This window comes from Carettochelys insculpta, chromosome 27, assembly GCF_033958435.1.
Source record: "Carettochelys insculpta isolate YL-2023 chromosome 27, ASM3395843v1, whole genome shotgun sequence".
Lineage (NCBI taxonomy): Eukaryota > Metazoa > Chordata > Testudines > Carettochelyidae > Carettochelys > Carettochelys insculpta.
In genome coordinates this window covers 14010300-14078334 of record NC_134163.1, presented here as the reverse complement: position 1 = coordinate 14078334, position 68035 = coordinate 14010300, and the positions used below count along the sequence as shown (strand labels likewise).

Genomic DNA, 68035 nt, shown 5'->3' with positions numbered 1-68035 from the left:
GCAGGGAAGAGAGGGCCGCCACTGTGATGCAGGAAGTGCCGTAAATCAGAGCTGAGGGATGCAGAAAGAACAGCCTCAGGCTGGGAGAGCAGCTGCATCAGACCCACGCCCTGCACCAGTTTCACAGCCAGGGGCAGTTTTCTCTAAATGGTGCACTTGGGTGGCCCCCCAGCAGAGATTCAGGCGCCGCCAACAGGCACCCACAGCCATCAGCAGGTGTTTCTATGGGTGCACATCCCCACCTGCCGCAGTGCACATAACAAAATTTATTCCACACATGGATGGAAAAAATTAGAGGGATCCCCGGCCAGGGGGCTGAAGACTCACGGGGGTGGGGAGCAGCTTGGACTGGTCACCCTGTTTCCCCCTTTAGCCCCAGAGCCCCAAGCAGCCGGGCGAAAGGCAGAGAGCTGAAGCCCCAACGCAAGGCTATCCTGGCCCCGCACTCACAGAGTCCCTTGGAGATGAGGGTGAGTTTCCGCGGCGACAGGGAGGGCATGCGGGGCTTCACCAGGTCTTCCACGGTGACGGCGGCCATGGCATTGATGCTGGTGGAGGCCGTGCTGGGAAGAGACGGGCAACGGGACTCAGGCTGGCTGGGGTCCGGGGGGGGTGATCTTTGGGTGGGAAGCCACCCGGGACATGCTGCCGGGAAGGAGAGGGGGAGCGCTCCCCTTTGGGTCAGTGCTCATGTCCCAGCAGGCTGCTAGGGGGCGCTGCGCTATAGGGAGATGGGGGGGTGGCTCCGTAGACAGCACCCCCCCTTGGAGTCAGAGCTGCCCCCCACATCCCCTCAGGGTTGGGGCACTCGTCCCCAAGTCCCTCTTTAGCAGCAGCTGGGCCCAGCGACCTTCCCCCTCAGGTGTAAGGAGCTGACACGCTCCACCCCAGAGCCAGCACCGAGCCACAGAATCCCAGCGGGGAGTGGGGCGGGGCTGGGGGAACCACCCCTCACCCCCACTGCAATGCTTTGCTGGGGGAGCCGGGCTTGGCTCTTACCTGAGGGTCCCGCTGTAGGCGCAGGCCAGAAAGAGACCGGGCACGCCTGGGTACTTCTCAAAGATGTCCAGGACCAGGTAAGGCATGTACTGCAGGAAGAAGAGAGGACCACGCTGCAAAGGAGCCAGAGACAGGGACAAGGGGGCAGCTCCCAGGGTGGGCCCAGAGTAAGAAGAAACCCCCTCTTCTAAGGAGGGCGTAGGGGGTTCCTGCCCCACCCTTCCCAAGGGTTCCTGGCTCCCCCCACTCCTCCCAATTGCTGCCACCTCGGAGAGTATCATAGAGCCATCAAACAGGGCAGGTGATACCCCAAAGCTGGCACCACGCCAGGCATGGCAGCGTCGAGCCCAGGCCTGGGAGCACTCTGCGAAACAGCCCCACTTTACGGACAGGGAAACTGAGGCACGGAAAGGAGACGGGACCCATTCTGCCTTAAGCAAGAGAGCCAGGGGTCCTGATTCCCTGTCCCATGCACCGGAACAGCCCCCTCCCAGAACCGAGGGAAGAACCCAGGTGTCCTGCCTGCCTGGCCTGGCTCTGTCCACAGCCTGCCCGGGACGAACAGTCCACGCCAGGGCTTCACCAGACGGCCCCGTCAAACTCCTCTGTCTGGCCTGTTGCTGAGAGCTCCTTGACCCAGGTTATCCCTCTCCCGACCCCCGCGCCCAGCTGCTCAGACAGCCCCAGTTCACTGGAGCAGGGGACGGGGTACCTGGTCGGGGGCGGAGATGTATCCAGCCAGGAGGGGATCGCAGTCCTTGTAGAGCACAAACATCAGAATGCCACAGCCCACCGCGCTGGAGACGATGAAGAAGAGGCCCAGTTGATTGACCAGCAGAGCCCTGCAAACACACAGGCAGTAGCATTCACCCCCGGGGCAGAGCCAACGCCGCACAGTAACCTCCGGCCAGCAGCCGGCTTTCTCCTCCACCAGGACGGGCTGGCTGTGGCCTGTGCTTACCCCCCCGCCCCCAGGGCAGAGGCAGGGCGATGTCCCATGCCCTCCGATTTCTGGGGCTGAGGGCCTCCCCTTCAATGGCACTTGGGTGCCAACTCCCAGAGGTTCCTTCGTCCCGACCCACAGCAGCGCGCCTGCTCATTTTTTTCCCATTGGGGTGGAATAAATTTTGCTTTGTGCACCAAGGCGTGTGCCAACGTGCACCACCCCTACAAACACATGCTACCGGCTGTGGGCACTCTGCTAATCAGCTGGCGAGCACCTGGGTCTGTCCTGGGTGGCCACCCAAGCACTCAGCTTTCAGGGAACGCTGATCCCAACCCCTTTTCTTCGCGCTGGACAAGCCCCAGGCTGCCCCACACGGCACAGGATTCAAAGCAGAGTCAAGCCCAGGGGGCTTGGTCCGCTGCCTGGGGTGCTCACAGCAAGGGCCTCGCCGTAGGGGTGGTGAGAGACCCAGATCCTGCATCGGGCTGGGCAAAGAACCACGGTCTCCCGGCACCAGGCAGAGATCAGCAGGGACTGCGTTCCGGGCTCCGTGTCCATTGATGGCTTTCTGCCGCTGTCCTGCTCCCTGGGGTGGGCCGTGCCGGGGCCAAACTTACCAGGGCAGCGTAGGGCTATCTGGAGAGCAAATCAGAACTGGAGAGTCCCAAACACTCAGCAAGAGGCAGCTCTGCTCCCCGGCAGAGCCACAGCCCACCTGGCTCCCTGTGCAGCCTGTGCCGTGCTGAGCTGTGCGTGTGATCGCTGCCTGGAGCCGGACACCCCTTTCCCCCGACCCTCCGGCTGGGCAAATCCCCTCCTGCCTTCCTCACTTCCCCTTCACGTGGGGCCCTGTTAGCCTGGATGATTTCCATGATACCCCCATAGCCTGTGGTCCTTGTACACTGAGTGCATGGGCAGCCACCCAGGAGAGTCAGGTGCTGCCCAGCTGACCACCGGAGTGCCCACAGCTGGCAGCCTGTGTTCCTAAGTGTGGTGCATGTGAGTATGTGCCTCAGTGCACATAATAAAATTTATTCCTCACATGCACGGGGAAAAAAAATTAGAGGGATGCCTGCTCAGAACTCTGCACTCGGCACCTGACAACATCTACAGGGAGGGCTTCCTTTGGGCCAGCCGCTGCCCCCCACCGAGCAAATCTCAGCCGTGGCAGGTGGGGAAATGCCAGGTCTCTCCCCTGGCTCCTTTTCCATCTCTGGCTCCTCTCTAAGCCCCACCCCAAGTCGGCTAGCTCCCCTGGTCACGTTTCATCCTTCACTGCAACGACCTGGGGAACTCACTGCCACAGGATAGCCCGATGGCCAAGAGCTCTGTGGCTGTTCTGCCTTGGCATGAAACGCGCTTCTCAGAGTAGGTGCAGCCGCAGCTGCTGATAAGCCACTGGGGTACATGCGGGCTGGTCCCAGCTCTGGCACGGCCAGCCAGGCGGGGCAGCTCAACTCTTGCCTGGCCATTATCAGGGTGCGGGTTATCGGCGTTTGCGGGAACACGGCTCGTGTCTATAGACTCAGCCAGGAGCAGGGGGAAGGTGCGTTAGACTGCGCGACACCCCGCACGCTGGCAGTGGCGACACCAGCCTCTGGGCAGACAGGAGCGCGTCCGAGGCCCCACTGCCCTCCGCCACCACGAGGTGACCCACACAAGGTCCCCCTTCCTCCAGCCCTCTGGGCCGCATGGCCCCCAGCCGCTTGCTTCCCAAGGCAATGACCCCTGACTCAGTTTCCCTCCCCCGGGCGGACTCACAGCTTGGCCTCTTTCTCTGTCTTGCAGGCCACGTAGCGCTGCACCTGGGCCTGGTTCACGCCATACATGGAGAGCCACACCAGGGTGCCCCCAAAGGTGAAGGTCCAGAAGGTGTAACGGCTCCGGGGGTCTGGGTTGAAGCTGCAGGCCGGAGCAGAGGGCAAGACACGGACTGAGCCAGCCACGCAGGGGGAGGGAAGAAGTAGAAGTGTGCAGGATGGGGGGGCCCAGGCCACCCCCCTGCCGATTCCACCCTCAAATCCAGTGTAAGCGGGGACGGGGGAGGCACTCCAGTGAGATCAGGGCACAAGGAACGGCCGGGAAGTCACCCAGCTTTGCTGCAGGGCGATCACCCAGGGCGCAGGGACACACACTGCCGGCCTTGGGAGTCACCCTGTTAGAAATGGAGATGGCGGGGAAAATCCTGGGGCAGCCAGCAGCCCCGCTCTGTATCCAGCATGGGGCCAGGAGCCAGGATTCCTGGGTTTCTTGTCCCAGCGGGGATGGGGAGTGGGGATGGAGAGTCTCGTGGTTAGAGAATGGGGCTGCTGGGAACAGAACTTCTGAGTTCACCCCCCAGCTGCAGGAGAGGGGTGGGATCCTTTGGGCTGAGGAGGGGAAGCCGGGGGGCAGGACTCCTGGGTTCTCTCCCAGCCGCAGGAGAGGTGTAAGTCCGGCGGGTTGGGGGAGTTGGGCCTCAGGACCCCTGGGTTCTCTCCCAGCTGCGGGAGAGATGTGGGACCTGGCGACGGCTGGGTGTGGCTCAGGGCTAGGGGGTTTCTGGGGTGAAAGGTCCATGTGGGCACGTACTCAGCCAGGTTGACCCTGGAGTTGTTGGCTGCGATCTCCAGGACGGTGCCGGGGCTGCCCATCAGCAGCGTCCCCTGGATCAGGATGGCAACAAACCCCGAGAGCATCACCACGACTTGGAACACGTCGGTCCAGATGACGGCCTTCATCCCGCCCTGCGAGGGAGAGGAGGGGAAGTCAGTGCCCTGCGCAGCCCATGACATCCCAGAGCTCCCGGGCGCCAGGCCCTGGGCTGGAGCAACTCTGCACGGATCCGGCGCTGGGGCTGGTCCTGATTTACACCAGCTGGGGACCTGGCCACCAGGGTGAGCTGGTCCCAGGCTGGGCAGAGACACGGCCCTTCTGGCTAACGTTACTCCACGTCATCGCAGGTGTGACCTGCCAAGGGAAAAGACCCCCCAGGGCACACAACGGACGCCCCATTGCTGGACACAGCACAAGGGCAGGCTGGGCAGAGCCCAACCCGGCCCCCGCTGGTCCATCTGCTAGCCGTGGTCTGTGCCGGAGCCAGTCAAACAGCTGGCAGGGAGGAAGGGGGAGGGAGCAGGTACTCACGATGGTGGTGTAGAAGGTGCAGATGGTGCCGGTGGAGAGGAGAGACGCCCAGATATCCAGCCCCGTCACTGCACCAAAGAGGAAGCCAGTCAGCCAAGGGGAGGGGGACCCAGCACAGAGCTCCGGCCCCCCGGCCCTTGAACTTTGGGACGTGGGCAGCTCTAGTGCCAGTTTGTGCCAGGCAGCAGTGCCATATGGAGGAGCTAAGAGGGCAGCTCCTGGCTGGTGCCCAGTGGCCGTCAGTGGAGCCAGTAGGAACAGCAGGCCAGGAGGACACAGCACCTGCAAATGGCTCCAGTGGGAGAAAGGAAAGGGAGGAAGTGTGGCGACAGGGGCAGGACCCACAGGGCAGCCCTTGGGGCCAGGCACTTCAGAAACTGATCACTGGCCAGGCCCCCGGAGTTGCATGTTCCCCTTTCCAGGCCCCAGTGACAGGGAAGCGCAGGGATCAGGGTTCCCTCTAATTTCTTCTACCCACATGCAGACTAAATTTTGTTTTGTGCACTGAGGCATGCACGGATGTGCACCACCCACAGAAACACAGGCTGCCAGCCGGGGGGCGCTCTGCCAGTCAGCCGGGCCGCACCTGAATCTCTCCTGGGGGGCCACCCAAGAGCCCAGCGTCCGGGGCAGGGAGCGGGATGTACCTTGGTTGAGGATCAGCGCGGGGGCGTAGATGACGATCCCTGTGTACAGCATCTGCGGGAGGAACAAACGTCGCCCCAGCCCCGAGTGAGCGCTCAGCACCCCCGGCGGGCTGGAGCTCAGAGCCCCTGGGGCTGGGGGGTCAGGCTCCGGGACGGGCTGCTGAGGAGACAGGGGCGCCCAGCGGGATGTGGCCTGCCCCGTGGGATTACAGCGAGGCTGGATCCGCAGCTCTCTGCCCCCGCAGCTCCTGGCTCCACCCACTAGGCCACACTGTGGAGCATCTCCATTAACTGGCTGGGAGAGGCATCGGCTCAGACCCCCCCCGGCCCGGTCTGTCCACCCGGAGACATCACGCTCAGGTGGAACTGCCTACACAGCCCCTACCCCCAGCCACACCCCCCGCCCCAGCCGGGCCCCGGGCTGCGCACCGTGGCAATGATGTACTGGACTGTTCCACACAGGCGAACGTTCTTGCTGAATCGGAGCTCCAGGTACTGCGGGAGAGAGGAGAACGGGGAGGGTGTGAAATACCACTGACCTCCGCGGCCACCTCCCTCCCCGGGGCCCCGGAAATGCAGGGGGCCCAGCCCAGCGATGGGCCCTGCTGGGGACTCGACCCCACTCCTCTCCCTGCTTTGCGGGGGTTTGCCGGGGCCCCCCCACACCTCGCACAGCCGCAGAATTGCAAACCTCCCGGCCGCTTGCAGAGCAGCTCTCTCTGCCTCCCCCCACTCGGCCCTGGGCCGCGCCTGGAGGGTACCAAAGCCGGAGGGAGCAGAGTTCAAGCCCCTGCTCCGACCCCTCTGATTAGATTAGCGCTGGCTGGGCAGAGCTCCAGTCCACAGACCCAGCGCCCTGGGGTTTGCTGCCCAAGGTCACCCAGGGTTCACCAACCGGAGGGTGGGGGCAAGGGATGGAGATGGGGGGCCCTGGAGCTCGGGGGACAGCTGCCTTTCCATAGATTCCCCCCGCCCACCGGTGGGGGCAGGTGGTACAGAGCTGCCAGTACTGGATGCTGTCATTGAGGTGTTCGCGTACACCTGCCCTGGGGAGCCGAGCGTCTCACTAGCATTAGCTCATTTGTTCTCCCAGCTCCCCAGTCAAGTGGGGACGTCTCCTCAGCCTCATTGGACAGAGGGGAAACTGAGGCACAGCAAAGGGGCGGAGGTCCGGGGCAGAGCCAGGCACTCCCAGTATCTGAACCACCCCTCCAGCTGCCCCCAGGAGCCAGTGGAGCTGGGGGCCCACAGAGACCTCCTCCATGCGGGCAGCACTCGCTCTCCGCCTCGTGCGTCATCCCACGGCTCACTGGTGCCCCAGCACCCGGGACGGGCCGCGCTGTTAACACCACTCAGAGATGCAGCGAGGCCACGTCCCAGTGCATGCTCCGGTGAGAGCAGGAATCTGTGCCAGGGATTCAGCCGGGGCGCTGATGCTTTAAGGGCTGAGCTTCGTAGCCAGGGCCGGAGAAGCGTGCGGGAAAGCTCTGGTCCTCATGCTCAGCTGGGGGAACCAGACCCAGGAGAAAGCGCTCCGAGCACTGAGCTGCCCAGGGTGGCCTTCTCTGGGGACAGCACAGGCCTTGTGCGGCCAGACGCAGCCAGGCCGGCAGCACAGAACTGCTGCGACCCCAGGCAGGGCAGCAAGGTCCCAGCTCTGAGCACCCCAGATGCTGAACCGTCAGTGGCTTGGGCAGGTTCCCAGAATGCTTTGCAGCTCCCAGGCCCCCCATGGCTGTTCTCACACTTGCTCACCCATCCCCCCGTGGGTTTGGGAGGGGGCTGGTGACCGAGAGCTGCAACAGGGCTTGGGGGAAGGATTCCCTCTAATTTTTTTCCATCGGGGTGGCATAAATTTTATTCTGTGCACGAAGCCGTGCGTGGATGGGCACCACCAATAGACACCCAGGCTGCCGGCTGTGGGCGCTCTGTTCATCAGCTGGGCGGCACCTGAATCTTTCCTGGGCGGCTGCCCCAGCACTCAGCTTGTGGGGAACCCTGCTTGGGGGCAGCCCTGGACGTAGGGTCACCGGGTTCTTTCTGCCTTGGCACCAGCGCACCATGGGCTGCCTGGATGGGAAACCTCTGCTGCTCCCCTGCCGTCAGCCTGCAAGGACCCTGGCTCCCCAGTGAGGGCCCTGGCGGCGGACCAGGGCCCACAGTGTCAGTCCAGGGGAAGAGGGATCCTCAGCAGGGACCCAGACAGCCCTGAAGCTGACCAGTTTCAGATCTGGGGATCTGTTTCAGGACCCCCCCCATGCTGCTCCCAACCACTGCCAAGAAGCAGCATATGCAATTACACAGGCATCTCCCCAGACCCACTGCCCTGCCGGGTCCCATCAGGCTGGCACCTCCAATGGGGCAGCCCAATTTTCCAAAGCTCCCCGCACGTCCACCCTTCCTGGGAAATCTCATGGGAGCAGCTTCTCTGGGCTCCCTGCTCCCGGCCTGGAATAGAAGGGATGGGCGGGGGCCGGTCTGTCTGACCTGGTGAGCTCTCACAGAGTGTCTGGAGCTGGCAGCTATGGGGTGCCTGTCACAGAGCTATGGGGGGCAGGCAGAGAGCCTCCAGCTCTGGGCAATCTGCCTCTGCACCCACCCACCACTGGCAGACCATCAACACCCCAGCCTCCTGCCCCAGAGACGGGTCTGAGCTCAGCCCCGCCCCCCCCCCAGGCCCCAGAAGCTGCCCTCCTTGCACGCTCGGCGGGGAGCCCCGAAGTTTGTAGGCGTAACAGCAGGGCCAGGAATCCAGGCAGCAGCTCTCGGGGGCCAGCTGCAACACACCACACCCTCCTAGTCCCCTGTTCTACCCACCCCGTCTCCCATCCAGGTAGGGAACCCAGGTGTCCTGAGTCAGGCCAGGAGACCAGCCTTCCTCTGAGTCTGAGGGAGGAGAGGGAAATGCTGTGATCCCAGGGGACCCCTCTGGCACCCCGCTTCCCCCACCGCTCACAGTGGATTTATCGGCTCCTCTTATCCAGGGCGTTTGCCAATGATAGGACTCTGCAGAGACCGGACCATTCCTACCTTCCCCACTCAGCCACCAGGAGGACGAGCGGGGCAGAGCCAGGCCAGGGCTGGGCTAGCTGGGGCGTGGGGCAGAACCGAGGGGCACCAGGCGAGCTGGGGTCCTGGGTGGAACAGGCGGCCCTGCTCAGCTGCCCCAGCCAGGTGAGCCCCAAAACCCCACCTCGGAGGCCGATCAGGGTGAGGACCTCACCGGACCTCTCCCCTGCGTCCCGGCCGGCTGCCTTACCTCGTAGGTGCTGGTCAGCCCCAGGCGGTAGAAGACAGGCAGGAAGAGGTAGGCCGTCAGGAGGGTGTTGAGCAGCTGTCCTAGGCACATCCACAGGAATTTGAAGCCGTAGCGATAGGCCTCCGCCGGCACACCCAGCACCTGGATGGCGGACATGAAACTGGCGGAGAGCGAGAGCCCCACTGGCACGGCCGACATCTGGCGCCCCCCGGTGAAGAAGTCCTCGCTGGTCTTCTGCCCTCCTTTGGAGAGGGCGTAGAAGAGCCCGATCCCCGTGGAAATCAGGAGCATCAGACCAAAGACCCCATAGTCCCAGAGGCTGAACGTGAGCATCTCCGGCACAAAAACCTCCATGCCGCCCACCTGGGACATCCCTCCAAAACGCTCCCTGCCTCAGACACACAGCCCTCAGCCCTGCAATGTTCCCCCACAAGCAAGTCAATGGGTAGCAGCTGGTAGGCCTGCAATGGGACCCTGGGTTGTAACCTGCTGGCCCAACACAGCCACCTGAAAGCTCTGCTCGGAAAGGAGAGGCCGTTCACAAAGCTCCTAGAACTCAGGCAGGGAGACAAGGAAGAAATAAACACACAGACAAGCAACAAAAGGCTGTAGAAAACCCCCTACAATGAACCACGGGACTTTCACCATGGGAGAGGGGAACAAATAATAAATTAAACCAACCAAAACAGCAACCTGTGCCTGAAGTCTAAGTGTTTCAGAAAGTGAAATTCACAGTTAGGATCCAGTACACAGAGCTGCAGAAAAGTCTTTAAGTTCCCAGTGTCAATATCAGCTGGGGAACAAATATTTTTTAAACAAACAAAAGAATCAGGCCTGGATGCTCTCTGAAAAAATCAAAACCTGTTCCCCCTGAAATGGACAAGAGCTTCAGTCTTGGCAAACGTGGGGTGAGAAATTCAAACAAGGCAGGTGTCAGCAGATCGAAAACCTGAACCAAGACAGTCTGGTCGGTTCAAAGTAACGCTAACAACTCTCAGCAGTTCATGCCTAGTTCCTAGACAAACCAAGAGCAGCGAAAGAACGCACTGCTCATGGTATAATACACAACCTGTTGAATTGCTGCAGGTGTAAAGCTCAAAAGGCAGCTCAGAAACCTCTGCTGCTCTCAGCAAAATGCTCCCGTGTTAAAGGGAAAAAAGATCCCTGAAAATCTTGTTTTACAGTCAATTTCAGCAGCTGATAAAGAACTAAATTAAACTCCACTAAATTGCTCGCAAAACAAGAGCAGGACAGAAGACTGTTTGCTGGAACTGGGATGTTCTGGCGATCCAGGGCTCCGCTGGGGTGAATGAAGCAGCTGCCCAGTCTACCTGGGTAGCTCTGGACCGTGAGCTTTCTTCAGGAGTCAGCCAGCTGCTCTGCGATCAGGGAGGAGGCTGCTTAGAGTTCCCCAGAAAGGGGCGTTGATTTATTTGATGGGAGACCAAGGTCATCCAGGCTTGGCTAAAGGGAGCGGGTGTCCAATGCCAGGCACTCTTTCAGTGCTGAGCCCAGGCACAAGAGGAAGTTTTAAAGGCCCTTCCCAGCCCCGGGACCAGGGTGTGGTGGTAAGTTATGAGCAATGCACTGACACAGCCCCAGCATTCTCACCAGCAGTAGTGAGCGTGTAATCAGCGAAGGGACATCCCAGGGGAAGTATTCCGAGCAGTCAGCATCAGGTGCTTCCTGGTAAGACATCACATGGTGGGGGAGAGGAGAGATGAGCCCCCCAAGTGAGTGGGGAAAAGACACCAATGACTCCCCACTCCCTAGCACCCCTGCAGTGATTTACAGCCATGTGGAGCAGGGCTGTGAAATGCCGCCCCCAGAGACGAGCAGAGAGCGGTCTGGGACTTTGGCAGAACCAGGCTCTGAGGGACACACGCATACAGCATCAGGAGGCCTCGAATTTTTCCATCCATGTGCTGGATAAAGTTTGTGCTGTGGACTGAGGCGCGTGCAGATGTGGGCCGGCAGTGGGAACACAGGCTGCTGGCTGTGGGCGCTCTGCCAATCATCTGGGCGGCATCTGAGTCTCTCCTGGGTGGCTGCCCGAGCGCTCAGCTCACAGGGACCACTGGCCGCAGGTAGTGAGGGCATCTTGCTTCTCCCATGGAGTTTCTGTGCTGCTAATCCTGCAGCACCAGGGCCCAAAGCTCGGCTTGCAATGCCTTAGCGCAGGCAGAGCGGTGCTGAGTGACCATGGGACATCCGTGGTTGATCACAGATCTCAGGGGTGCCCTGCACAACTGCATCTCTAGGAGGAAGGAGTCAAAACGTCACTGCACCCACCCTCCGGAAAGCCCAATCAAACAGAGGGAGAGGAGGAAGAGAGAGACAGGCAGACACCTGGGGAGGGCACAGAGAGGACACTCAGCAGCCTGGTCCATCTCAAAGCACAGTCAAGGAGGGACTCTGACTAGAGAGATGGAAATTGACCAGCCCGGCCTCCGTCAGAAGGACAGAATTGCTGCGAACCCACGCGAACAGCTCCGAGCACCTACACTCCGAACCGTCTCTGGCTTGGGCTGGTTCCCAGCATGCTTTGCAGTCCCTGGAATGTCAGGTCTCCGTCCCAGGAACCTCTCCTGCCCTGGCCAGAGCAGTTTCCACAGGGGATGCTCCATGCTTTGCCGGTGCTGCACATTACATCCTTGGTGGCTCAGGGCAGGACCATGACTCAAGCGCCAGGAGTGTCTGCAGCGCAGGTGTGCTAGCTTGCACGAGACAGCCTGGTGCTCTTCCCAGCTAAACCCTCCGCAGCCGACCCTGTGCTGGTGGAAAAAGGGGGACTGGGTGGAAATTTCCCAGGTGCTTGGAAAGTTTCACAGGTTGTTACAAATTTTACATTTACAATCAAATTATTGTTTTTGCATTGTCGGTCTTTAAACAATTGTTTTCTACAAACAGACAAACATTCCTGCAGCAAATAGCTAGCTCCCACCCTGCTCCCATTATAAACCTCCCAGGCCTTCCTTTTGACGTTGCATCCTTTCCTCGGCCCCTCTGGTCTCCCTAGGCCCTGTGCTTGAAGACACAAGCTGGCTGGCCCTCTTCAGAGGTGTTTTCACTGCAGGGGGTATTCCTGATCCGGCCTCCATGCAGCCCCAGAAAAACTGGGTGAAAAGGGAGGGAAAGATTTAAAGTCACTGTAGAGCTGTTATCTGTGTTTGGACTGTGAGGAGACAGGGAGTCCGGGTTAACCTTGCAGCAAGGAGCAACCCAAAGGCCTTGTCTGGGCAAAGAGGCCAGCCAAGCTTCTGGATAAGCAAGTGGAAGGAGCTTGGAGTTTAACACTTTCCATTCCCACCTGGTCCCTTTGAGTCCAGCATTTCAATAAATGCTAATGCTCCCAGTTACTCATATTCTCTGCTGGAGGCTGGAGTGGAGCAGGAAGTTTAAGGTGGCTTTAAACCATTTTGCATTCTGGGGCTGGGCTTCCAGTGTAACGCAGAGCAGCTCCAGGGCTGCTCTAACACACTCTCTGGTTCCCACGCCCCAGGGAAGCCATAGCCCAATGCAGTCTGACCATGTGCCTGATATACCCCATATCCCAAAGGCTGTGAGCAGAAGGGCCTCTCTCTCTCAGCTGGAAGATGCTCCCTGGGAGTGTTTACAGCCCTGTCTGCTGTCGGAGCAGCCTAAGCCTCTTCGGGAATCAGCCCCAGAAACTCCCCATTTTATTTCCTGTCTAAAGAACCTCCTACCCTGTCTCAGCCTGTCCTGGAGCTGCTCTGATGACCTCAGCACCCCCTGGCTCTCAGGAGCCTCCCATGTCTGTTCTTATCAGCACAAAATCCTTCCCAAGCCTTCGTCTGTGTGCCAAGTGCTGAACCTGCAGCCTGAGCCAATGGGGCACTCGCTGAGGGCCAAGACATTAGCCGCTGTTGAAAAAAGCTGGTAGGCGAATAGGCCCTGGCTCCATGGCTGGTGGGTGATGCAGGGCTGGGGGAGGCCAAGCACCCTGGACCCCACCCTCCACCCAAGGCCCTGCCCCCCACTGTGGCCACTGGCCTCTGCCCAACCCCCCTTCCCAACACACGCTGGCCCCCAGCCTGGGATAAAGCCACCCTGGAGCTCCAGGGAGCCAGTGGGAAGCACAGCTGCAGCCTCCCCCAGCCCCACTCCCCCAGATGAGCCCCCAGTTCCAGTGCTGGGGGGATGGGTGGCACAGGGCAGCCACCACAAGAGCAGGCTGGAGAAGGGAGCCTGGGGGCCTCCTGTGGAGCATAGGCAGGACCAGGCGAGGCAGCTGGAAAAGGCTTTGCCTCCCCCTACCTACGATACCCGCTGACCGTGCCTGGTTCCTCATTTCCGGGCAGGCGCTTTAGCTCTATGGTCCAGCTGGGAGGATCGAGCCGTGTGTGTGTGCTGGGGGAGATTGTCTGTATGTTAGAGCAGCCCTGGGGTTGCTCTAAGTTACCTGGAAGCTCAGCCCTGGAATGCAAAGTGGTTTAAAGCCACCTTAAACCTCCTGCTCCACATCAGCCCCCAGCAGAGGATCTGAGTAACTAGGAACCAAGCTTCCCCGATCTAGTGAAACATAGAGCCCAAGAAATTGCCAGGTGTTGGAGAAACAGGGAGAGAGCAACTTCCCAAAGGTGCAATGTTAACCTGACTAATGGCAGCCTGGTCCAGCGAGTGCTGTTGCATTCTGCCTTCCTCCCTTTCCCCTGTGGCAGCTGGATGCAGCCTCTTTATTCTCTGCCTCCACTGAGTTCCCGTAGCCAGCACCACCCCAGAAGTGCCTGCATTTCAGAAGTAAGGTTTGCTGGGGAGCGGCTTCCTGTGGACACATTCTGCAGACGCCATAAATGCTTTCACCTCTCTCATCCTGGAGGGCAGGGGCGTTTTCATTTCCCACCCTGGTAGCCGCAGGGCATGAAGACTGCAGCCGTTTGACCTCAGTGGTGGTGTGCAAGGAGATGTTATCGGTACTGTGGCATCATGCCAGCCCCTCCCAGACACATGCAGCTGGAACAAGACAGGTCTGTTTCCTGGCACGTGTGCCAGCAAAGCCATTCCCTGCCTGACGCATCTCTTCCTGCGCAGGGCTTCTCCCCATCCTGATGCAGGTGGTTGGCCCAGTGGCTCAAGCACTGACTCCCTGGCTATCCTTGGGCAAGTCCCTTGTCCCATCCACTGCACAGGGCTAACGAGTCTCCACACCTTTGGTAGCAGCCTTAAAAACGGAATGGGCCCCAGGCTACTTGCCACCTGTTCTGCTCGAAGCGATCTGAGTGCTGGAGATCAGCTTCTAAGCCAGGTCACTGCTCCATGCTGGGTTGCTAAGGTACGACCTCCGAGCCCCCTGTCTGTGCTCTCCCTCAATTTGTGGGACTCCCTGCTTACTCCATCACCCTGCCCCAAAGACAATGCATCATGCACAGCATGCCCTGCTGACACGTTACTCCCAGCTCTCTTGAAATGCATCCGGTTTTGATTTTAAAACGGCCTGTGATAGAGAATCCCCTGCATGGTTCCATTAGTTAATTACCCTCACTCTTTCAAATGTACTCCTTATTTCTGATCCACATTTGCTGTCTTCCTATTTGGCTGGCAGAACTTTAAAGTGCCAACACCAACCTCAGGTACTTTGCATTTTCTTTCTTTCTTCCTTTCCAGAGTAATGGTTTATTTGCAATATATCACCCAGGGAGGGGGCAGTGGGGTGCAGACTTGCATTGTCTGGTAAACAAGAGAGACAATGCTGGAGTGCAAGCTGTGTAGAAGCTTGGCAGCATAGTGGTTGTCATTTGTTGTACCAAACACCTCCCGTTTCAGAGGCTCTGTGTTTGCTTTTAGCACAATGTTTCACCTGTAGAGTTTCTGACAGCCCTCTTATTACAAGGGACATCCCTTATTTTTTCATCTCTCCCTGAGATCAGGAGTTACAGAGTGCCACAAAAAAAAAAAAAAAAAAGAGTGAGACATACCCCTGGCAAATGTAGGTGGGTGCTGCTCAGGCTTATCGATACTGATGATAATAATACTGGAAGGTGGGTGGAGTGGATGTGCTAAGAAAACTGGCCCTGCATTGACAAGGCTGCATGTGACGCCCCTTGCGGAGTTTCAAATACCACACTCTTTTGCAAACACCAGGGTTTGACCACAAACCCAGTGTGGGCTGAATATCGTACTGGCAGAACATTCTGCTGATAAGCTGGCTCTCTTGCAGAGGGTGTAGCCCGGCTGAGTCAGGTGGGCTTCTCAGCTGTTTGCATGGGAGGTATGTTTGTGTAATTATCACTTGTCTAATCACAGAGGGAACACAGAAATGCTCCCGCAGCAGGAAATATGCTTTGGGGCCAACCCAGCTTCACTGCTTGCCAAACCCTTGTCACCCAGACTGACATGAGGTAGAGGGGGAAAAAAATCCCTTCCTTGATCAGCTGGGCTTGCCTGTACCCAGCAATAGGCCAGAAGCATGACTTTGCAAGATGCCTGGAGAACTTTGCTCAGGGGCAAGGAAGTAATTTTATGTCCCAACAGACCACAAAGCCAATGAGTCTGTCTGGTCACCTCATCCTAGATGATCCCAAATGATAACAAGAAGGCTGGGGGGGAGGGGGAAGGGGCTGTCAGCTTGTGGTGACTGCAGGAACTGGGAGTCTGGGTTTGATTCCAGGAGGAAACGTAGCCTAGTGGTTAGAGGACCAGCCCTCTCGAGCTGTGTTCCCAGAAAGATGAGCACTGGGGCAGGGAGGGGCCTTCGGAGAGATTCCAGTGCAGCCCGGCTGATTAGCAGAGGGCCCACAGCTGGATTTTGTTTTTTCCGGGTGGTGCACACCCACACGTTTGAGGACATATAAAATTTATTCTGCACTTGGATGGAAAAGATTAGAGGGAACGCTTCTCTTGAGTTCAGCCCAAGGAACTGGTCTTGCTCACAGAGGAAGGGGTTAAGGGTCTGCAAAATCAGGAGATGGGTACCAGGATATCCTGTAAGCTGAGCGCTTGGGCAGCTGCCCAGGAGAGATTCAGGAGCTGGCCAGCTGACTAGCAGAGCGCCCACAGCCAGCAGCCTGTGTGTCTATGGGTGGTGCACATCCCCGTAGGCCTCCATGCAAGTAACAAAATTGATTCTGCCCCGGGAGGAAGAAAGTTGGAGGGAACATTGAAGGATACACAGCTTCACCTCAGCTCTGAATGAGAGCCACAGAATGCCGCAGCCGGACCAGATGGTGCAGCTGGCTCTGTCCCCAGCCTTTTAAACACTGCTCTTTGCTACCCAAGCTCTCAGAGACAGAACGGAGGACAGCGGGGAACGAAGCACTGGGTTACAAACAAAAACCACAAGCAGGTTCCTCGTTCCTCCCGCACAATCTGTGGCTTGTCTCCCTGTGTGTACTTTGGAAGGGTTCAGTGACTTTCTGGGGGCTTAGCGAGGTTCTGTTCACACAGGGAACTGAGAGGGAAAAGGTTGAGAGCTAAGTACACAGTTAGATTATGACTCAAGGTAGGGGCCTAAGAGATCCCTGGTGCAGCTCCCTGGCTTACAGCAGAGTTACAGCCAGGACGAACCGGCCAGCGAAGTAGTCAAATATTTGAAGGCTGCCGAGGGATTTAAATGGGTGGTAACAGAAGGAAGAACAGCGCACCGCAAAGAATGGGGAAATTTAGATGGAGCAGGAACCGCTTGTGAAAAGGACGTCAGTTCTTCGTCACACGCCTTTCAAGGCGACTCAGGAGCCGTCCTCGCCTTGCGCCCGGCCCCGCAGCCTGCTCCCACTGCTGTGTTCCCCCCTTGAGCGCTTTGTAAAAGGGTCAGCGGTGTTACGTGGACAGCAGCTCTTCTGGGCACACTCCTGTAGGGGTGTGGAAAGAAGCCCCTTGCCTGAGGCCAGGCAGTGAGTCAGTGTCAGAAGCCGCCCAAGTGCAGAATAAATTTTGTTATGCGCACCGAGGCATGTCTGGATGTGCACCACCAGTAGACGCACGTGCTGCCAGCTGGGGGTGCTCTGCTAATCAGCTGAGCAGCACCTGAATCTCTCCTGGGCAGCCACCCAAGCCCTCAGCTTACAGGGAACGCTGGTCCTGACTGTTGTTCTCCAGGCAAAACCATGCCCCTTCCCCAGGGAAAGGGTGACAGCTGTTCCAGACAGTCCTGGCTAGCAGAAGGGATTAACCAATCTTGTTCTCCTGGTAGTTCTAGGATAACCCACATGGGCGCACAGGGTTCTCGGGTTCTCTCACTGGTCCATTCCTCTGCACCCATGGGACTCCTCATCTCCAGCACTGGGTGCCCCTGAATGATTTCACCTGTCTGAGAAAGAGCTGGGACGCCTCTGGGTGATGGGGCCTGGAGCCAGGGCCTCTCCCTCCAGCAGGTTTGCCTTTCTATTCTATGCAATGTACAGAACACACATGAGCCTTCGGGCCACAACTGGGGTCCTGAGAACTGTGTGTCCTGACTATAGGTGGGCACGGCCCATCTAGTGACATACCCTGCTGCTCTGCTACAGTCTGGGGCTCCCAAAGAGTTGAGGAGTCTGCCCCACCCCGGTACCCCTACATTCCACTACCAACCCAACACACCACACAAAGGGAGACAACACCTCTGTCCCGCAGTGTTCCCTCTAAGCTGAGCACTTGGGTGGCCACCCAGGAGAGATTCAGGTGCTGCCCAGCTGATTAGCAGAGCCAGCAGCCTGACTTTCTATGGGTGGTGCACATCTGCACATGCCTTGATGCACTAAACAAAATTTATTCTGCACATAGATGGAAAAATTAGAGAGAACGCTGCTCTCCAACCCAGGATACAGGTAGATACAGGTCAGGGTGTTATTGTTATAGTTCAGTCCTCCAAGCCTAACTCTTCAAACCAGCTGAAGCTGGCAGGAAGGAACCTGACCAGGACACAAGAGTGGAAGAGAAAGTGAAATAAACTATTGATTTGATATGTCACAGAAAAACATGTTCAACCCACTGCTCTGGAGGGACTGGTGGCTCACATCCCCATGCCCAGAGAGTGCATCTGAAGTTGGCCAGAGGGGGCTGGAGAAATTCCAAAATTCATCCAGCTGCATAGCACCATTCCAGCTGGGCACATGCAATTCCTTCCTGACCCCACTGTTGATGGCTTTGGGCCCTGAAACATGAGGGCTGAGCACGTCCTGGAGGTTTATACATGGCCTCTGCTGGCACCCTTACAAGGAAGCCCAAGGCTGGAATTATCCCATAGTTGCAAGGACTTTTCAGCCTAGCCAGGCAGGGCACAGAGAGGATAGAAAGCCCTGCATTTCAGATGGAATAGCTGGCCACTGGGGTCACAGAGGCTCTGGGGCTCAGTGGTGTCAGGAGGTTATTTAGGGGTCAAATGCTGCTCATACTGACTCTGGTGTAACTAGAAAGCAACATTATTGACTTCCATGGGCCCATAGTTACTCCAGCACAAGAGAGAGCTTAGGGTTTTATATAGATAGCACCGAGCACAGCTGGGACCTGCTCCATGGGCAGGGCTGGCACAGCAGTAACAAATACTCACCCTTGAGCCCCTTGAGTTCAGCGGTTTATGCCAGCTGGGAGCAAGCACAGCACCTAGGGCCAGGCACCCCCATGAATTGGAAGCTGCCTGGCAGATGTGTGACCTCCCCGCAATGTAAGTAGTTCCTACCTGCGCCCCCTCCCCCTCGCAAATTAGTCACCTGCAGGCACACAAAAGCCCCACTCGGCTGCCTGCAGCACCAGGCATGGGAGCAGCACAGGCTGCCAATGCAGACAGCTTCCCATAGCCGGTGTCCCCTCTAATTTTCTCCACCTGTGTGGAATGAATTTTGTTGTATGCACCGAGACAGGTGAGGGTGTGCACCAGCCATAGACACACAGGCTGCCAGATATGAGTGGTTGGAGGTGCTCTGCCAATCAGCTGGGCAACACCTGAATCTCTCCCAGGCAGTCATCCAAGCACTCAGCTTCCAGGGAACACTTCCCACATGTCTGTTGTAAAGGGCTTTACAATACACACGGCGGGTGAAGGTCTCTTTTAAAATCCATCTGATCTGCTTTCAATGTGTCATTCGGGAACCGGGCTCTGCCTCGGCTCCGCAAAGAGATACACAATCTGCTCAGCTGGGGGCCATGACTCCGCTCCAGGAACTAACTGTCACTCTGTGGCCTCAACCGGGGGGTGCCGGGGGCTTGGGAAGCCTGGACTTTGCATCAGGACTCCCAGGTTCCATCCTCAGCTCTGTTATTGACTTGTTGTGTGAGGCCTGTCCCTTTGGCTGGGGATCACACAGGCCTGTTTGCCCAGCTCCCGCGGATACTGGCTCCTATCAGCACAGACGGCTGTTTGGCGCAGGGCAGCAGAGTGTTGTCGCTGAATGAGTGTCTTAGGGGCCAGAAACAAATGTCTGGGAGGGACCTTTCTCCTGACCAGGATGGCCAAATTCCTCCCAGCATCTCTTGTGAGTAAACGTGCCCAGCTCAGGTTTGCTAACCCATGGGTCAGTAGCACCAAACCTTGCAATTCCTTGCTGACCCCTGCTGGGGGGTGGCTTGATGCCCTGAAGCATGAGGTTGAGCACCTTCTGGAATCTGGTTCCTTGTGGGCCAGATTCACAGGGGTGCTGAGTGCCCCCGGCTCCAGCAGAACAGACCTAGGGAGTCCTGACTGCTGAGAATCAGCCTCCTGCTTTACGTGCCATGTGGTGCTTCGGCAAAGGCATTGACATGACTGTGTAAAGCCAGCTCCTAGCTCCCCTACTTGTCACTGCAGGAGAAGGGGCTCTGGGGAGCAGCTTGTAATGCAAGGAAGCACCAAGGGTGTACATGCAATGCCCCTGCTGGACAGAAGCAGAACTGCCCTGTTATGTGTCATATGCTCTACACAGCCATCGGGGATTCGCCTTTAGCTGAAAGGGTGGGGTGGACAGAGATCTAGTGCTGGGTTGCAGTGCAATTTCAAGGGCCAGTGGTGGGCAGCCAGGATATCCCTGGCCTAGATGGATGCAGGCAAGAGAGTCAGTTCTCGGCATAGCTGTGGGAAGTACGGTGGGTGGGTGGGGGTTCTGGCCACGGGACAAGGTGCTTGCTCCCTGCTGACTGGGGACTCTGCTGTCAGCCCCAAGTTCCTACCTGGCTGCCGGCCCCAGCTCTAGTGGTGAGACGGGGTGAGGAAAGTAGGGGAGCAGCCCAGCACCCCCACTCCATTCCCGCCTCCCCATCGCAGGGGCCAGGATCTGCTCTGACAGACCTCACACCAGTCTGCTGTTCACAGCCTCCTCCCGAGATCCTGCATGCTCCCGTGAGATCCTCACCTGATGGCAGGTGTGCTCCAGGGCCCGTCCTCGCTAGCGCCTGTCCCTCAGCCCCGGCCCGTGCTTGGCGCCTGATGCTGCTGAAAAACTGAGCCCAGGAAGGGCAGTGGCTCCTGGCCAGCTCGCATCAGCCTGGAAATATCCTTAACAAAGCAGGCCGGTCCCCCTCCTCCCCACAAAGAGTCCCTCTGGCCACCCCGCAGGGGACATAAAGGCCCTTATGGGAGGCCTGACCTGAATAAATTGGAGGATTGGGCCAAAAGAAATCTGATGCGGTTCAATAAGGAGAAGTGTGGGGCAGCAGGTTAATGCGCAGCACTCCCAGTAAGCTGGATGCACAGGGGAGAGCCCAAGGCCACCCAGCTGATTAGCAGAACGCCCACAGCCAGGCTTTGTTTCTCTGGGTGGTGCACATCTGCACATGCCTCCCTGCACAGAACAAAATTTATTCTGCACATGGATGTCAAAAACCTGCACACAAATGGAAATGATGGAAGGGAACTCTGGTTACCTCTGCCCCATCGCCCCTTAAGGGGTCAGACACCTGGCCACCATGGGCTTGTAGTGATGCCACACAGCCTATGCGCTTTCCCCACCATACCCTCACCACGTTTCTCTGCCACTGCTCCTGGGCTGGAGTCAGGAAAGTGACTCGTCCTGAGGCTGCGGGAGTCTTGCTGGCTCCGACAGGGCATCTATCCTTGGTGGGGTCTTACGACGAAGCTATGATTCATTGCCACCATTTGGGGAAACTGAGGCACGGGGCAAGGCAGCAAGTTGCCCCAGATCACAGAGCTATCCAGCACCAGAATAGAATGCAAGAATCCTGACCACCCCCCCAGCTCTGTGCTCTAACCACTAGGCAACACGCTCTGTGCAACGGGGTTCACTCTCTGGCTCCCCAGCCAGCCCTGAGCTTCTGCCAGCCTTGCAGAACTCAATGGGAGCTGCTGAGTGGCTCATGCTGTGTCCCCCCACCCAGTCTCTCACACCTCCACCCCAAGCTCCTGCAGCTCTCAGGAGAGTCAGGGAGCAAAGCCAGACAGAGGTTCCACAGGTTCCTGTGCACTTGCCTGCCCCAGAGGCCCCCCCACGCCCAGCACTGACAGACCTGCGGGTAAGGGGAGGAAACGTGGTAGGAAGTATGTTTCTCAGGAAGGGGATCCTTCTCACAAGCTGGCTGTGATGAACCCAGCAGCTCAACCCCTGGCACAGGCGCTGTGTTCCCACCCGACAGACACGCAGGTGCAGTCCAGCCCCCTCATGGCCCTGCTTCAAGCCCAGGAGAGCGAAGGGAGCAAGGCCTCTGCTCAGGATGGACAGTTCTGACCACCTGCCAAGGCCATCCAGCCTGGAAGTGGGGCCCAGCGAAACAGCCTTTGGCCGCCCTTCCCGGAGTCAGGCCAGGCCTGCGCCAGGGGCTGTACACCCGCCAGACTTGGTGATCAGTGTTCCCTGTAAGCTGAGCCCTCGGGCGGCCACCCAGGAGAGTCAGGTGCCCCCCCAGCTGCTTAGCAGAGTGCCCCAAGCAGGCAGCCTGTATGGGTGGTGCACCTCTGCACAGGCCTCGGTACGCAGAACAGAACTTATTCTGCACATGGGTGGAAAAGATTAGAGGGACTTACCCTGTCCCTACACCAGGGTCCAGTTCCTGCTCCTTGTGGGGTCAGTATCACCAGTGTGAAGGGAGTGTCACACGCCAGCCAGCCAGCAAGGGCTTGCGTTGCACCGGAGGAAGAGTGACTCAGGCTCCTTGTGTTTCAAGACACACCAGCACCAGTGACCTTGGACACAGCCCCCAGGGGTGGAAAGAAAAACACATGTCACTCCAGTGGCTGCTCCGCTGCTCACACTGAGCACCCCACACACGCGCGGCAATTCCCTGCTCTAAGACCCAGCAAGGAGAAGGCAGCAGGGAAACCAGGCTAGGGGGAGAAGGCAGGAAACAACCTTCTCATCAGCCTTTCCTGTAAGCTGAGCCCTTGAGTGGCTGCCCAGGAGAGAGTCTGGCACCGCTCAGCTGCTTAGCAGAGTGCCCCCAGCAGGCAGCCTGTGTTTCTATGGGTGGTGCACATCCGCACCACCCTTGGTGCACAGAACAAAATTTATTCCACCCAGCGGTAGAAAAAGGGCTGGCAGGCCCCCCACGTCCCATAGCTTAGAAAGAATCAGGGAGGTAACCCGCTTTGCAGCTCCTGGCACAGGCTGGGCAGGGGGAGGGGGTCATGGCTGCGGGACGGTCAGACCCTGACACACAGCCCATTGCAGGCTGGCAAAGGCATTGACCTGAGCAGCAAGAACAGCTCCCTGGCCCCCGACTCCCGGCCTCTGCACTTACTGGAGAGGGCCGTATCTCACAGCCAGGACTGCAGACACCCCAAGGGGAATCGACGCTGCTAGATCAGCAAACTCCCGGGGAACCACAGCACAGCAGGCCCAGCTCCAATGTTCCCACTAACTTTTTCCATCTCTGGGTGCAACAAAGTTTGTTCCGGGCACCGAGGCTTGTGTGGCTGTGCACGACAATGAGCAACACAGGCTGCTGGGGGGGGCGCTCTGCCAATCAGCCAGGCGGCTCCTGAATTTCTCCCGGGCGGCCGCCCAAGCGCTCAGCTCACAGGGAACGCTGCCCGGGCCTGCCCAGCCAAACCCTGCCCTCCCGCTCCAGCAGCAGGTGAGCTGGCAGAGAGAGCCGCATGCGTGGGACAGGGAGAAGGGGCTACAGTTCATTGCCTCCTTGGGGGGAAACTGAGGCAGAGAGTGAGGCAGCAAGTTACCCCCGCCCACAGAGCAATCTGGAGCCAGGGACCAAAATACAGGGATCTTCATTCCCAGCCCATTGCTCTAGCCACTGGATCACAGCACCTGGCTGCAATCAGATTCACTCCCCTGCTCCCCCCACCACAAGTCCAGCTGCCAGCCCCACCCCATGGACAGAGAGCAGATGTTTGTTCCTAGGCCAACCAGCCCCTGAGCTTGGAGCTGGGATCCCCAGCCGGCCTCTGCAAGCAGCCTGCTCCTAAAGATGGGAGCCGGTGCAGGGGGGGTCTGTTCTCTCACCCCCCCCACCCATCTGGCCCCACAGCAAGGGCAGAACTGATACTGCATCTGCTCGCTGTGGGGCAAAAGCCAGGGACCAGCAGCTTCTCCAGCAGCACCCCTGGTGCAGAATCCCCAGGCTCAGACTGTGCAGGGGTGGGGGTACTTGGAGAAGGGGGCTGCTAGGGCAGACCCACACCCGCTGCGTTTGTGCCCCTTACGCCTGGCAGCAGCCTCCCTGGGGGAGCCACATGGCAGCAGCACCACCTAGTGGTCACAGCCTCCACTCCATGGGGCTGGAAGCAAGTCAGTGTCATCCCCCGAGAAACACTTACTGATCCAAACTTTTGCCCTGGGGGGATTTTTCCTTGTGACCCTTCCCTCGACTCCCCCTCCCCACCCCCCAGGAAACATGCCAGCTGGAGTTCTGCCCCATGGGAGCTGGTCAGAGTCGGGGGTTGTACAGACAGGCACAATTTGTTGTTCTCATCCAGGAAGATTTCCAAGTTGCGAGTCCCCCCCCACCAGGCACACCCATGTCTTTATTGCTACATGTGCAAGGAAATAAATAACACAAGGCGCAGAAAGGGGGCTGAGTTTTGCTGTTTTTCTCCCTCACTGAGTTTTCCTATTTTCCGCTGTGGAAATTTTCAAAGCATTGCCAAGCCGTGGCAAGAAATAATGATAAAAATAAAAATAAAAATATAAATATAAATAAAAAAACTCCAGAGCTGAACAAAGGAAAACACACACCTCTTCCCCCACCCCCTACTAGTGCCCCACGCTCCTGTCCCCCCCTTGACATTTTTTACCTAATTGGCTTCATTTGAAATCCTTCAAAAAACAAACGGTTTAATTGTTTTCCTGACCTTGTTACCCTACCTCTAACTAGCTCTGCAGTCCCCTCAAGGCGAAAGCTGTTGTTGTGGCTGTAATACAGGCCCTTGCTGGAACAGGCCCCTTGGGTGGGCCCCACAGGCACCTAGGGAGTTTTTCTGCCTGTCTGAAACTGCCCTCTGCTGCAGAGCTGTGTCTACACTAGGGCTGGCAGGCACAGTGCCAGCCGCTGGGGGCAGGGATAGCTACACCAGGTGTAGACCAAGTCTGTACCATCCCAGGCCCAAGTGATGCTGGCTGTGCCCCATCTCGGAGTCACCCTCCCTGCTGCATGCAGAGCAAAGCAGCACAGCAGCTGCGACAGGAAAGACGCTCTCCCTGTTGCTTTCTGCGGTCAGGCCCTCCCAGGCACTAGCTGCGGTTCAGCTCAGCCCTGCTGCTCCGACATCCCTACTCGACAGGAAGTCCTGGGGGGTTGGGACTTGCTGAGCAAAACACTCCCTCCCCTTTAGCCCTGCCAGGGCAGCACCCTCACTGGCTGCAGGGAGACACCCTGGTCATGGACAGCAGGGTGGGCAGAGGTGAGGGGCCCAGGGAAGAGGACGGCTGCAGCCTGGCTGTAGCTTGGGACAGCCACCGCCCCCTAAGAATCCAGCCCAGGCCAGCCCTGGGTGCTACAATGTGCCAAAGTGTGGTGGGGTCGGGGGGTGAGGGTTTGATTCCCCGGGTGAGGTGGTGTGTTTTTCCTACTGTCCTGTAGCAGCACCAGGTGAGTGCCTCAGTTTCCCCTGGCACAGCATCCGGGTGTAGTGGTGAGAGGTGTTTTGGCGTGAGGACTTCTCACATGTAGGCAATGGCCCTCCATGGCCTTTGTAACCCAGGCCACCAGGGCTCCGTCTACACGTGAAGCAACATCGAAATAGGCTATTTCGATGAATAACGTCTACACGTCCTCCAGGGCTGGCAAGGTCGATGTTCAACTTCGACGTTGCGCGGCACCACATCGAAATAGGCGCAGCGAGGGAACGTCTACACGCCAAAGTAGCACACATCGAAATAAGGGTGCCAGGCACAGCTGCAGACAGGGTCACAGGGCCGACTCAACAGCAAGCCGCTCCCTTAAAGGGCCCCTCCCAGACACAGTTGCACTAAACAACACAAGATCCACAGAGCCGACAACTGGTTGCAGACCCTGTGCATGCAGCATGGATCCCCAGCTGCCGCAGCAGCAGCCAGAAGCCCTGGGCTACGGGCTGCTGCACACGGTGACCATAGAGCCCCGCAGGGGCTGGAGAGAGAGCGTCTCTCAACCCCTCAGCTGATGGCCGCCATGGAGGACCCCGCTATTTCGAAGTTGCGGGACGCGCAACGACTACACGGTCCCTACTTCGACGTTGAACGTCGACGTAGGGCGCTATTCCCATCCCCTCATGGGGTTAGCGACTTCGACGTCTCGCCGCCTAACGTCGAAGTTAACTTCGAAATAGCGCCCGGCGCGTGTAGCCGTGACAGGCGCTATTTCAAAGTTAGTGCCGCTACTTCGAAGTCGCGTGCACGTGTAGACACGGCTCAGGTGACCCCTTCCTTCCCCTGGAAACAGGACAAAGGCAGGAGGAGGGGCCTGGCTGGTTGGAATTGGAACTGGGCTGTGGGGTGGGGCACTCTGGTCTGGCTGCAGAGGGAGGAAGCGGCCAGGGCCAGGCTGGGGGACCCCTCTGGTCCCCTCTCCCCAGGATGGATGGTGCTGACGGCTCCTGGTTCCTGTTCTACGCTGTGTCCCTGTCACCCCATAACCCGGCTGTTCTCCCTGAGTGAGTCGCATCTGCCAGGCGAGAAGGGGGCAGGGCCTGGGGACCCCCCACTCCATGACATGCAAGACCAGAGCAGAGATAGCTTAGCACCATGTGGCAGAGCTGCTCGCCAGAGCATCCCAGCTTTGCTTTGAACCCCCAGGCAGGTGGCAAGAGCGGCACAGCAAGGCCTGGCTGCTCGGAGGGCCCTGGGAGACCCTGGCATCCCACGGGGCCTCACCCTGACCAACTGTGGCTGCAGCGAGACACACGCCCGCCACGTCTCTCTGTTGCTCAGAGCCTGGCTTCACCTGGACACCTCGGGATGCTGCCAGGGCTGCATCGGCTGTTGCTCTCTATACCCGTGGCAGGCACCCTGTGGGCAGCTCCACCCCCGCCTGCCTCCTGTCACTGGGACTGGGGGGCTCATCTGAGCTGGGACTCTTTCTGCAGGCTGCCGACACAGGGGCAGGGGGGCGGGGAGCCAGCCTGCTCACCCCACCCCTCCGCCTGGCTTGGCCTGGGACCCCCCCAGCCAACCAGGGCTCAGGAGGCAGCTGCAGGACCAGCACCTCAGGCTGTGTCGTGGAACACCAGTGAGTTCCCATGCCCCCCGCACGCCCCCCACTCGGTGGTTCGCCTCTCCGGCCCGCCAGGGCCCCTTGCAGCCAGCCTCTGCGAGCCAGCAACAGGAAGTTCACACAAGGCCAGAACACGCCTGCCACTGGCAGGAAGGAAGCGAGAAGGGGAATTTTCCTCCCCCCCACCACCATCTTTAAGCTGGGTCTTCTCCAGGGCGCATGCAGGCTGGGGAGCCGACCGAGGCAAGCAACGTAGGGGGCTGCGTGCCCCGCTCCCAGCCCAGCCTGCTGGCTCCCTGGCACACCGCGAGGGCAGAGCTGCGTCCGTCGCCTCGCGCGAGGTAATGTGCGGGGTTGGGAGAGACGGGGGCCTGGCAGGGGCGGCGGCCTGGCTCACAAGCCCATCGAGGCGCAGCTGGGGGGAGCTTGGGAGCAGCCCCTGAGCTGGGCCGTAGCCAGAGGGAAATCGGCCAGTCGCGTTGCTGGGACAGGAGGAAGCTGGGCGCGGGTGCTAGTCCCATCGGCGCATCCCCGCTTCAGAGACAGGAGGCCACCTGGGAGCAGGGGATTTGGCAGGGCTGGAGGAAAGAGCTGGGCACCAGGGGAGATGGGCTTCGTCCCCTGCTGTGCCCTGACTCCCTGGGGGGCTTGGGCCAGGCCCCAAGCACAACTTTGGGGGTGGCTCAGGACAAACTCGTGACATGGGCCCCCCCCCTACACATGCCACAATCTGCAGCCTGGACCCCCAGTGTACCCCATTCCCCCACCCCCAGCCTAGGGGTCCTGGCGTTGAAAACTCACCTGTCCCTGCTGGCCAGGAGCATCAGCTGCTCAGCAACAGATGCCCAAGAGGGGCCTAACTTTAACAGCATGCAGCACCCGCCCCCCGCCAGGGCTCCGTGCCTCAGTTTTCCCATCCATCAAACCCACTCCCAGGTTTGCAGCAACGGCTGGGGCCCAGGATTTGGTGCATTCTGCCAGGAGGAAACCCGCTCAGCGGGGAAGGGGGAGAATGTGCTGCTGTCCCTGGCTCGCTCTCTCTCGTGTGCACACACACGACACTCACGTCGCTGCAAACATGCTATGGTGCATCCCCCTCCAGAGCAGGCTGGCCAAACCTCAGCTACGGCTGGTCTCGGGCTGCTTGGCCCTGGCTCAGCTCAGGGGGCTGCAAGTGGTGCCCTCTTGAGGCTGCTTCCCAAAGTGAAAGAGGCTAACCAAGTTACACCACCGGGGCCCGATTCTCCCCTCCGCTGCTCCCCGAGTGCAATGCTGGTCTGCCTGTGCCATAGGGTAACCAAGGATCCCTCCCCCCACCCTCAGAGTTCAGCTCAACCCAAGGCAGCCAAGGGCAGCAAAAAGACCAGCGCCAGCTTGCTTGGAAGGAAGTGGCTGCTGCTTTCATGCAGGTGGGTCATTTCCTCCCACCCCTCGGCTTCATCTCCCCAACCTGCTGGCTGGAGGAGGCCAGGGGAGAGTTAGCTCCAGGCAGGCTGGCCAGGGAAGGGCCCAGATTTTTCAGACCACCCCCACTGCTCTGAAAATGGGCGCTCCATGCTGGAGCAATGAAGGCGCTCTAGGAAGTCTGCCCTGGAAAGCACCAAGCTAGCACGGCCAGTGGTCAGGAGCCATCATGAAATGAGTTTGTGGGGCTTGGCCAGGCATCCCCAAAGCACCTCGTGACATTTCCAAGCTGTCCCACCTATTGGCCAGCCAAGGATTGACTGCGCTACCTTTCTCGCCCATGGAGAACGTCCCACCCTGTGCCACACAGCCCAGCCAACTACGCCCCGGGGCAGGCCCCCCGCCCCCAGGAGCGACGGAGGAGTTCCACCTCGCTCTTTCCTCACGGATGGGCAGACTGCAGGGTTGGTGGGTCGCATCTTGAGCCCTTCCTCTCTCCCAGCTCGGGCACAGGTGTGCCAGCAGAGCGAGGTAGGGGGGAAGTCACTGGGATAAATCGACGGCTCCATCCTCCAGGGCTCTCAGACCAGCCGTGCCCCAAGCCCTCTTCGAGTGGGAGAGGCTGGTGGGGCGTGATGTCATCAGCGTGCAGTTGGCCCACCCACCTCACAGCCTGCACCCAGCCCAGCCGCTGTGACTCACACCACATGCGGGGAAGGATGCAAACGACAGCCAGGCAGCTGCTTTCGTGGTCGACTTTCTGATCGCAATCACCCTGGAAAGGAAGGCCAGGGCAGGGGTGGCGGATTCAATGCGGCAGCCTGGGCCTACGCAGCCAGGCACCAACATGACTTCCTAACTGCCCACGTCACTCTGAGTAAAGTGGCTGGGGAAGAGCAGAGGGCAGCACCACTCCCTCTTTTCCTATCCATGGTTGGAATAAATTTTGTTACATGCACCCAGGCATCCGAGGACGTGCACCACCCCTAGAAACACAGGCTGCCAGCTGGGGGAGCGCTCTGCAAATCAGCTGGGCAGCACCTGAATCTCTCCTGCGCGGCCACTCAGCTTACAGGGAAGGCTGGAAAGGAACCAGACCAGGCAGCAGAGGCGGGGGGATCTGGGTGCTCCCAAGGAGGGCCCTTTCTGGAGGCGGCTGTCCTGGGAAATCATAAAGTGCCTCTACCCCAGCTAATCAGCTCCCTTCTGTCGTTACCCCAGGCTGCCTCCCACCATGGCCCCCCTAGGAGAGGAGTCGCCCCTGATCGAGAACAGGTCCTGCAGCGTGTCCTCCATGGAGTCGGGGACCCTCCAGCTGCACCTGTACCACCCCGTCCACATCTCCAGGACAGACCCCGAATCGGTCGGCATCCTGACCTTCACTCAGGGCGAATACTTGGCAGAGGAGCTCTGCGTGGAGGCAGCCAAGGCCTGCGGTGAGGAGGGTGTGGGGGGTCTTGGAAGGAGGCCAGGATGCAGGTGGAAGAGGATGTGGCCCTGCCCCCTGAGCTGCCATAGTTATGTGCCCTCTGGTGGCCACGGCCCAAGGCACCGGTCAGCCCTGGGGGCAGGAGGGCGGATGTTCTCCCGCTGCTACAGCTGCTCTGCACAACAGGAGAGCAGCCCCCGGGACCCTACAATCCCCTCGCACGCACGTTCACTCAGAGCACTACTGGGAAGCTCCTTGTCCAAGGGGCGACGGGGTTGGGCTGGTCAAGTCCTGGCTCTGCCCCGGCGGCCTGAGTACGCTTGGGTGAGCTGTGTCCCCCCATCTGTTCCCTGGTGTGAAGCATTCCCGTCTCCAGCGCGGAGGGAGACTAACCTGCCTAGGGCCGAGCGTGTCTCCCTACGTGCCCTGCTGCCCCGATCTTAGCAGGGGGCCGCGAGGGGCAGGCCAGAGCTCAGGCAGCCCAGCCTGAGCTGCAAGTCCTGGCACTGTCTGCACAGCTGTTTTCAGAGCACTGATGGCCCCTCCAGCTGGCTAATCAGCTGGGCAGCCTCCCCTCCTCCAGCCCCATTTCTCTTGGCTCCAGGCATCCGGCAGCCTTGGGTGCCTGCCCTGCCATGCTGCTCTGGGCTGGTACATTATGCAGAAACCGAAACGGCTGCTCTCCTCCCTGCAGGAATCCTGCCCGTCTGCCACTCCCTCTTCGCCCTGGCCACCGAGGATCTGAAATGCTGGTTCCCACCCAATCACCAGTTCAAGGTGGACACCTCCAGCAGCCAAGTCGTGGTCTACAGAATCAGGTGCCTGAGAAGTCCCCGGCCCCGTTGCTGAGCGCATGGCTCCCAAGGGGCGTCTCCAACCCTCTTCCCTGGCAGGCCTAGACCGCTGGCTAAGCACCCCTCCAACCCAGGCTCCGAGAGTCCCTGCCAGACCTCCTCTCTCCGACCCCTACTTCATGGTCTAAAAAGCCATCCCCCGCCTGGCCTTCGCCGGCTCCCTCCGCTCTCATTACCCTGCAGCTCCACGCCAGGTTTCAGCATCCTCACTGTCACTCAGCGCCACAGCAGTGAAGTCTGGCCTGATCCCGAGCAAAGCCTGATGCGTTTCACGCTGGCACATCTTGGGGGGAAGCTGGTTTTGGATGATGTGTTTGGGAGTTCCTAGACCAGACTGGCTCAGACCGCATTTTGTTTCGCATCCTGCCTGCTGCTTCTCCCTGCAGGAGTCCGCTGTAGCCTCAACCCAGGCTAAGCTGACCCTGCTTGGCTGAAAGGGGCAAGAAAACTTCCAGGAAACAGCTATGGAACAACCCACCCCCATGGAAAGTTTCCCAGTTGTCCAGAGTCACCCAGGGAATGACAGCATCTTGTATTCTCTATAGGCCCTTTTCTCCCCCACGCACCTCTGACTCCCACATGATGTATGCCTGCGCTCAGGGGTTAATTTGTTAATTTTCCCGCTGGTTAGGCATTGGTGCTCATCCCCCAGCCAGGAAAGTTTGCTGCCTGGCCAGTGTTCATGGTGCTCTGTAATCCCAGTGGTTCTCCCTGAGCATTGCTGCAGGTCCTACAGGGTCACCCCAGCCAAACGGGGTAAACCCAGGCACAGGAGAGCGCCTCCGAGCATGGGAGTTTCCCGCGGCACAGGCGGCTGGCGGGAAGGTTCCCCCCAGAGGCAGAGGAGAGGCATGAACTCAGCTGCTTTTCCTCGGCAGGTTTTTCTTCCCCAACTGGTTTGGGCTGGGGAAGTCGTACCGCTTCAGGCTGCTGAACGACCGAGCCAGCACTGTGCTGGACTGCCCCACCATCAACTATCTCTTTGCTCAGGTGAATGGTGCTCTAGTCGGGTCAGCTGTGGCGTCCGGCCAGAGAATTTCCCAAGCTCTTCCCCCAGGAGTCTCTCCCTGCAGGGGGCTCAGCAGTTTCACCCAGGGAAGAGCAGAGAAATAAAACTGCTGCTCACAGTCACCCAAGGGCCCCGCTGGAAACCGCACCAGGATCTCTAAAGTGCCACCCAGCACCTTGACTACTTGAGCCCTCCTTGTGCGTGAGCAGGGGCCTCTGCCAGCCTGACCCCAGGCGTGCCCAAAGCTTGGGTGCCGTGTTGCCCCTCTGATTTTTTTCCGTCTATGTGCAGAATAAATTTTGCTGTGGGCACTGAGGCTTGTGTGGATGTGCACCCCCAGTAGAAACACACGCTGCCAGCTGTTGACTGCTATGGGCGCTTGGCTAATCAGCTGGGCAGCATCTGAATGTCTCCAGGGCAGCTGCCAGAGCACTCAGTTCTCAGAGAACACTGCTTCCCCAGACCGGGTGATGAACGAGGTGTAGCTAGAGTGGAAACCCCTGCGGAATGAGCTGGGAACAACCCAGGTCTGGAAAGCTGGTGGTGGGGTGGGACACAGCCAAGGATGGAGTCACCCCAAAACGAAGCATCCCCCAGGGGAAAGCAGGGTGCTTCCCTGCCCCCCTACCCCTTGGCGGGAGGCTTACACACTCCTTGCCCTGGTTCCCTGTCCCTGCAGCACCCATGGGAGCTTTCTGTACCAGCCTAGCTCATGGGGAGGGTCTCTCTGCAAGGGTGGCTGTAAACACAGCCAGTGCCAAGCTGACCCTGTGGATGTTCTGGGGGCCGGCCCCCAGTCCCGCAGTGATTTCATCGGTGGGCGCATGAAGCCAGCGCTGAGCCTGCAGGAGCAGGAGGAATGTCTCAGCCTGGCCGTGCTGGACATGCTCCGGATGGTGAAGGAGAGGAAGTGGGGCTTGGAGAAAACCTTCAGCTGTGTCAGGTGAGGGCGGACGAGGGAGGGGAGGGCCAGGGAAGCGGCACAGGGCAGGGAGATCTGCTCCAGCCCTTCTAGCATCTGGCCCCTGAGTTCCACCCACCCGGGGACAGGAAACCCAGAGCGGCTGCAATCACCAGCCAATTCCCCACCCAGACCACACTGACTTACTCCTCAGCCCTGCTCTCAGCCTCCCAGTGCCCCCAGCCAGCAGGTTCCACAGGGCCCAGCCAAGAGGCCCCTCTAATTTTTTTCCTTGCATGGGCAGAATAAGTTTTGTTACGTGCACCAAAGCATGTGTGGATGTGCAGCACCTGTGGAAAAACATTACCAGCTGTGGGTGCTCTGCAGATCAACTGGTTGGCACCTGAATCACTTCTGGCTGGCCAGCTTCCAGGAAATGCTGGTCCCAGCTACCAGGGACCACCGGCCAAACACCCCCACTCCCCACCTAGCACTTGGTCAGGGGGCTGATGGGCAGGTGAGGCCGGAGGGGCAGGGGGGACAATCAGAACCAGGTCTCCTCTGCCCCCAGCTACAAATCCTGCATCCCGGAGTCGCTCCGGCACCAGATCGAACAACACAACTTCCTGACCCGCAAGCGGATCCGGAGGAAGTTCCACAAGTCCCTGCAGAAGCTGAGCGGCTGCCAGACGGATGACCAGTACCTCAAGCTGAAGTACCTGATGGACCTGGAGCAGCTGGAGAAGTCGTGGGCGGAGGAGAGCTTCCCAGTGCGAGCCCCCAGCAGCTGCGAGCAGGGCCAGGAGCAGCAGAGGATCATCCACGTGTCTGGGGAGAGCGGCATCTTTTGGAGCCACTACGGGGATGAGGTGAGCCTGGAGGACCACAGTCAGGCACAAGCCCCAACTCTCTACCTCCCCTGGCTGAGCCAGAGACACTACCCAGGTTGAGCGCCAGCAGCTTCTTTTATACTAGCCCCCTGGGTCCTGACAGGCTGCAGCAGATACAGCCACTCTATCCCGCCTGGAGGACCTCTTGTCTGCTCCTTCCAGCGGGATGAGGTGTAGCAAAGCCTCTGGTCTCCTGCAGGGGCCATCGGGGCACCCAGCTCAGCGCCCACATGTTCTAAACCGGGGCATGTAAATGAGTGGCACAGTGCAGGGGGGGCTGAGACCCGGTGACCCCAACTGTAAACCCAGTTTATACTGGAAACCACTTCAAACGTGGCATCCTGCTGCCCCTACCTCCAGCAGCTCCCAATGGGGAGCTAGACCCTCCCTCTCCCCTTTTGCAGCCCTTTCCCCACCGTGCACTGAACCTGGGACCTGTGGATCTGAAAACAGAAACCTTGACAGCATGAGCTAAATTAGCCCCCGGAAACTGAGCACCACTACCGAAGGCCACAGCCAGGGTTCCCCCCAGTTATGTGCAGAATAAATTTTATTATATGCACCAATACACATGTGGATGTGCCCCACCAGCAGAAAAACATCCGGGTCGTGGGCGCTCTGCTCCTCACCCGGCCAGCACCTGACTCTTTCCTGGGAAGTCGCCCAAGCGCTCAGCGTAGAGAAAATGCTGGCCACAGCCCTGCCGGGGGGGCTATGTGGGTCACACCACACTGGGCACTGCGGAACCAAACCCTGGCCCGAGATACACTAGGGGAGGCCAGATAGGTTTTCAGCACCTGTTTCTCACCTGCAAAATCCTTGTGCTTTCTTTGCTCGGGAAACTCATTGAAGAACTCAGAGGTCTTTAGCATCAGGGAAACCAGGTCCAGGAGCTGGTGGGGAGAGGGAGAGTGGCTTATCCCCCTCTGCCTACATTTCCGTAGGGTGTATTTGCTCTCTGTTACCCCCTCTTTAAGCCCATCATCAACCAGCCACACACTAGGGCTGGCCTCTGCCCTTCACTTAAGCACGCACCCTCCAGCAAACCCAGGGATTCACCCCAGCTCCGAAGCCCAGGGGATGTTTCGGGTTGGTTCTTACTGCCCCTGCAGCGGAAAATGCTCAGGTTGGAGATCCAGAGCTCCCCATCTCTTTCCCAGAAGCGCCAGCCGTTCTGCGACTTCCCTGAAATTGCCGACATCAGCATCAAGCAGGCAAGCCGGGACAGCAACCCTGTGGAGAACCGGATCGTCACTGTCACCAAGACTGATAACAGGATCCTGGTGAGTGAGGGGGCGGGAATCTCATTCCAGCCCCCTGCTGTTCCCTTTCAGGTCCTCTGCCCTTATGGGTATTTGTCCAACCTGTCCTTAAAAACCTCGAATGATGGAGATTCTGTAGTCTCCCCAGCGAGGGGCCCTCTAATTTTTCCATCCCTGTGTGGAATAAATTTTGTTCCATGTGCTGAGGCATGAACAGATGTGCACCACCCATGACACACAGGCTGCTGGCTGTGGGTGCTCTGCTAATCAGCTGGGCAGAATTTGAATTTGTGCCTGGGGGGCTGCCCAAGTGCAAACCTTACCGGGAACTCTAATCCCCAGGGAAATTCCAGGGCTTCACTCCCCTGACTGTTCAGAAGCTTTTCCTATCCTCTAAGCTCCCCTCCCTCACTACAGTTTAAGTCCATTGCTGCTTGTCCTGTCTTCAGCCATTGAGAGAAGAAATGATCAGCCTCTTTTTTATAATAATTCTTTGACACACTGGCACTCAGCCCCAGCACCTGGGGTGCAGCTCGTTGGGCAGGTCTGGGTAGGACGAGCACTGGGGCTGGAGACCAGGGCTGCTGTGTGTGGTGCTGACAAGAGAAGGACACAGCTGGCCAGGCAGATGGATACCAAGCAGGGGGTCAGGAGGGGCAAATGGAGTTTGAGCTGTGTTGGGCCCCTCTATGCCCCACAGATGTACCTTGCAGCCTGTGTGACTGGGGGTACGTAGGCCCCCTTCCCTCCTGTCCGCCGTCATGACCCTAATGAAATTGAGGGCCCACCCAATCTTCCTGTCCTAGCTTCTTCACTGCCCTTCATTTGTGCTTTCCAGCCCTTTTAGCATTTCTGTTGCTCTCCTGCGGACAAACACAAATGTTGCCCTTTCCCGACCCTTTGCCCCCAAGCTCCCTGCCACCTGCAAATCCTCAACTTGTTCCTCCCCACTTGTCGGGGTCAAATCCACCCAAGCTTCTCCCCTGCTCACTTCTGTGCCCAAACCACATCCCAGTGCATTCCAGGAACTGGCTGGGTAATCGGGGCCCAGCTGCGTCAGTTCCCCACCAGGAGTCTGGGTAGCAGAAATCTCCCTGTCACCTCCAAACCCTGCGCTTTGGATAGTCTCAGAGAGGTAGCTTGGTTCGTCTGTAGCTTCACAACTGACAAGCAGTCCTGTAGCACCTTAGAGACTAACAAATGCATTAGCTTTCATGAGTAAAACCCACTTCTTCCGATACAAAATGGGGAGGAATATCAGAATCCAGGAATATACAGCAGGGAGGTGGGTTACCTGTCACTTGCAGGACCAGCCGTAGCAGAGCTACAGCACACCATGATGTTTTGCACCAGTTATCACACTTCTGACTCCTTCAATCTGTGATCCATCGTGGGCACTTTTCTGCAGCCCTGCTGCCTGGCCAGTCGCTCCCCTTGAGCATTTGTGCCCTTGATTTTTTTTTTTTTCCCGTTACGAACTGGAAGGATCCAGAGGAGGCTGGAACCAGAAAGAACCAAAGTACCATCTCTAAGAGCAAGTGAAAGCAGGAGAGAGCACGGGGTGTGCGTCTCCTCCGTCAGATCTGCACTAGACCCTACTCAAAAGGGCTGTCCGCAAACAGCCGCGGCCCTAGAGATTGAACGGCACGGACCGTACACAGGACACAAAGCCACCGCTCTTCCTGCACAGGTCCTTGTCACAGAACCAACCCTCACAGGGCTCCTCTCTGCTCCGAGGCAGCGTCTCTCCCTCAAGAGCCCTCTGCGCGGGTGAAATGCAGGGAGCCCCTCCCATGGTGCATTTGCCCTTGTCCCCTTCCTGTTCCTTCCCCAGCGCCCTGCGCATGGCCGGTGCTCACTGTACTGCCCGGCCTGGCTGCAGACAAGGATGCTTTGGGCTCAGAGGGGTCCCATGCAGCCATGAGGCTGGCTTGGTTCTGACTCCAGCTGTGCCACCGTTGCCTCTCCTCAACCCCCGCAGGAGGTGGAGTTCCTCACACTGCAGGAGGCCCTGTCCTTCGTCTCCCTCATCGACGGCTACTACCGGCTGACGGCAGACCCCCACCATTACTTCTGCAAGGAAGTGGCACCCCCCCGGCTGCTGGAGAACATAGAGAACCAGTGTCATGGCCCCATCAGGTGAGGACAGCAGGGGGGTCCTGGCCAGCAGTGGCTCTGCCTGGCTAGAACACAATTCCCCTGCCAACTGGGCAGCCCCAGCTGCTAAATTCCTGGGGGCAGGCGGCTAAAAGGACCCACTGCGGGAAATGTCAAGAAATCATTTGCGTAGGGCCTACAGAAACACAAAGCTTAGCGCTGAAGGGGCACTGCGCTTGCTCGGTTCACCAGAGCCGTGCGAAAACAGGAGAGAGATGCTGCCCACCCAGGAGAAAGGGGTTTCTAGGGTGGATGTGGATTCCTGTACACTCCCAGCCCTGGGAGGGGGCTGGGTTCTGGTGGGTTAACATGGGGAAGGGTTGTAATGCAGGAAGTTTCTGGGACTGCACTAACAGGGTGAATTCGGGGCACACGGCTTAGAGACAGAGAGGTGGCCGTGTTACTCTGTATTCCATCAAAACAAAAAAGCAGTCATGTAGCGCCTGAAAGACTAACAAAATAATTTCTTAGGTGAGCAGCTCTCGTGGGACAGACCCACATCTTCAGATCATAGCCACACCAGAACAGGCTCACTATATAAAGCACAGAGGTCCAAAACCTGTCATCAAGGTTGACAAATCAGAAAAACTGTTCTCAAAGTTGGCAGATCAGAAGAGCAGAGGGGCAGGGGATGAGCAGGGCAGGGACGTTAAGAGTGAGATAAAACATTAAAGTATGTAAAAGAGTCCTTATAATAGGTCCAGTAATTGCTGTCCCTGTTCAAACCACGTGTTAATGTGTCCAATTTGAATATGAACGTTAGTTCTGAGCATTCCCTCTGTCGATGAGTATCAGAGAGGTGGACGTGTTAGTCTGTATCTTCGAGAACAACAAGAAGTCCTGTGGCACCTTATAGACTAACAGATATTTTGCAGCATAAGCGGGTCTTTGCCCAGGAAAGCTTATGCTGCAAAATATCTGTTAGTCTATAAGATGCCACAGGACTTCTTGTTGTCCTCTGTAGATGGTTGTTAAAGTCCCTTTTCAGCAGAACACAGACTCTCAGGTCTTTAACAGAACGGCCCACTCCACTGAAGCGCTGGCTGACAGGTTTGTGTATTTGGAGTTATTTGATGTCTGCTCTACGTCCATTCATTCTTTGTTGAAGAATGTTTGCAGTCTGGCCTGTATACATGATGGTGTGGGCATTGGTGGCAGATGATGGCATATATGATGTTAGTTGAGGAACAGGACAACGTGCCCATGATTTTGTAATTAACGTGGTTATGTCCAGTTATGGTATCTCCAGAATAGATAAGGGGACGAAGTTGGCAACAGGGCTTGTTGCAAGGAAAAGTTCCAGGGTTAGTATTATTGTGGTATAGACAGTGGTTGTTGGTGAGTATCCTCATGAGGTTGGGAGGTTGTCTATAGGAAAGAACAGACCTGTCACCTGAGGCCTTCTGGAGAGTGGTATCCTGGTTTAGCATAGGTTGTAGGTCTGTAATGATACGTTGCAGTGGTTTGAGTTGGGGGCTGTAGTTAACGACAAGCGATGTTCTGCCGTCCCTCTGCTCTTCTGATTTGCCTACCTTGATAACAATTTTTGGACCTTTATATATTGACTCTGTTCTGGTGTGGCTGTGATCTGGAGAAGTGGGTCTGCCCCACGAAAGCTCCTCACCTAATAGGTTATTGTCAGTCTCAAAAGTGCTTCATGACTGCTGTCTGGCTTTGCTTAGAGACAGAGCTAGTTACAGCCCAAGGCGGGGGAGTCTTCCTCAAAGGGCACCAGCCCAGTCACAAAGAGCACTTCTGGTTCCCACACTGGCTGACCGACCGCAAGGCCACACGAGCAATCTCCAGGAGGCTCCAATTAGTCCCCCGCCGCCCCCAGTACCACACCGAATACAGAGGAGAGGTCATAAAAACCATCTCACCCAACAAAACCAGGTTCTTCTGACCCCAAAGGACCAGCCCATTGCCCAGGTCCATTGATATCATGGACTGTACCCCAAAAGCATGCTGTCGCCAAGTCTGTAAAATCTAAAATCTAAAGATGACAGACAGACAGACAGGAAGTTATCATTGTTAAAGGGATTGAATCCATGCACCCATTGCAGTGACAGGCTTGTCACAGAGGTGGGCTAATCTCTTGTCTTGAATCAAGATTCGGGAATTCCTCCTCTGTCTGAATGGGTCATCCATCCTCTCCGGCTTCAGGCCATAGCAGGGATCCTTCAAAGGGGACTGTCTGGATTAGAGGAACCCCTCTCTTCATACCTTGACCATGGGGAGGGAAGCCCATTGGTCTCCTGTGTCCCAGTTTGTTCCAGGAGCAAGTCACCTGTCCAGGTGTTACTCAGGCAGTGTTAGGCAGCAGATGCAGCCACACACCGGTCTGAACGCTCAGCGCCAAGCTCATCGGATGCGGCTTGGCACCGCCCAAGGTGCATTGTCAGTCGAATACCTCTGTTCCCTCTACTGGCAGTCTTCTCACCACAGGTTGGCCCAGCCTCCTGTTGGGGTCTTGTCATGGAGTTGGGGAGGGGGTCCCCAGGCCCTGCCCCCTATCCAGAGGTGGCCGTGACTCTCACTCAGCAGGGAGAACAGACGGTTATTAGTCGACGGGATCACAGCACAGAACAGACTTGTCAGCACAAGAACCAGAAGTTGTCAGCACCATCCATCCTGGGGAGAGAGGCCCAGAGGGGTCCCTGAGCCAGGCCCTGGCCCCCTTCCTCCATCCCCAGGCAGATCAGACTGCCCCACCCAACTGCCCAGTTCCAGTTCCAACCCCCGTCGCTCCTTTCTCCTGTTTCCTGGGGAAGAAAGATAACACCTGGTTGCCTAGGTTACAAAGAGCATGGAGGCCCATTGTCTCCATGTGAGAAGTCACACTGCAATGTCCATCACCAACTATGCCCCGATGCTGTGACTAGGGAAACTGAGGCACACACCTCTGGTTACTGCAGGACAATAGGAAACACATGCAACCAATCAGGGGAATAACATCCACACATCCCTCCCGTAGTTACAGCTCTCCTAAAAGCAAACCTTTGAAACGCAAGTAGAGAGCTGATGGTCACAGCTTCAAACACAGAACGATACCTGCATCGGAAGAGTATAAACAGAGTCATCGAATCCGCAGGCGTCTCACTTGGCCGGCTTTGTTGAAGACGTGGTACAGTCACCAGGGCTGCCAAGGCGATTTGCACGTTCAGCTCATAACCCAATACTGTCACAGGAGGGGTGTGAAGTCCAGGTGTTGGGTACTATGCCCAGCTCTGGGAAGGAGCGTGACCCAGTGGTTACAGCCAGGGCAGGGCATGGGGACTTCTGGCTTCTATTCTTGCTGCTACCAAGGACTGGCCCTTGTGTGGTGTGCAGAACTTGGAGGCCTTTTGGAAACCGATCCGACATCCGTCAGGTGCCAAGTGGTCAGCGCAGGGGTAGGGGTGGGCGCTGCCTGGTTCCTGGGGGCTGGGACCCTGGCGCGGTTCTGATGCCAGGCTGGGCTTTGCAGGTCAGAGTTTGCAGTCAACAAGCTGAAGCTGGTAGGAAAAGGCGAAGGATTCTACCTCCTCCGGCGCAACCCACAGGACTTTGACAGCTACTTGCTCACCGCCTGCATCAAGGTAAGATGCCGCTACTGCTGGGACCTGTCCCCTGCTGGCTGGCTGGGAAGCAGGGGGTTGCTGGGCTGCTTTTCGGAAACGGTTGGGGACCCAAGGGAGGGAGTCCATGTCCAGGAGAGTCCAGTCCAGAATTCCCCAGGGGCCATCCAGCCTAGGGAGTGTCAGGCGGAGTCGGCCAACCGGAGGGAGGATCTAGCACCGATGCTGGCATGGTGGCCAGGAGAAAGATCTGGCTTGGATTTCTCCGCCTTCCTAGAACGGACCATGGTCCCATCCCCAGGTGGGTAGATAATGGCCCCTCTCTGACTGATGTCTATTGGGTAGCTGGAAGGTGGTATCTTAGAGCCAATGAGGCCCAGCCCCTGGGATGGACCAGGACCTCTGCCCACTGTTCAGACCCTGCCTTTAGCATCAGGGATCATGCATCACAGGGGAGCCCTGCGCTCAGCTCCTAGGGCCTGTTTGCGGCTGATGGGTCACATGCCGTCCCACCGTGTCTCCCTGCCACACAGACTCACTTCGGGCAGGATTACAAGGGCTGCCTGATCCAGAGGCAAAAGGATGGGAGCTACTCCCTCTCCGGCGTGGCCAGGAACTTCAGCAGCCTCCAGGAGCTGCTCCGCACCTACCAGCACTGCACCCTGCATGCCGACGGGCTGGCCCTGTGCCTGGACACCTGCTGCCCTCCCCGGCCCAAAGGTAAAGCCAGGGCAAGCCCTGCGTTGGGCACGTGGGGGTGCCACCTGGGTCCAGACATGGCTGGTGGGAGATAGGGTCTGCCTGGCCAGCGGGGCAAGGTCTGTGATGTCACACAGTGGGTGTGGCCAGTAGGGACTTGGCCAGCAAGGTTTACACCCCAGGTTTGCAGGATGCCCCATGGGTACCGCTCTGGCTGGGGCAAGGACCCTCAGAGCAAAATTCCCTTTACTCTTCTCCACTCATGGGCGGAATAAATATTGTTCTGGTCACCGAGGCAGGCGCAGACGTGCACCACCTGTTGAAACACAGCGCTGGCCGTGGGAGCTCTGCTAGTTAGCTGGACGGCCCCTGAATCAATCCCGGGTAGCAGCCCGAGCTTCCTGGGATCGCTGCTCAGGAAGCTGGTGAGGAGATGCAGATGTCTCCATCCTAGGTCCGTCTCTCGGTCCCCCCACCCAAGCTGTGGACAGCCGAGGCCAAGCCCTGAGTCCAGCCGTGAGAGCTTTGTCACCTCCCTTCTCTCTCAGACCTGGCGAGACCCCCCCACACCAGGGTCCCGTCTGATCCCTCCCTTCCCTCACCTTCCCCTCCAAGAAAAATCCAACCTGCTGATCGTGCGCGGCAGCTGCTGCCAGCTCCCCAGCTCCCCCTCTTTGCCACGCCGGAGCCTCAACCAGATGATGTTCCACAAGATCAGGATGGAGAACCTGACATGGGTAAGGCGGCGTCCAGGGACGGGCAGGGTCTGTCTGGGCAAGGGAGGGGGAAAGTCCCGGCCCAGCCACGTTTCAGGATTAAACCCAGAGCAGGGTAACCAGCCTAGATATCTGGGGCCCCAAGAATGTGCTCTAGTGGTTGCAGCAGGGGCCTGGGGCAGGACTTACGGGCTCTGTTCCCAGCTGGTGACTCTGGGTGAATTCCTTCCTCACTCTGCGCCTCGGTTTCCCTCTCTGTGAAATGGGTGAGGGCCTGATCCTTTTGCACGGATGTGAACTGGGAGTAGCTGCCAGGCACACTACCATCCCTGCTGCTCCCATGCTGACGGCTGAGCAACGGGAGAGAGGCAGCAGGCCTGGGCACTGCTCCTACCCCCCTGCCTGGGAGAGGGAGTCCGACGCTAGGGTGATGGGCACAAGAGGGCTGGAGCTTCCAGAGCTGATGTGAGCTGGGTGCCCTGCTCCCATGGCGTAGGGCCACAAGACAGGAGACACTGCGGCAGGGAGACGCCAGCAGTGAGTGAAATCAGAAGCCATGGGGGTGGGGTTTGCGGATAACACGAAGCTAGGGGGACGGGTGGGTACATTGGAGGGCAGGGACAGGATCCAGAGAGACCTGGATAAATTGGAGGACTGGGCCAAAAGAAATCTGACGCGGTTCAGCAAGGAGAAGTGCAGAGTCCTGCTCTTGGGACGGAAGAATCCCAAGCACCATTATAGACTGGGAACTGACTGGCTAAGCAGCAGTGCAGCAGAAAAGGACCTGGGGATTACAGTGGATGAGAGGCTGGATATGAGTCAACAGTTGCCCTTGTAGCCAAGAAGGCTAATGGCATATTGGGTGCATTAGGAGGAACATTTCCAGCAGAGCTAAAGAAGTGATTATTCCCCTCTACCCGGCACTGGTGAGGCCACATCTAGAGTGTTGCGTCCAGTTCTGGGCCCCCCAGGACAGGAAGGGTGTGGATGCATTGGAGAGGGCCCAGTAGAGGGCAATGAAGATGATCAGGGGGCTGGAGCACATGACCTGTGAGGAGAAGCTGAGGAATTTGGGCTTATTTGTCTGCAGAAGAGAAGAGTGAGGGGGGGATTTGACGGCAGCCTTCAACTTCCTGCAGGGGGGCTCTGCAGAGGCTGTTCTCAGTGGTGACAGATGGCAGAACCAGGAGCAATGGGCTGAAGTTACAGAGCGGGAGGTGTAGGTTGGGTATTAGAACCAAGACAGTGGTGACGCGCTGGGATGTGCTGCCGAGAGCGGTGGTGGAATCTCCATCCCTGGAGGTTTTTCAGTCCCGGCTTGACCAGGCCCTGGCTGGGATGATTTAGTTGAGGTAGATCCTGCTCTGGGCAGGGGGCTGGACTAGATGACCTCCTGAGGTTCCTTCCAGCCCTGGGGTTCTGTGATGCTATGACTGGGGAAGGCCAGTCCCGCTTGGCCCTGGGGCCAGGCTCCAGCGAAGGGGGAGCTGGGGCTCCAATCGGACTCAGTGGGATGGCAGGTGTGGGGGGTGCATCTCCTTATTTATCCCCTCCCCCACCCCTGTTCACTCTTACCTGCAACAGTGTGAGAACCTGGGCCAGGGATCCTTCACCAAGATCTACCGGGGCCTCCGGTGGGACCAGGAGGATGAGGAGCGCCGCGAGAGCGAAGTCCTGCTGAAGGTGATGGACAGCAGCTACGGCAGCTTCTCCGAGGTGAGGTGGGCCTGGCGACGTGTGGGGGGCAGGAGGGGGAGCAGATGCCCTGGGATCCTGGCAGCTCTGCCTGCACGAGCCTAGCGGGCGCTGTGTGTGTGTGTGTGTGTGTGTGCGCGCGCGCGCACGCAGCACAGCCGGACTCCAGTGCTCACGGGAGCCCCCTTGTTCTGCCCCCGGTTCTGATGCATCCTAACCAAGAAGCCTGGCATTACCAGGGCAGGAGAGGGCAAGCCCCAAGCCCCTGGCACGGCGCCCTGCCCTCCTCTGGACCCGGGGCGCTCCTGTTGGCCTCCATTACTCTTATGCAACAGCCAGCCAGGGGTCCCCGGGTGATGGGCAGAGCTGTGCACCAGCCCCCTGCAGACCCAGCGGGCGCTGGTTCTGCCGCCTGGGGGCATGCCAGGCCTTGGCATGGCCCCACAGCAGCTCAGGCAGAGATGAAGCAAGGGAGGGTGGGGCACGCCGGCTCAGCCTCACCCTGATCCTCCCTCCAACCCTCCCAGTCCTTCCTCGAAGCCGCCAGCACCATGAGCCAGATCTCCCACAAGCACCTGGTCCTGCTCTACGGAGTCAGCATTCAGGAAAGCTGTAAGTAGCGTCCCCCCGGGGCCTTTCCCGGGAGCCGTGTGCCTGCAAAGGCGGCTCCCCACGGTGGGAACCAGCTCCCTCCCTGCATCGTCAGTCTGTGGGGCAGGCAAAGTGCCAGGTTCTTGCCCTACGGTTGAGGCTGCTTGTTCGAGGGTTACACTCCCAGGGAGCAGAGAATGGAACCCCGGGCGTCCTGGCTCGCAGGCGTGTCGCTAATCACTCGGTCTCCCAGCCAGTCCCTGCGCTAACCGCTAGATCACGCTCCCTCCTAGAGCTGCAGCCCCAGAGTCCGGCCTCCTAGCTTTTCCTCCACTAGATCACACCCTGCTCGCAGCGTCAGTGACAGAACCCAGGAGTCCTGACTCCCTGCCCCCTGCACTCACCGCTTCGCCCCCCCCTCCTCTCCCAGAGCTGGGCATAGAACGCGCAGGGCCTGACAGCCTCTCCCACCCCACTCCTAACCCTCCTGCCCCCAGAGCTGGGAACGCAGGAGCCCTGGTCCCCTGCTTTAACCAGTAGACCCCACTTCCTCCCTTAGGGCTGGGGCCGTGTCCCCACTTGCCCCTCGGCACAGGAAAAGTGGGTAAAAGTTCTCCCCAAAGACACACAGGGAGATTTATGAACCAGGCTCACTGAAATGTCTCTGCTGGAGCAGGGTTCCCCTTTGTTTCTTTTTCCGTCCATGGACAGAATAAATTTTGTTCCATGTGCCAAGGCATATGGGGATGTGCACCACCGACAGAAACACCAGCTCCCGCCTGCGGGCGCTTTGCGCTTCAGCCAGGCGGTACCTGAACCTCTCCAGGGCAGCCACCCAAATGCTCAGCTTACAGGGGGGGCGGGTTGGAAAGCAGCGTGGAGCACTGGGGCCAGGGGTCAGGACTGGGAAGGGAGTGGATCCCAGAGCGTTGGGAGGGGCTGAGAAGGATTTCTCGGCTCCATGCCCAGCCCCTGAGCCAGGAAGACATCCCAAGGGGGGGGTCTTGGAGGCAGGTCTGCCACAGCAGACATCCTCTTGGGGTCAGTTAGGAAAATTCCACCTCCTGTTGTGAGAGGCTGATCCCAGCTCTTCCCCCACAGGCATCATGGTGCAGGAGTACATCAGGTATGGGGCCCTGGACATATACCTGAAGAAGCACCAGGTTGGGGGCAAGCTGACAGCCAGCTGGAAGCTGGAAGTGGCAAAGCAGCTGGCCTATGCCCTCAACTTCTTGGTAAGCTGGCAGATGCCTCGTGGGCAGCCCCCAGACCCCCTCTGCAGTCCCCTGGCCAATATCCTTAGGGTCATCCCACTTCCATACGCTCCTTTCCACCCCACATGCAGACAGAGGCTGGTCCAAATGCGCTCCCTGGCTGTGGGTTCCCTCCTGGTTAACATCAGTAACACTAAGAACCTGTTGCTCTTACCCAGCACCTTTCATCAGTCTATCTCAAAGCGTTTCGCAAAGGAGGGTGGGGCGATCAACCTATTTTATAGGTGGGAAAACTCAGGCACGGGACAGGCAAGTCACTTACCCAAGGTCCCCTTGCAGCAGAGTCAGCAATAGGAGCCAAATTTTCTGAGTCCCAGTACTGGGCGCTAGGCTACCCTGGTTTAATATCCTTTCAATAATTCCTTCAAGTACCTAAAAGAGTGTTACAAGGAGGAGGGAGAAAAATTGTTGTTCTTACCTGCTGAGGTTCGGACTAGGAGTAATGGGCTTAAACTGCAGCCAGGGAGGTTTAGATTAGACATTAGGAAAATCTTCCTCACTGTCAGGGTGGTTAAACACTGGATTAAGTTACCCAGGGAGTTGTGGAGATAGTTAAGAGCAGGTTAGAGGCACTTGTCAGGGATGGTTTAGATGGCACTTGGTCCTGCCGTAAGGACAGGGACTGGATTCGATGGGCTCTCGAGGTCCCTTCCGGTTCTAGTGGTCTGTGATTCTATACCCCACCCTATGCCCCCCTGCCAGGCCGCACCCCTGCCTCCCCCGCCCCCCAATTTTGCTGCTGGACTCTTCCTAGGGTCACAGGCTGGCCTCTGCAAGGCACCCAAAGCATCTGACCCATCTGGGTGGGCAGTGATAGGGGTCCAGCTGATCTAGCTGCCAGGGTGAGTCAGCAGCATTAGCTCTGGCCATGCCTGGTCCCGAGAGTGCCCTGGAAATCAAAAGTCCCAGCTCCTGCTCTGCAAGGGAGGTGAATTCCAGCCCCCTGCCTGGAGAACCTGGCCACAGAGGAAGCGCAGAGACAGCTGGGCTGATGTTTGCAACTGATCACCAGGAGGATAAGAAGATCACACATGGCAACGTCTCGGCTAAGAAGGTCCTGCTGGCCAGGGAGGGGGACACGGCCAGCGGCAGCCCCCCCTTCATCAAACTCAGCGACCCCGGAGTCAGCATCACCGTGCTGGCCAAGGAAAGTAAGTTCCCCGGGGTGGCGCTTGCCTGGCTGGAGCACGCGGGACCAGCTCCCCACCCGGCTCTGCGCCTGAGGCTGTGGGAGGGACGGACGCGTCCTTTGGAGGGTGGGCCCCTCACAGCCTGCGATGCATTCACCTGCCCAGCACCTGTGCGCAACAGGGCAATGATCCCCATTGCACAGAGGGGAAACTGAGGCTCCAGCAGCTCAGAATCAGGTGCTGCAAAGTGCGTAGGCATTGCTGTGCCATGCCCAGCTGATTTAGGAGCCTGTCTCCTTTTCCCATGGGATTTAGGTGCAAAGGAGCCCTCGATTTGGGATTTGAGCCCCGACCTGTGTCCTGCCTTGGCCTCAGGCAGCTGCTGTGCTCTGGCTGCTGGCCAGCGGTGGGGGCAGCGGGGAGCCTGGCGACAGTTACCGGGGCGCCCGCCTTCTGCGCTGCCTTCACCCCACCGCTGTGTGCTGCCTTGCAGTGCTGGTCGACCGCATCCCCTGGGTGGCCCCCGAGTGCCTCAGCGACCCCAAGAACCTGGCGCTGGAGTCGGACAAGTGGAGTTTTGGTGCGACCTTGTGGGAGATCTTCAGTGGGGGCACCATGCCCATGAGCACCTTGCAGCCCCGAGAGGTGGGTCAGCCCCTCTGCTCCCCAGAGGGCCCCCTCTCACGATTCTGAGCCAGGCGGCAGCCCCAGAAGGGTCCCCGACCTTCCTCTGCTCCTGCTGCTGGGATCTGATGCACCTGGCGAGGCTGCTTTGTCAGCAGAGCCTGTCTGACCTGCCGCCACTCTCTGTCAGCCCCGCAGCACCTTCCCCGCCAGGGTCCTCCTTTGAGGTTCCTGGCACAGAGCCTCTCCCTTGCAGAGCTGCTGTGGCTCTCAGCAATGCACCATTGGAAACTTACCAGTCCCCTTAACGCTGCAGGCCAGCCTGGGCAGGCAGAGGTGGATCTCTACAGGCTTCTGCTTCAAAGCTCCCCAAGGTCACAGAGTCCCTGACCTTGGGCAGTAGCTGCTGCCCCCCCCCAAGTGAGGAGCCCCCCCCTTAAAACTCAGGCAGACACACTTGGGCTGTCTCCCGGGGGGTAACCCAAGCTCTGACCCCTCCCTTAGGAAACAGCTTAAGGACAGGAGGAAGAAATTAGGCTGCAGTCCGATAGCTGACCTTTCAGTCTCAGGCCTGGGTATACGCAGACACTTCTTTCTTTGAAAAGCAGTTATTTGACTCCCGTGTCCTAGGGAAGTGTCTGGTGTATTAACAAAAGAAAACATTTACATGAGAAAACATATTTGGGTACAAGGTGTTACAGAATCATTGAAAAAAAGGGTAGGTTAAAGCAGAGAGAATTACTTCCCAGGGATTCAGTTTAGAAGGGACAATGTTTGGGGGGTACATCAGCCAGCCCTGGCAGGCCCAGCCTTGGAAAAATAGGCCAATTGCATTTGACTAAACATTTCCTTTCTACTTACATAGCTGTATGCCCAGATCTCTCTGTGGCCTGGCTAGTTACTGAAGTCCTCCAAGCCTGGTTCAGACTTAAGCCACCTCTGTGTGTCCCTCTCCTCCAGCCACACCAAAGAAAGACCCTCTCAGCAGGCAACTGCTTCCATTCAGAAATCCCCCTCTCGCTTCCCATTGGCTCCCCTGGCTGCTGACCAATGGAGAACCCACTGTCCCTGGGTTTAACCCTTTACAGGTGCCCTCAAAGTACAGGAGTCAGAATCTGATGCACCCTTCACTCTCCCAGAGCCTGGGGAGTGGGACCAGTCCCAACTGGTCATGGTGTGAGTTAGTTGTCTCCCCAAATCACAATCTGCTTCAAAATCATAAGTTACGAACTTTGGGTTCATTTACCTTGTGGGCTGACAGCCCTTGGGCTCCCTACTTTCTTACCAGCTAGGAAGGCTGGCAAACAATTGCTTTTTTGTTTTTTCCCATGGAAGCCAAGATTCCCATGACTCCTGGAGCTGGGACTTTATGAAAAATCTCCCAATCTCCTCTGCCCTGTGATAAAGCCATTTCAGGCTGCTTCAGACCTCAGGGCTGTGGCATTCGCGAGAAGGAAATCTGCCCTTCTCTGGCCACCTCTTGTTTTTAAAGATAAAAAAATTGATTTCCATATGGAAAAAGGGGGGGGGGCGTTTGGGCCCCTCCTGCTGGCACCCCGTGCAGCCCTCTCCTAACACTCCCTCTCCTTTCCCTGGACAGAAACTCCAGTTCTACCAGAACAGCCTCCAGCTGCCAGCCCCCAGGTGGATGGAGCTGGCCAATCTCATCAGCCAGTGCATGGACTACCAGCCGGAGCGGCGCCCCTCCTTCCGCGCTGTCATCAGGGACCTCAACAGCCTCATCACCTCGGGTGAGCACCAGGCTGGCTCCAGGGCACGGCCCCAAGCGGGTCCAGCTGGGGGGTGCACAGCTGCTGGCTCCCCTATGGGGTGACCCGGGAACCGTGCTCACCTTTGGTGCAGCATCGCCCCCTGCAGGATGCTCCCAGGTGTTGCCGCAGCGCAGAGGAGGTGGCTGGTGATTCAGGGGGGCGCTGGCGGGTGCTGGCTGAGCAGCCTGACGTCTCCCCCTCCTCCCCGGGCCTTTCAGATTACGAGCTGCTCTCGGACCTGGCGCCCAGCGAGCTCCCGGCCAAGGAGGGGTTCTGGGGCTATGCCAAAGCTCCGGAGTGCCAGGACCCGACCCTCTACGAGGAGCGGCACCTCAAGTACATCTGTGTGCTGGGCAAGGTGAGACCAGCCAGGCCCTGAAGGAACCGCGCTGGGGCCCAATCCTCAGAGCCCGACTCCCTGTGGGCTGGAACCCCACCAGCCAGCCACTCTCAGAGCCGGTTCCTGAACAAATATTCTCCTGCCCCGAGCCGAGAACCTGTTCACCACTCCGGACCAGAACGGGACGGGGTGCCTGGCCTGAGGCATCGGCTGCTGGATCCCAGCTGGCTGGGAGCGCGATCCCTGGGAAATCCAGCCCCCATTCTGCATGTGCTTTGTATTCTCACTGAGTCGCTGCAGCAGTCACGGCTCTGCACCCACAGCCCCTCCGCTGGGAGACCCCTTCCCCTCCCTGGCTAACATCAGCAGCCAGGCCCCCAGGTGCACTTGCAGCTGGGTATTTCCTTTTCCTTCTAATTTCATGGGGCTAAAGTCGCCCTTTGCAAAGGGGCCACAACGAGGCTCCTGGGGTGCATCGGCCACCATGCACCAAAGCCAGTGTCTCCCAACTGCCACGTTCCCGCTAACCCTGCTCAACCCGGCGCCTCCAGGGCAGCTTGTGGCAGGGAGTTCCGCAGGGCAGGCACAGATCAGCCACTTCCGTGCTGTGCCAATCTGCGTCTCCCCTCGCCCCGGCCGTGCTGGTGCGCGCAGGCTCCGGGGTGCGTCAGGGCCCTTTGCTGCTGGCTCAAAGAAGCTGGTCACGGCCGTGTGCGCCGGGCTCCCAGCGGCTGAGCCCCACATGAGCCATTCTCTTCCCCCCTCTCCTGCTGCACCAGGGCAACTTCGGCAGCGTGGAGCTGTGTCGTTACGACCCACTGGACGACAGCACCGGAGAGCTGGTGGCCGTGAAGCGGCTGCAGCAGAGCTCGGCCGAGCAGCTGCGGGACTTCAAGCGGGAGATCGCCACCCTGCGTGCCCTACACAACGACTTCGTTGTCAAGTACCGGGGCGTGTGCTATGGCCTGGGTGAGCACGGCGGGAGGGGAGGGGAGGGCCCGAGGGGTGAGCCCGCTGGTGTCTCAGGTGAGGCACACATCCTCCGCCCCTGTGGGATCCGGTGGGGTTAGAGCGGTGCCGGCCTGCTCAGCTGTAGCCAGCATGCGGGGGCGGGGGGGTGAATTCGGAGGGAGCCCCTGAAATCACTGATGCTCCAGTGTGCGCTCTTGGGTGCGGCACAGACTGAACCCTGACCCACAGCCCCTGCCAGCCCAGCCCTGCCCCCCAGCTCTGCGACTGCCCCTTAGCGTCAATGCTCAGCCCTTCACCATCCCAGCCTTCTCAGCACCCCCTCCACCCTGACCCACAGCCCCTGCTAGCCCAGCCTTGTCAGGTCCCTGGCAGTCCCGACCCACAGTCCCCTGCCACCCCAGCCCTGCCAGCAACCCCTCCGCCCCGACCTGCAGCCTCCCTCCCCTGCTAGCCCAGCCCTGGGCTCCTGCCACCCCACAGCTTGGCAGATGCCCCTCAGGTCTTGCTGCTTGTCCCAGCCCGAGAGCCTCATCTTGCGACCCGACAGAGCTTCCCCTAGCGCATCCCCCTCAGGATGCTGGGGGTGTAAGGCCAGGGCTGGGCACCAGGGTGGGGTAGGCTCCCAGGCAGTGCTGGCTGTGACAGCCTGTCCTCTGCAGGGCGGAGGAGCCTGCGGCTGGTCATGGAGTACCTGCCCAAGGGCTGCCTGAAGGACTATCTGCAGAAGAACCAGGAGCATGTGGACCACAAGAGGCTGCTGCTGTATGCCTGGCAGATTTGCAAGGTAGGGAGCCTGGCAGTGCCCCCGATAACACCCCGGTGCAGCTCCTCTGCTCCAGGCCCCCATGTGCAGAAAGGGGAATGGGCCCCAGGGCACCTCCGGTCCCCCACCTCCTGTGCAACCGACGAGACCCACGGGTCAGCCTGAGGCAGAGACCCAGTGGCTGGGATCTGGCAGCTCTGGGGCCCACCTGGCTGCCATGGTCCAGGTAGCACAACGCTGCCTCATTTGCCCCTTCCCTGGGCAGGTCTGGGGGTGTCAGTGTGGGGCCCAGACCCCAAGATTCAGGGCAGCAGAGCCAGAATTTCCATTCAGCCCCTTGTAAAGATCAAAGCACTTTCCCAGTTCGGGGTTCAAGATGGGATTCCCAACCTCCCCGCCAAAGCCAGGGCCCATCCCCTGCTGCCCATGTACCCCAGTGCCCTGCCCACGAGCCATCCTCACCCCCTCCTCTGCAGCAGGGAAGGGAAACTGAGGCAAGGCAGGGACGAAGGAGCCTGTGGCAGAGCCGGGACTTGAGCCCAGGTGTCCAGCCCCCCAGCACTTTAAGACCGTCCTTCTTCCCCAAGTTCAGAGTAGGCTGGGAGTGAAGCTCCCGGGGCTGGTGCCAGGGGCCTTTCTGGGAGCAGTGCATCCCCCTCTGTCCAGGGCATGGAGTACCTGGGATCCCAGCGCTACGTCCACAGGGACTTGGCCAGCAGGAACATCCTGGTGGAGAACGAGAACCATGTGAAGATTGGGGACTTCGGCCTGGCCAAGCTGCTCCCGCAGGACAAGGAGTATTACGTGGTGCGGGAGCCAGGACAGAGCCCTGTGTTCTGGTAGGGGATACACAAGAGGGGGCTGCACTTTTTGAGGGGCAGGTCCTTTCCCCAGCTCTGCCACCGACTCCCTGTGCAGGCTTACCCCTCACCCTTCTTCGCTCAGAGCCTCATTGCTTCCCTCTGTGGAATGGGCATAAGCCTCTTACCAGCGCACTAGGGAGACGCTGCATGTTTCCCCAGCTCACTGTATGACCCGGCCTTCCCACTGGAGAGGCCATTGCACACCGGTAACACAGGCCCTGCTTACAACAGTGCTTTGCAAACCTCAGCAGCCACCATGCGAGATCATTGTTCGACAGATGGGGAAACTGAGGCACAGGCCTGCAGCCGCCGAGCAAGTCAGTAGAAGAGCTGGAATAAAACAGGGAGTGTCTTACCCCCTCGCCCTACTTTCTGTCTGCTAGACTCATCTGCCTCTCCCAGTACTCGCGTGTAGCACTAAGGATTGATGCGTGGATAGATGGGTGCACACAGGAGCTGTTTGAGTTCTGTGACATAGGGCCCTGGCCAGGGTTCCCTGTAAGCTGAGCACTTGGGCGCTCATAGACTCCTAGGGCTGGAAGGGACCCCAGGAGAGATTTGGAGGCTGCCCAGCTGATTAGCAGGATGCCCACAGCCAGCAGCCTGTGTTTCTACCGGTGGTGCACATCCATGTATGTCTCAGTGCACGTAACAAAATTTATTGCACACACCAGTGGACCAAAATTAGCTGGAACCCTGGCTGAGAGGGCCTGTCCTAAACCACACGTTCCAGCTGGGGTTGAGCACAGGACCCAGGAATCCTGGCCCCTGTTCCCTGTCAGCTGGGCACTTGGGCAGCCCCTCAGGAGAGATTCAAATGCTGCCCAGCTGATGAGCAGAGCACCCACAACTGGCAGCACGTGGTTGTTGGGGGTGAACAGCTGCACATGCCTCAGGGCACAGAACGTTTATTCCGCAGTGGACAGGAAATATGAGCAAGAACGTTGGCCATGTCCCACGTGTCTGGGGGCTTTGAAATCAAAAATGGTGAATTTTTAAACTATATAGCCAGATGTTCAGCTGGTGTAAAGGCCAATTGAGTGGGACCCAGTGGCTCTGGCTGGGGCGTGGCTGCCTCTGCAGACAGCCCGGCTCCCCTCTGACATTTCTGCCCCTGGGGAGGGGAGAACCCCACACACCCACAACCTGTTTGCTTCAAACAAGTACCAGGAGGGACCTGCTGAATGCACAGCCCAGGCCTTACCTGCTTACCTCACTACACCCCTTCTCCCCGGCCAGGTATGCGCCCGAGTCCCTGGCGGATAACGTGTTCTCCCGCGAGTCCGACGTCTGGAGCTTTGGGGTCCTCCTTTATGAGCTCTTCACATACAGCAACAGAAGCCAAAGCCCCTCCGAGGTGAGACTGCTAGCTGCCCTGCCCCCTCCCCGGGGCTCCCCCTCCTGCTAGCTTCACAGGTGCCATGAGTTTGGAGGTTCTCAGGCTCCACTGCCAGGAAAGACGGATGAATCAGGTATATCAGGGGAGGGGTAGCTCAGTGCTTTGAGCATTGGCCTGCTAAACCCAGGGGTTGGGAGCTCAAACCTTGAGGAGGCCATTTAGGGATTGGGGCAAATAGATGTCAGGGTGGGTGCTTGGCCCTGCTAAGAGGGCAGGGGACTGGACTAGATGACCTCCTGAGGTCCCTTCCAGCTCTAGGAGACGTGCACCTCCAAGTTTTTATACATATATCCTCATGGACTCCCCCTGGGAGCTGCCCTGCTTTTACCAGAGCTTGTCTTGTCCTGGTGCGGTTGGAATTGCCAAACACCCATGATTCACTTAATCTCCAACACTAGATGACTCAAATTACACTCCCTTGCCTTAGTGTGCTCCTAATGAGGCAGGTGAGGCTGGGATGCTTTCCTGAGTCCGGGCAGCTCATACCCTGAAACATGAGGGTTGAGAGTCCTTTTCTTTAACAAACACCTACACTCCTATTGTATTCCTTGAAGCCAACAAAGCTCCTTGCTTCACTCATATCCTCCAGCAATAAGGTGCACAGATAAATCCCATAGCAAGGTGTCCCCCCTGGACACTGATCTGAGCAAACCTGTTGCACACCAGTAACACATCCATGACACCAATTAGCATGGCAGCTTCCTCTCCAGAAGGTGTGGCGGGGTGTTATGTGGAACCTTAGTTTGTACCTCCTTGAGTTAATTAATGACAAATAGCTGTTTTAATGCCTGGTTAATACATTCATTTTAATAGCTAGTTAAAACCTACACAGCAAAGTTATTCCAGAATAACTTTATGAGCAAAACCACTACCCTGAAATCATTTCAAAATAGCAGATGGCTTATTTCAAATTCTGTAAACTTCATTCTACAAGGAACAGAGCCTACTACAGAATAGAGATTTCTGACTGGGGCCTGTATGGACAAGGAATAGGAGCTATTCCAAAATAGCTTATTCTGACATAACGCTGCTGGCGAGGCATAAAACACTGCTTGCAACTGCCCGTTTTCCAGGGGCTCTAATCCCAAATAGGCGCCAGTGTGTGTGTGGACACAGTATGGTGGTATAAGTTTTGTTTATTTTGGAATAACAACTCTGGAATAAGTTATTCTGGAGTAACTTTGTAGTGTAGACATTCTCCTAAAAAAAGGGAAGAAGGTTTTGGTCCCCCCACCGCCCCAAAGGTGGGCTTTACTTTCAAAAGAGCAGTGTCTACACTGCTTTTCTTCTTTCGAAAGGAGCTCTTTTGAAATAAGACTATACAAATGAGGCACCAGATATGTCAATCTGCACCTCATTTGCATTTTCAATTTCCATCATGGGCATGCCTCTTTCGAAAGAGGAATGCAAGTGTAGACGCAGCCTTTGGGTGTGGTTGTGCTATTTCGAAATAAGAGCGCTTATTTCAAAAGAGGGCCCTCGGCTAGATGCAGTCTTTGAGACCACAGACCCCCGTACAATAATATTTTTTATGCAGAACGCACACGAACATTTCTTAAATTGTTGTAAGACCGAAAAAACCCACAAACGGCAACATACAGAGCAAAACCAAACTGAAGTCACTCCATCAGGTAGCACAGGCCTGAAGAAGTAACACCGGGTCTGGTTCTAATACAAGAAAATAGAGCCCAGCAGTGCAGATCACCTGCACATCGCTCGCGGTACGCCAGCGTGGCCCACGTAGTACTTAGAGGCACTGAGACTTCATACTAGGGTGAGTGAAGCTGGTGCCGGCAACCCGGGTCTGTCAGCGTTGCAATTGAACCTGCGAGCTTAGGGGCTAAAGCCCTGTGCTGTACCGCATGGGCAAAAGGCCAGCTGGCTCTCAGCCGAGGCTGCGCTCACCCTGGCACGAGCTCTCGGTGCCTCTGGGTACTACACACAGAAGACAGTTGAAGAAGCGCTGGCGTAAAGGCGCCCCGCATCCAAGTCACTCCCGTTTCGTCCCTGCCTTGCAGGAATTTCTCCGCATGATGGGAGTCGACAAGCCCATGCCCATCGTTTGCCACCTGCTGGAGCTCCTGAAGGACGACAAGCGACTCCCCGCACCCCCTGGTTGCCCCCCTGAGGTAAGCAGCCTGTGCGGGGCGGGGGGCGCGTCTTGTTCCATAGCGGGTTCTCCATGTTCACCCACTTCTCCCCCCAGGTGCATGGCCTGATGCTGAGGTGCTGGGCTTTCAGCCAGAGCAAGAGGCCCAAATTCAGTGAGCTGGGGCTGAAGATTGAGGCGCTGGGTGACAGCTGGAGCAAGGTCCGAGGATAGCAGGACCGGGGAGGGACAGCGCAGAGCCCTGTCGGGACCTCTGCTGCCAGCTGGATTTGAGGCCACCTCTGGGACTGAACTCACAGTGAGCCCAGAGAAGGGGCCAGCAGGACGGACCGTCCAGCACTGCCTCCTGCGCCCCACGACGCCGCCTGCCGCCAGGGTCCAGAGCTAAGCCAGACAGGCGCGCGTGAGGCAGGGCAGCGGAAGCAGGAACCTTTGCTGCCGAGGGTTGGTCTCAGCCGCTCTGACACCTCCAAGGCTCCCGTGGAGAGACTTTCCCCTTCCCCCATCAGGGGGCTGGAACCTGACTGCCAGCCCCAGAGCAGCAGGAGCTCAGCCGGGGCCTGTGCTGCCTAGAATGGTTTCCCAGCTTACAACTGGGCACTGCATCAGATGAGCAGGGGCTGAGGCACGTTCCCAGCTATCGGCCCCTGGAGTTGACTGGGGAAACTGAGGCAGCCACTTGTTGAGGTTTCTACAAGCAAGGGCCTCCCTACGGCGTGCTTTGATCTTGCAATGCAACAGTCCTTGAACATAACTCAAAACCGGCTGGGAACCGCACCAAGCCTCTGGATTGGACTCACCTGTTTCCTACCAGCATCTGCAGGGATGCTACCAGCTAAAATTATAGACAAAGAACTGGAAGGAACCTTGAATGACCATCAACTCCAGACTCCTGCACACACAGCTGTGCCAAGCACCATCTAGGTCATCCTTGACAGGTGTTTGCCTAACCTGCTCTTAAATATCTCCAGTGATGGAGATTCCACATCCTCCTTGGGCAAATTATTCCAGTGTTTAACCATTCTGACAGGAAGTTTTTCCTAATGTCCAACCTGAACCTCTCTTTGTAACACCACTGTATTACTCAGAGAGCGGTAGAGCTTTCTTAATCACCCCCATTCTTAGCATATGAGCAGGCTGGCGCTTACATTGTAAGCTCTCTTGCATAATATTTGTCTGGGCTTTTAGGCACCCCAGTTTGTCCTGGGGGGCAAAGAAAGGACTAGAAATCTCACCCAAAGCTTCACCAGTTACTGAAGAGCAACATTATGAGTTACTTCAGCTGTTCAGAGAAAAAAAAAAAAGAGAGCTCTTAATGTCAAGCCAAGGGTTTTGGTCTTTGAAACAAAGCAGTGTTTGGGGAATTCTCGCCCCACTCCAAAAAGAAAAATTAAATGAAAAATTTGCAGTTGTTAGTCATTGAAAGTTTTCTGTAATTTTCAGGTAAAAAACCCACAGTGTGGGCTGGTTTTCAGACGCTGCAAACTCTTGATATTGGATGGCCAAGACCTAAATAAAGTGATGACTCTGCCACAAAAGTGGTACCTTTTTGTAACGTGAAACCATCCGCAAAAAAGTCGGCCCAACGGGAGGAGATAACATAGCAGGCACGTTATGCCGTATGCTGCTTTGCCAAGTTTAATATCTGTGACTTACAAACTGGGAAGTTCAGGTGTATTTACAAAGAACTCCATTGCTTTTTTAAAACAACAGTGGGGCCAGCAGGATGAGGCTTTTATTTGTTATGCGCAGGCCGTGAGAACGATCAACATCTACAGCAAGGCAGAGTATGAAAATGCAAGTTGCGGCTCTGTGTTGGTTTTGGCTTATTTCGACGTGCGATGTCGACAGCGTTTGAATAGTTATAAAACTTGTATAACTTGCAAACTGGGATGTTCAGGTGTATTTACGATTAACTCGATTGCTTTTTAAAATAATTGGTTGCGTGTCATTCGCCATCACTTTCGCTGTACAGGCCACAATGACGATCAACACTTATGGCAAAGCAGAGTATAAGCACTGTGATTTGAGACTCTGGGTGTTTGATTTCAGGTTAGTTACTTTGTATATTTCGACATGTGAAGTTGGCCACCGTAGACCTAACGCTTATAAAAATTTCACAACCTTGAAGGGCACTGCCATTAACTCAGTGTTTAATTTCCTTCCCACCCACAGTTTGACAGCCATGACATTTTAAATGGGGCACAGAGCAATTCACATTCCTCTGCTCTGTCAGTTATATAGAAACCACCATGGAAATCTGCCACGCCCAAGCAGGAGCCTTAGCTGGTTCCTCTGGCCTCTAGAAACACTCGCAGCCCTGTTTTTGCCAGGAGTTAAAAGGGCTTCAGACTCACATCAGGCATGGCAGACCAGTCCCTCAAAAAGCCCAGCACCCACCCCAGAAAGTTACAAGGCAGTTTTAAAAAGTTAACTTTGATGCCTGGCTCCTGAGCCTTCCAGCATCCCAGTTCCAAGGTCCTGTGGACAGGCAGGTGCTGGAGTATTCCACCAGTGCAAGGACAGGAGCTTTAAATAAAGACAACCCACCCCACCTTGGGCGGCAGAGCTGGGATTGGGTAGCTGCTCTGGGGTGCAGGGGTCACAATACCTTGCAAGAGCCAATGGAGGTGGGTGTCCTTACAGAAGGACAAGCTGGGGCATGCAGGCAGCTCTGGGGTTCTCTTGGGGACCCAGCCTATCCTCCAGGGTGTCGCGGCAGGTGCCCTCAGAGGCGCCAGGGCCGTAAGCCCCCTTGCAGCCAATGCTGGTGAGCTGCTGGAGGTTTGGATCCCTCCAAACATTTTGCAGATTCCAAACATCTGGTTTCGACCCTTCCGAAATGATGGGCTTTGACCTTCGTTTTGTTCTGATTCATGGGCTGCTAGGAGTGCAACTGCCCCGCTGTTTAAAAACAAACAAATAAAGTTCAAAGACGGCACCACACCTTGAGTTCAGAGTCCAAAAGACATTTTGGTGGGGCCACCCCACGTTTTCAGAATGAGCTTTTGGGTTCAAGGAAAAAGTTTCAGGTTGGTTGGACCCAAATTTTTCTCTTTTCAATTTTGCAGTGCAGCCAGTAAACCAAATTATCAGCTACTCTCATGGCTCGGCCTGTAACTCACCCCTGCCCTCTCCAACTTGGAGTACAGCTCAAAATGTCTGGCACAGCCCCAGGGAAGGAGGAGCTGCAGTCAAGGCCTCCAACATCAACCAGTTGGCACAAAATCCGGCAGCCAGAGAGCTGCTCCGCATCTCTGTTGACTGGTAGGTCCAGAGGGCACAGAGTGTCAACCATAAGCCCTGCTGAGGCTCATTCCAGGAAGTCCTGCCCCCCGGAGTTGGGACTTCCTGAAATGGGTATCAAGGGAAAGCAAGAGGTGACTGGTTTGGCACATTCAAAGAACAGCAGGAAATACCTTGATGCTCTCCTGCCTTCACCCTCTCTTACGTCCCTCCCTGCAGGCTCTGGGACCCACTCAGACACTCTGATAGACCCGCCGCACGTTCCCACAGCGCAGCCCTGGCTGGTGAATGGCCTGCCACATCACCACCATCTCGTAGGGCACAAAGCGGTGCACCAACAGCAGCTCCTTGAAGTAGCAGGGGTCAAAGGACTCCAGCTTGGCCGAGGGCACTCGGATGCCCACGGTCCGGATGCCCATGTGGGAGGCTGGGGCCAGCCCCGCTTCCTGCAGGCACATGCCCAGGTAGACGTCGTCGATGGGGAAGAGCTTGATGCTCAGCGAGCGCTGGTAGATGGCACGGGCGGAGAAGCCGGACATGAGTATCCCACCGCCCGCGCAGTAGGGCGGGTAGGAATCGGAGGCAGAGATCTGTACGGGGACGTAGTACTTGCTCCACGCCTCACGGATGGGGCCGACGTGGGTAATGAGCTGCCCCACGAAGAGGTGCCGCCCACCCACCTGGCCCTGCAGGTAGAGCACCAGGTTGTCGGTGCTGGCGAAGATGTCGTCGTCCCCGTTGAAGATGAACTGGGCCCCGGGGCAGCGGGCCACCAGCCAGCGGTGGAACAGCACCTGCTTGAGCGTCAGGTTGAAGAAGGTGTCGCGAAAGGCCCACTGCAGCACGTCGCCGTACTCCGCCGCCTCCAGCCGCAGCAGCTGGTTCAGCTTCCAGGCTTCTCGGGCGTCCGCCACCTCCCCGGCCAGGAAGAGCCTGCGGACGTGCAGGCCCCGGTACGTCCGCTCCACCCCCCAGGTTTTGCGGATGACCTCCCGCCGCTCGTAGTTCCCCGGTGACGACTTGATGGCCAGCAGGAGGAAGACCTCTGGGGAGCCCTCAGGCCCCCCGCACTTGTTGGGCACGTCCAGCAGCTGGGGGAAATCTTTGCAGTGCCGGTAGCGCAGGAAGTCCTGGATGTGGCCGGGCAGGCTGGCGAAGCCGGAGATGTTGGCCACTGAGGCGTTCTCCTTGCACTCAAGAACAGCGGGCGGGGCGGTGGGGCTGCTGGGAGGAGCCAGGCTGGGGGCTGGGGGGCTGGCCATGCTGAGCCTGGCAGCTGCCTTCACCACGAGCTCGCTCTTCTCAGACCGGAGGAGGAAGAGGAGGCCGAGGAGCCCAGTCACGAGCAGGACGCAGACCTCCAGTTTGCCGCGGCGGCAAAGGAGCATCTTCCTCTGCAAGAAGAAGACAGACGGGAGCTGAGAACCAACAGGTGGAGGCACCTCCAACCATTCGCACCTCGGCAGCTCCTGCTGCTGGAGGCACTCCCTGCATCCCCTGGGTGCTGCTCAGCCTCCCAGCGCCAGGCTAGAGCCCTGGGCCCAAAGCTCAGCAGCTCCCACAGCCGTTTTTCGGCTCCAGATCTGAAGCAGCTGGGTCTTCTGAGGTGCCAAGTGAGCCTCATTGCCCGGGGCTGAAGGCATGGCTAGGAAAGCCTCCTGGCTGGATGCAGCCTGACTGGTGTCTAATGCAGCCCAGCATCCTGGCCTGTGTTCCCTGTAAGCTGAGCACGTGGATGGCCCACCCAGGAGAGATTCAGGTGCTGCCCAGCTGATTAGCAGAGAGTGCCCCCAGCCTGTGTGTCTATGGGTGGTGCACATTCACACAGGCCTCAGTGCACAGAACAAAGTTTATTCTGCACATGAATGTGTGGGGGGAAAAAGAGGGAACATTGGTCTCTTGGGTTACTGAAGCCTGGGGGAGTCACAGAGCCCTGCACCCCCCTCCGTGGCCAGATGTGTCTCTCACTCCGCAGGGAGAGCAGGCGGATGATTAGCCAACAGGGCACAGCCTAGAACAGACTTGTCAGCCTAGAAACCAGGAGCCCTCAGTACAATCCATCCTGGGCTGAGGGGGCCCAGAGCCAGGGCCCCTCCCCCTGCCACACTCCAAGCCCCAAGACTGACTCACATCTGGCTGCTGGTCCCTGCCAGGCCTCTCCTCCAGCCTGTGTCCTGCTTCCCCAGGCAAAAGGTGCCACAGGGCCACATCCCCTCCCAGGCTCTAGCTATGAAGGGCATCTGCCATTGGGTACGTGCAGGAGGCTCTCACACCGAAATTCCCATCACGGTGTAGGTATCAGCACAGTACCCGGGGAAACTGAGGCACACACATGGGTTTACTATAGGACAATAGAACTCAGGAGCGACATAACAAGGCATGATAAAGCATAGAAAAATAGCCAGGCCCTGGCCCCCTTCCTCCCTATCCAGCCACACCAGACTGCTCCACCCCACGGCCCAGTCCCAATTCAAAGCAGCCAGCCCCTCCCCCCTCCTTTGTTCTGTTTCCCCGGGGAAGAAAGGCGTCACCTGGTTGCCTAGGTTACCAAGGCCATGGAAGGCCATTGCCTGCCTGTGAGAAGTCATTACCCTGCAATTCCCTTCCCCACTATGCACTGATGCTGTGCCTGGGGAAACTGAGGCACCCACCTCCGGTTACTCCAGTACAATAGGAAACAGATGCCACCTAAGCGGGGGAATAAGCCCCCCCTACACCTCCACTTTGTCACATCCGGTCCTCATCAGCCTGATTTGCATTGCACCAACAGCAGCTTTTCGTGAACCCCAGGAGCTGCTTTGCTCACACATGGTTCCGCACACACCCTGCTCCCCACACACGCAGGTGCACCGAGATTTGCATGTAGGTGTTTCCCTTTATGAATCAGCTTCCTCCTCCCACCATCAGCTCCCAGCAGCCCCACGCACCAGAACCTCACTGCAGCCCCCTCCCACCCTTGGGTGAGGCCGGGACCATTTAAAGGGGATGTGGGTTAGCCCCACCTCCATCTCCTCTGACCCCCCCTCCCCACTCAGGTGCCCTGCCTTCCCTGCCAGCCTCCTGACCCCATGTGGCCAAGGACCCCCTACACTCACCCCCTCTCCAGAGGCACAGTTCTCGAGGGAGCCTTTCCGCCGTCCCCAGTGGCAAGGAGTTCTATGGGGACACGGCACCTGGGCTCCAGGAATATTCTTGGCCCAAGACCTGGGTTCAGCAATGTGGGGAGCTGATTCTCTCCTGCAGCCCTGCATGCTCCCTCCCGCTGCGTCCCCCAGCCTACGGGCCACCCTTGGGTGATTGAAAACACCCCAAAGTTTCCCCACCGGTAGTGCTGTGAGGTTAGAGCAGCTTCTGGCTACTTGCTCCGCTTGGCTACTGGCATATCCCTGTGGTCCCGGGGTGGACCAGCTGCTTAGCAGAGCGCCCCCAAGCTGGCAGTCTGTGGTTCTGCTGGTGGAGCACATCCACAGACACAACAAAATTTATTCCGCACATGATGGAAAAATGTCCAGGGACCTCTGGTGGTGACCCTAGCACTCAGCTGTGTTTTAAAATGGGCAGTCCATGAGCCAGAGCATCCCTAGTTCCACAAGCTGTGATCACACACATCAGCCTCAGACTGGGCACCCTCTGCGTTTGTAGCCGCCCTGATCACCCCTCCCCCCCACACACACACCCCTCACTGATAAAGGAGACTGTCATGGAGTGGGGGGTTCCCCAGGCCCCACACCCCCATCCACAGTCGGGCGGGACTCACGCAGCAGGGAGAACACCCGGATTATCAGGCGACGGGGACACAGCACAGAACAGACTTGTCAGCACAGGAACCAGGAGCCGTCAGTACAACCCATCCTGGGGAGAGGGGCCCAGAGGTGGTCCCCAAGCTGGGCGCTGGCCCCTTCCTCCCTCTGCAGCCAGACCAAACTGCCGCACTCCACAGACCAGTTCCAATTCCAACCAGCCAGGCCCCTCCTCCCGCCTTTGTCCTGTTTCGGAAGGGGTCAGTCACCTGGTGGTCTGGGTTACAAAGGCCATAGAGGGCCATTGCCTACGTGCGAGAAGTCATCACACCAACACTCCCCTCACCACTATGCACCGATTCGGTGCCTGGGGAAACTGAGGCACCCACCTGGTGCTGCTACAGGACAGTAGGAAACACACAACCTAACCAAGGGAACCAAATCCTCACACCCCGTCCTCACTTGGTCGCAGAGGCCACCCCAGCTGAACGAGGGGCCGGAAACCCTTGAGCAGGTCGCTGCAGCTCTCCACAGCTTTGCAAACGGTGTATTCCTTACCAAGGGATAAACTGACCCACTCGACCGCACGGCTTCCAAACCAAAGTGGAAAGGGGTCATTCAGAGAATGGGTGGGGCAGAGGAAGCCAGCCTCCAGCTCCCAAGCTGTGTGCCCACAGGTGCCCTGTCTAGCAGTTTTTCCACCAGGACCCCTGCTTGCTCTCCCACCACCAGCTGTGGGGTCAGTGAGGACAAAGCCTGTGTCTTACCCACCCCCTGGGGAAAACAGGGTAATCCCTGCTTTGCAGGCTCTGCCTTGGGCCCCCCTCCCACTGTGACAGCATGCACTCAAAGATCGGCCGCCAGAGAGGCCAGCACACCTCAGAGCAGCACCGGAGACAGTGTTGCCTAGTGGGGGGAGCAGCCAGGTGCCAATCTCGTTTTGGCAAGCAGCTCCAGGCCAAATGAATAGATAAATAAAGCCCCCCTCCCACTCCCAGCTCCTTCTGGGCGCAGTTTGCTTGGGAACCCTCCCTAACTTCTGGGCTGTTTGCTAGAGTTAGCCCATGTTTGCAGAGCCTGTTGAGGCAGCGAAGCGGCTGTGGACATTGGCAGCGTTTCTAAAGAACGCCGCACAGGGGTATCAGCTCAACTGTACTGCAGACACATTTGCCAAGTAGGACTTATTACATTTTAGCAATTTAGTAAATTAACCCTGTCACGGCCACCCCCTGGGAGGCAGCCACTTACAAACTAAGCTGCAGCGAGGGGGAATGATTTGCACAGTGCTGCCAGCCAATAGCCAAGCAAAGAACAGAACCCAGGCATCCGGATGCCCAGGTCACCACCGGATGACAATGTTTCCTCCCAGAGCTGGGAGCACGGAAGTAGAATCAAGTGAACTGATTTGTTGGAGGTGGAACTGGGCATCAAACTGAAAACAATTTAAAAGTTTCAGTTTGTGTCTGAATGTGCCCAGTTTTCTCTCACCAAACTTTTGTCTTAAATCCAATGGAACAATTGGTTTGTTAAAAATAATTTGTGGGAGGGGCTCTCCTTTCCCCTTCATCTCAGCTGGTTACATTTGTCAGTGAAACACCAGCGCCAAACCCTCCCTCGAAAGGGGTCGTCGTTTCAAAACGGATGGTGCAGTTTTGACTTTGTTTAAAAAAAATTCATTCATTCATTTTTTCCACCTGACGCTCTTGGCCAAATTCAACCTAAAATGTGCAAACGGTTTTTGTACCCTGAAAAAAAAAGTTCACTTTGGAGTGAATTTGTGGTTGGGTGGAAGAACTTCACCTGAAAGTGCAAACTCAATGAGAGAATCTGTGGGCCTTTCCTCCAACATCCCGTCCTTCTTGTCTCCCTCCAGCAAGAATCTGGGCATTAAAAAGTCAGTTTAAAGGAAAAAACACACCCTCCCACACACTAAAATTTTCAGAAGAAAAAAGAACCCGTCATCTTTTCAACATGCAAAAGGAAAAGCTCTGCTCCCCTCAAGCCGTCTCTCTCATTTTCAGTTGAAGACTTCTAATGTTGGCCATTTTCCCCACATGGCCACCTCCTATGAGCTCCCCCCATCCTGTGTGTTCACCTACCCCCACCCCGAGGGCCCTGAATGACACAGAGCACAACATTCGGATGCAGACCCATTTCCCTGGAGCAGCTGAACGCTGCGGAGAAGCCAGTCCTACAACTAGCCCTTCTCTGGGCCCCAGCACTGTGCTGTGGCCGAAGGCGGCCCCAGGCCATGGTGTGGGGAAGGAAGTCCATATGCAAACAACCGCCACTGGGGGAATTCAAGGTCCAGCTGACCTGCAGTTTCAGCCCAAGCCCAAAAACTGGGCCCATTTGTGGTGTGCTGCTCGGGGTGAAATTTCAGTTTTCAGTGCAAACGTGAGTGTGCAAGCGTGTGCCTGCGCATTCACAACTACCCACGAGAGCCAGCTGAGTCACAGCTTGCAGCACAAATTGCCAGGCAGACCCAACCCACCAGGCTAAGTGTGCAGAGCCCCTGCATCCCAGGAACCACGTGGCCATTAACATGCAGTCTGCCACGCTGTACTGGCCGTCCTTGTGGCAGCTGAGCCACTCTCCTCCCCTGGGCACAATGTGCTGTGCCTGCCCCAGCAGCCGGACAAATTCACAGCCATGCCTCCCTTAGGAGTGCCAGCTGCAGCCAGGGCAGTGTGAAAGGAAGTACAGGTGGTGGGGGATAGGTGAGGGTTAACACCCCCCCATTGCCCCCAGCTTCCCCCGTCCCACAGGTCTGGGTTCCACTCACCCCATCTGAGCAGCCAAACCCACCCGCTAGGGCAGGTCCTGCCAGAGATCAGTTCCTCTCCTGGTCAGACGCCTTCCAGAACTGAGCTGACTGGGGGACAGATGCCAAGGAAGGGGCCCCCAGCTGGGAACTTTGATTGGTGGGGTCTCCTTGCCTGCCCTGCAGACAGCCACAGGGATCTGCCTTTAGGACCTGACCCCCTCCGCCCCTCCCCAAGCCAGGGCTGGAGTGGCAGGGGTACGCAGGCTATTTTGGGGAAAGTTCCTGGCCCAGCTGCTCCCCAGCAGCCCCCACAGGGCTGCAGGCCACGGGGAGGGAAGTATGGTCGGGTCCCCCTAGCAGCACACCTGCTCCTGACACCCAAGGGCGCTGCTTGCCTGGCCAGTCCCAAGACTTGCACCTCCCACGCTTATCTCCCCACCTTCCCAGAGGCTGAAAAGACAGCGGCGTCCCCAGTGCCTGCTCGAGCTGGGCAGCTGTGGCTTTAAGGCAGCTTTGCCCCAGTCCTCTCCAGGCAGGAGGGAGCGTTTCAAGGACTCCCACAGGAGCCTGCACCAGGGACAACGCACCCACACTAGCCCTGCTCAAGGTGGTTTTTCCTTTTAAATTAGCAGTTAAAATATCTGTTAGTCTATGAGCTGCCACAGGACTTCTTGTTGTTCTCAGTTGACAGAAGGGGAGCTGCCCCATTCATCTCAAAAGAGGTATTAACCCCTCATTCATAACTGCCCCATTCATCTCAAAAGAGGTACTATGCTAGCTCCCCAGTCAGCTCAACTGCCCCGTTCATCTCAAAGAGGTATTAACCCCTTATTCATCTCAGCTGCCCCATTCATCTCAAAGGAGGTACTCTCGCACAAACACACCCTGCTCATCTTGGGAAGAGAAGGGGGTTGACCCGCCCCCGCCCCCAGTTACCATCACTCACAGTGGGGAGCAGAGCTGGGGGACGGGCAGCCCACAGTGCACGGCAGAGCTGTGAGGTGGGGGTGGCGAACCCTTGTCCTACAGAGTTCCCAGGGTCCTGACTTGCCTTCCTCTTGCCGCACGCTGAGCTGCTCATCATACAAGCCATGGGCCTCGCTGGGGGAGCTAGAGCTGGACGCAAGACGGGAGGGAGCCAGCTTGGCTGTGCTCAGTCGCCCCTGCACCGAGAACTGCTTCTCCACGCGGGAGAGCCGGCACCAGCTACTTAGGTCAGAGAGCCCTGCCGAGCTGCCTCCCTGCCGTAGCTATGGCGCTGCCAGCCGGGCAAATCCCCCAGGGCCGCTTGCGAGCAACCTCCGGAGCCCTGCAAGGGGAGTTTGCACTCCCCAGGTTCACCACACCCAGGGCCAATTAGCCCAGCCCAAGCTGCCAGTGTCTCCCAGGAAGTTTGCTGAATGCCAGCTACACTTTCCCTCCCGACACAGGCCCCATGACGGGCACAGCCCGGCCAGCCCCGAGACCAAAGAGTGCTGAGAGCCACGAGCCCACTGTCTGGCAGAACCTCAGCCCTCGTGCAGGATTGGGCCGTGAGCGGCCAGCACTGCCACAGGTCTAAGCTGTAGGGAATGCCCTGCCCTGGCACACACTGGCCAGCACAGCCCTGAGAACGCACCTAGGTTGCATCCCTGAAGACATGGCCCCACAAGCTTGGCAGAGGCACAGACTTGCCAGGGGGCAGGTCTGCACTGGCTCCCCCAAGCTCCAGGCTGCAGCTATCAGCACAGACTCTGCAGCTGGTCGAGAGGGTCCCAAGCCTGGTTCCCCTTTGCACCAGCCTCGCCAGCCCCAGCCACCAACACACCTCAGCCCCAGCTCCCACTGCAAGCCCAGGGAGGGGCCAGCTCACCCTGGGGTTACTCCCCTGTTTGGAGAGGGCTGTGTTTAAGGACCCCACAGGCAGACTGGGCGAGGGACAGAACGTTTTGGGATTTCAGCTAAAGGGGCAAAACGTTATTGCACCCACCGTCCTAGGCCTGCACCAAATCTTGAGCCACGTGGGCTAAGCGAGGGGTCTCACGAAAGCTGATGGGTCGCCGGGTCAGTCAGTGCCGCTCGTGCGGGTCTCGTTTTTCCAGCTGGAGTTATCAGTATCGGCTGCGCGCTGGTAACTGACATTTTCGCTTCTGGGAGGTTACAATAGGCGGGTGGCAACTTATTGTGAAGGGTTCCCGGTCAGGCCAGGCTGCACTTGACAGAGAAAGCTCCGTATCAGATTCCGATCTACTTCTGAGCAATCTGGCTGCAAGGTGGAGCCCAGGAGACGGGGGGTGATTGCCAAGAACGGTGGTGATCCGCGAGGGGCGGGGGGTGCAGCTCCAGGTGTCTCGCGGCTGTGCAGATGAGGAGAGGCGGAGAAGAAGAGAAGAGGGGCGAAAACGGCCCCCCACGCCCCTGCAACAGCGACCAACACCTGCTCCTGTGGCAATCAGACTGGTCGGCCATCAGCAGACGCATGAATGGTGGGGAGATGCGACGCCCCAGTCCTTCTCGAGCGACCGCCAGGAGAAAGAGTAAAAGGGTCTGGAGAGGTGACCCGCTTCCATGCGGGGGGAGACAATGGAATATCCCTCACACGGGCAAGGGGATAAAGGGGCCCTGCGGTTCATCCGTCTTTGTCTTCAACCCAGCTCGTCGCTGCCGGAGCAGCTCTGCTCGGAGCTGAGCCTGGAAGGGTGGCTGACCCGTCCGGACGGAGAAGGTGCAGCGGGGACTTGTAAGAGAGAAGCGATTGCGCCGCTGCGGCCAGCCGGGATTTCTGCGCGTACTGCGGTCGCTTCCGTCATTTTACTCTCGCGCTTTTTATAAATAAACCTTTGGGAGTCAGATGCTCAAGGACGGGCCCAGCAGGTGCTCTGGTGGGTCGGGTCAGAGGTAGCCGTTGAGCTGGGAATGCAGCTGGTCCTATGGAACTGGAAGAACCTGTCTGGATTTACTGCGGCTGGTTCACGTACCCTCTCCCCCGCCGGAGGAGTGGTGCGGATTGCGGCGCACGCGAAGCTGGAGCGCGCGAGGGAACTGCGGGTGCGGCCTCTGGCCGGGCAGCGCGGTGCCAGCCGTGCCTGCGCGAGGGGTTTGGTGCCTTAGGGTGGAGGAGCCCCAGGCCGGGGCTGTAAGTGGCCCCGATTTGGCTCCCTGAGCTGTATCTGGAAAAAACTCCCACCTTGCAAAGGACCAGGGGGACTACGAGGAGGGCGGGTGCTTGGCTCAGCGAGGAGACACCGGGCACCCAAATCCCCCTTTGCAACCTATTGCCTTGGCGCTGCTGGGCGCCCCCTCTCTGCCCTCCCAGCAGAAGACGAGCGTTCTCTGGCTCGGGCGACCCCGCTGCGCTACATTTGGGCCGGCAGCTGACTTGCCGGCCCGCAGTGCAGCCACCTCTT

At 58.0% G+C, this 68035-nt stretch overlaps 3 protein-coding genes across 5 annotated transcripts in view; 1 reads left to right on the top strand and 2 right to left on the bottom strand.

Annotated features, from left to right (window-relative positions):
• Window positions 1–9542, bottom strand: part of SLC5A5 (solute carrier family 5 member 5) — a 14879-nt gene extending 5337 nt beyond the window's left edge. The window contains exons 1-10 of one of the 2 annotated variants that reach the window (XM_074978136.1): window positions 8978–9542; window positions 6148–6213; window positions 5719–5770; window positions 5072–5139; window positions 4517–4671; window positions 3707–3847; window positions 1712–1841; window positions 1000–1112; window positions 451–563; window positions 1–51 (exon numbers count right to left, since the gene is read on the bottom strand). The exon at window positions 1–51 is cut by the window's left edge and continues 20 nt beyond it. In XM_074978136.1, coding sequence (XP_074834237.1) covers window positions 1–51; window positions 451–563; window positions 1000–1112; window positions 1712–1841; window positions 3707–3847; window positions 4517–4671; window positions 5072–5139; window positions 5719–5770; window positions 6148–6213; window positions 8978–9349 — 1261 coding nt within the window. In that variant the 5' untranslated portion in view covers window positions 9350–9542. The remainder of the gene's footprint in view (window positions 52–450; window positions 564–999; window positions 1113–1711; window positions 1842–3706; window positions 3848–4516; window positions 4672–5071; window positions 5140–5718; window positions 5771–6147; window positions 6214–8977) is intronic. The other variant, XM_074978137.1, reaches the window with a different exon arrangement.
• Window positions 9543–26705: 17163 nt separating this feature from the next.
• Window positions 26706–57004, top strand: JAK3 (Janus kinase 3). 2 transcript variants are annotated; one of them, XM_074978274.1, is made up of 24 exons: window positions 26706–26826; window positions 29111–29325; window positions 30013–30136; window positions 31051–31162; window positions 31979–32124; window positions 32654–32951; window positions 34133–34255; window positions 36216–36373; window positions 39858–39969; window positions 40482–40668; window positions 41263–41384; window positions 42948–43079; window positions 43586–43670; window positions 44751–44884; window positions 45936–46074; window positions 46547–46698; window positions 48278–48428; window positions 48668–48807; window positions 49569–49758; window positions 50421–50545; window positions 51191–51363; window positions 52627–52744; window positions 54805–54915; window positions 54993–57004. In XM_074978274.1, the coding sequence occupies exons 2-24, from the start codon at window positions 29124–29126 to the stop codon at window positions 55107–55109; spliced, it is 3351 nt and encodes a 1116-aa protein (XP_074834375.1). In that variant the 5' UTR covers window positions 26706–26826; window positions 29111–29123; the 3' UTR covers window positions 55110–57004. The 2 variants fall into 2 exon arrangements, 1 of the variants encoding a protein (XP_074834375.1); XR_012642641.1 differs by lacking the exons at window positions 51191–51363; window positions 54993–57004 and having other exon boundaries at window positions 54805–54914.
• Window positions 57005–58375: 1371 nt separating this feature from the next.
• Window positions 58376–68035, bottom strand: part of B3GNT3 (UDP-GlcNAc:betaGal beta-1,3-N-acetylglucosaminyltransferase 3) — a 12217-nt gene continuing 2557 nt past the window's right edge. Inside the window, exons 3-4 of the mRNA XM_074977945.1 lie at window positions 67607–67714; window positions 58376–59536 (exon numbers count right to left, since the gene is read on the bottom strand). Coding sequence (XP_074834046.1) covers window positions 58376–59536; window positions 67607–67714 — 1269 coding nt within the window. The remainder of the gene's footprint in view (window positions 59537–67606; window positions 67715–68035) is intronic.

What these genes read in the sequence shown, in the direction of transcription:
- JAK3 (XM_074978274.1), top strand. Translation starts at nt 29,124, where the DNA reads ATGGCCCCCCTAGGAGAGGAGTCGCCCCTGATCGAGAACAGGTCCTGC. An exon ending in CACCGTGCTGGCCAAGGAAA is followed by an intron (nt 46,075 to 46,546) that starts GTAAGTTCCCCG and finishes GCTGCCTTGCAG; the next exon opens with TGCTGGTCGACCGCATCCCC. An exon ending in GGACAGAGCCCTGTGTTCTG is followed by an intron (nt 51,364 to 52,626) that starts GTAGGGGATACA and finishes CTCCCCGGCCAG; the next exon opens with GTATGCGCCCGAGTCCCTGG.